Source organism: Triturus cristatus, chromosome 6 (assembly GCF_964204655.1).
Source record: "Triturus cristatus chromosome 6, aTriCri1.1, whole genome shotgun sequence".
Taxonomy (NCBI): domain Eukaryota; kingdom Metazoa; phylum Chordata; class Amphibia; order Caudata; family Salamandridae; genus Triturus; species Triturus cristatus.
Window position 1 is genome coordinate 1,921,151,963 of NC_140589.1, and position 72,089 is coordinate 1,921,224,051.

A 72,089-nucleotide genomic window follows, 5' to 3' on the forward strand; every position below is an offset into this window, starting at 1 on the left:
CCTCCTGTTTGCACCCGACATCGCCTGGTACCCACCTGGTGCCACGCTGGTCACTGGCTAGTGACTGTGAACACTGTCCCCTCTGCTTACAGGTTTTCTACAACTCCGATCCACCCTTGGATCCACCGCATCTCTTCCGGACCGACCGCCTGCAGCATCTTTGTCTTCAGGCTCCATTGAACATATAGAAGAAACCCGACGCACTTCGAGACCTATGCACCTGCTTCCTGTGGGTGAGGTAAAGCTGGCACTCCAGTGCCCAAGTGTAGAGTAACATCTCTAGTGTCTGTGTTTCCAATCTTGAGTTCATAGTCCATCCGGAAGATCCTTTTTGCAGTACCTTTGTAACTTTTACGCACCCATTGAAAACCTATGGGAGCCCGCGTGTGACTATTTGCTCTGCACACGCGACCCGTGGACCTCTTGGTCACTAACTAAAGTTAGCTCCTTGTAGGCCCAGCGATTCTAGAGGCCCTAGGCCCTTTCCCTTTTCTGTTCGTGGTACTTATACCACTATTTTAGTATATGGTTCGAGTGGCCACCAGGGCCTATCCATATAAAGTGTAACTTCTGTGTATTCTAACGTATTCTTGTTTAACGATTTGTGCTCCTGTGCTCATAAAGAGTCTAGGGGATACTTTGAGAAATAAATACATATACATTTTGAATATATATCTGTGTGGTGTCCTTTCATTGGTATAAAAGGGGGTTACATTTGGTAAAACAGCCTGCTTAACACGCTTTAACGAGTTTAGCCTCAAAGGCTGCTTAGCCTACGCTACCACTAGAGCAGCTAGTCCGAAAAGGTTGACTTACAACCACACCATAAGGGTTGCTTGGCATGGTACAAGGTGGTCACTTTAACTAGTGAACATCATATACCAGGCCAACTTCTCACATTTACCGACAACTGAGGCTACCATTATGCAATAACCTTTATTGCTGCCCCAACATGCACCCTTTAAAGAACATGTATTGCATCATAAGTAAACACATTTGTGGTGTCATCCTTCTCCTCTGTTATGGATGAGTTGTGGGTCTTCAGGATTTCAATTTTGGAGTAGAACATCTCCCTGGTGTAGATAACGTTTCAGCTCATTGTCTGTCTCGTTTGGTTTGTGATGCAGGAGAAGAACAGTTTGTGGAGGACTTCTTGGAAGAGGAAGTTAGTGTTTGTGAAATAACCTCAGGTGTTATAAAAGAGAATGAGTGGAAAGAAGTTCAAAAAGATAGTGAGTTTTTGAAAGTTATGAACATGATACAAACAAAGGTTTTACATGATGATTCCTTGCCAAAAATTTGGCGAACAGTTGTTGATGAGTTATCTGTAGACAAAGACATTTTGCTGAGAGGGACTAGACTGGTTCCTCCTTCCTCTCTAAGGAAAACATTAATGGAGGAGGCACATAAGGGTCACTTAGGAATTTGGAAGACAACGGAAAGATTGAGAGCTTGTTTCTGGTGGCCTGCCATGGATTTGGAAATTGAGCGTGAAGTTAGAGAGCGTTTGCAATGTAAAATCAGTGATAAGGTCCTTACTCCTCACACTGCACCCATGGTTTGTCATAGACTTCCCGATGGCTCTTGGGAAGATATTGCCATTGATATTGTTGGTCCCTTAAATGGTGAACATCGTACACCTTATTTAATTGTTTTGATTGATCTTTATTCAAGATGGGTTGAGATCTCGTGTGTATCAGATGTTACCTCTAGTTGTGTCATTTCTTTTTTACAAGATGTCTTTAAGAGAGAAGGATTTCCAAAAACTCTTTTATCAGACAATGGCCCACAGTTCTGCTCTGGACAAATGATTGACATTCTTTTATCATGTGGTATTATTCATAAAAAATGTTCTGTTTATCATCCAGAAGGTAATGGGGCAGTTGAACGATTTAATAGGGTTATAAAAGAAAATATCCAACTATCCAGGATCAATTCCTTGAATTGGAAGGATGAGTTACAAAAATGCATACTGGCTCATCGTTTCACTCCTCACACCTCTACTAGGAAACCATCTTTTGAGCTATTTAAAGGAAGAACTCCTAACACAAGACTGTGTCCTGGTTGGATGACTTGGGGTAAAGGTGTGAAAGATAATAGCATTGGTGTTTGGAGAAAAAGAGAGGAGAATCTACAGCTTAAAAACAAATTTTATTTTGATGAAAGGAAAAAAGTTAAGCAAGTATTTGTAAAGGTGGGTGTTCTAGTACGTGTAAAGGCTCCTGTAAGAGCATTGTCATGGTCAAAGTTTACTGCTCCCATGCGAGTAATAAAATGTTTAAGAAATGCTGTTAAATTGGAAAATGGTAAGATCTGGAATATAAGTAGAATTGTAATTGTCAAATCCGATTCTGAAATGAATAAGTTGTGCATTAATTTGCCTAGTGGTTCAGATGAGTTGTCTAAGTCTTGTCTGAGACGTAGTGGTCGGAAGACTTCGGTACCTGTTTATATGAAAGTCTATGTTAATTAGAAGTTATGTTGATTCATGATTTTCTTTTGGTAAAACATCATCTGTATCTCATATTGCATTTTATGTTCACTCCATTACTGGGGGGGAGATGAGTGGTGTCATCCTTCTCCTCTGTCTTGGGATCTAAGTTCTATGGAACAAAGAACTTGGAATCCATATCATGCCTCAGGAGTCAGTTACTCCTGGGTGGCTGATGGATGAGGTGTTAAGAATAAACCTCTAAGTTATCTACAACTTGTGTTCCTGTTTTATTCAAGAACATTACAACATTCCATTAAGAACTCTGGAAAACAACATAACTATGCGTCCTGTGTATACAAAAATGCCAGAGCCACGGACCGACGTATTCCATGCTGGAAGTTCCATAGGTAGGCAGGTGGGCGTACCTGCTTGATGAAGTAAGTACATTCTGCCCGCTGCCACTTGGTTTTTTCCTACCAACGATGACTGGCAGGTTTTGGGACACAATGGCATGCTTTTTCTTTCTTCCATTTGATCTACAGGGTTTTACAATAGACTACACCCCCGCCGTTTCCATGGGGTTTGACCACTTTGGGTCATATGTAAGCAGGGGACGGCTGTTCCCTTTTTTCTCTCCTCCATGTTTGTCTTGTTTGTACATATGCACAAGTACAGCTGTACTTTGAAAGTGTGTGGTTTACAATAATGTCACATGCTCTCCGGACCCATGTATGCTCACTATTTGATGCGTACACTGACACCCACACGTTAAATAAGAGTATGTGGGTAGGATATTTAGTGCGGATCTAGCAGTACCCCCATATAGTGTGATTCACCACGATTCCATCATGTGAGCTGGGTGCACAGTATGTATGTACTTTAAGAACACCCTCCACCATAGTGGTGAGAACTTTCTGCATGTCGGTGAGAATACGGATGAGAATCTGAGTTTTTTTGTGCATGTCTAGTAACCACATAGCACACTGTATAAAAACTACCACGTCGGATGACTTTACGCATTTGTTTTCCAGATGAGTGTACCTTTCACAGAATGCTGAAAGGATAACCATAAGTAGGCGATTGTGTGTGTGTGACTCTGAGACGGGTTCACCTTAGCTTGCGCACACCCCTCCTGTCAATATTGTGGTCCTGATGAAAGCCTCGCACTGATGCACTGAGGCTGAAACATGTAGGCCTTATTTTCTTTCACTATTGACACTTTTGTGGATGTCACGGGTCAATCTAACCTGTGTAGGCATCCCCTTCTATTTTAAATCTTGTCCTATTGCTTCATTATAAAAATTTTAAGGAACAATAAAGACAATTTTATTCACTTCTCTTTCACGCACTTACACTTTATCACCAAACATTAACCCGCTCCGCTGTAATCAGGCGTTAAAGCACACCCGAGTGGCATTCGGCTGCTTGGGTGGAAACCCGATGATGAAGCAAGTCACCAACTAGGTTGGTGAGTGAGGGTTCTTTTAAAAGAAAAATCATTTTTCTTTCTCTTTTTCTCTTCTTTCGTACTCCTTGCCTAAATGTTGGGATAACTCCTTTTGATTAGTACAATGCCTACGAGTCCCTGCACAACTAAGGACCAGCATACATCAACAAACGCCTGACAGTACCCCAACCGACCCGGCACCTTCGATCAGCATCTATTTCCCTCGCCGACACCCCACGGATCTGTAAAGCCAACTGCAGAGGACGCTTCTCACACCTGGCAGCCAAGGCTTGGCACAACCTCCCCCTGCACCTCAGGACCTCACTGTCGGTCTAGCAATTCAGAACAGAATTAAAGACCTGGATGTTTGAATGAGCAAACCTCCAGGCAGCAGCAAACAGCTCCAGTGCTTCAAGACCCTCACTGGTGATTTGCCACGCTGTATAAATGTTTAACTGATTGAAGGGTGAATTAAGCACACAGCAGAGGAACTTTTAACTGAGTGGGGCAGTAGGCCCCATTCTCATGACCCAGGTAACAAGGACTGGTCACACTATTGGTCATTGTCACTGTATGCTGCCACCACCGTGTTCATGCAAGTTAACTCCTGCTGAAGGCAACAGCCTTTCACCAAACAATGTTAACACTTTGGGCGCCATCTCCGGTCTAAGAAGACCACAATCTGTGAGACAGGCCTAAGTCGTGGTGCACACGCATGACCAAAAACCATGATAAATTTGCAGCTAATCACTCAGGGCAGGGGTACAAGTCCATCACCATGCGAGGGACTTTTCCATCCAAACACCGGAACTCAAAGACTCAGGCAAAAATTTTCAAGCTCAGTTTTGTAGATTTATTCAAATATCAAACGTATTATTACTGAAAGTAAAAAGTTAGTTAGAATTAGAAATCAATTCAATATAGATATAACAGAATACAAGCAAGCTGAACAAGCAAAAAGTTTGCAGAATAGAAAATCCTCAAAGAAAGTCTAGGAAAGTCTGTAACAAGTATCACAGGGACTAATCCTCTATAATGTTTTGGATGATAAAGCACACTGATTCACTGGCACGCCACTTCACACGGAAGTGGAACTAAAATGTGACTTGCATAGAAAACCATTCAAACTATGAGTTTCCAAATCACCACAAACAGAAACTTAAAACATTTTCAGTGGTCATTAGTCGCATGAATTGTAACATGAAGGAAATCATACTGGCAATACAGTGGACTGTACTATGCAGCCACAACAATGGACATAGCAACGGAGGCTTAGCTGAATAATCTTGAAATGTTTCAGATGCATCCTGTCGACCAAGGAAGCTAGAGAAAGGATACTTTGCACATACAGAGACAAACCATGGCTGAGAATGAATTTCTAACATTTTCTGAAAGAATTAATGAAGATATTGCTCATGCAGAACATATAGGCATTTCTCTGTAATGTGGACTAGTTATGGTAACTGAACCATCCCTACATTAAGCATATTTATTCTAATAAAATAATCACCTTTCAGTCATGTTGAAATGTACTTTGGTCATTGCTCGCAGCAACTTAGCGGACCATGTCTAGCCCTATATTGTCAAAAAAGGACGTAGGAGAAGATGGCATCCACTGTAGGTACATGTTGTTAAATATTGTGATCACCGTTTCTGCCCCTTCCTTGACCGTCCCAGCTGAGAGATCTTCAATAGACCACATTGCAGGTGTTAGCATCCATCTAAGAGCCTGAACACGTTCTCACTGCTGTTCAGTGTTAAAGTGCAAGTGCTCCTTCTGTAAATTATGTTATAGATTAATGTTTTCATGATTGGCTTATTTGATTTACTGGTAAGCCCCTAGTATAGTGCACTGTGTGCCCAGGGCCTGTAAATCAAATGCTACAAGTGGGCCTGCAGCACTAATTGTGCCACCAACGAGTAGATCGGTAAATGTATCTCAGACCTGCCACTGCAGTGTCTGCGCAGTTTCGTACTGACATGTCGACCTGGCAAGTGCCCCCTCTTGCCAGGCCCAAAACGTCCCTCTTGCTACATGTAAGGAACCCTTCAGGTAGGCCCAAGCACGCCAAGAAGGCATCGCCACCCACCAGTGGGCAGTTCAAAGTGTTGGCAAGTGTAGAGCTCAGGGAGGAGGGGTACGGAGAGGAGGGTGGGGATCCCGCAGAAATGACCCTTATCTCACTAGGAGACAGTGAGATGGTGCCATGAAACCAGGTGCCTACAAAGACTAAGAAATAGAGCGCCTGGGTGACCAACAACGGGAGAAGTGTGACCTTGGTCCGGTGTCACCTGGTCTCTGAAGAGCAAGTAGTCCCCAGGGCATTCCACCAAGTACTTGCTGTAGACAACTCAGAGCGCCGGTATAAGGCGGTACAGGTTCCCTTTGATTGGGGGAGACTCAGGTCCCTTGAGAGTGGTTGTGAGCCCTACCAGGCCTGCAGATTGTCTGCTAGGTAACCACCTGGAGCAGTCCGTGTGGAAGGATATGGAGCTCCGGTCTCATTGGAGATGCTTGGGTTGCCAGAGTAGGCATGCGTGACCACTCGGTCCATGGCAGCCAGGAAAGGTGATCAGAAGGACCTGGAGCCTGAAACAGTGGCCCAGGTCCCTTCAAAGAGAAAGAGCAGGAGGCGCGGGAAACCCACCCCTGAAGTTTCCCCAGTCTGGGAAGAGGCTAACCTTGAGGAGGACGCCCAAGCACCTACAGGGGAGCAAGTGTCTGAACTGGGGGACTTATTTGAGCTGACCCATTGACAGCAAGAAGGTGGTTCCCACCGGGAAGAATTCTGCAGGGAGCAGAAAGAATGCCCTTCTCTAGAGGGTTTGCAGCAGCAGGCTGCAAACCAGGCAGCTGGTGATCAGTCTGGATCACACTGGATCTACTGAGAGAATGGTCTACTATACATGGGAGTCAGCACGTGTGCTGGTGGTACCCCAGTGCTTCAGGACCTTCCTACTGGGTCTGGCTCAAGATGCACCTTTGGCAGGACATTTGCGGCAGAACAAGACCTGTGACAGGATTGACTTCTACTTCTTTTGGCCCCAAATTCAAAGGCAGTCAGATGCACACTGCAGGTCTTGCCAAACTTGCCAGGCAAGTGGTAAGAGTGGGAGGAAGTGTAAGGCTCCTCTTCAACCTTGGTAACTGGGATGCTGGGTTTTTAGGAATGTGCAGGAAGAATGGCGCTCAGACAACTATGCGTTTCAGGGTTAGTGTGCAGTTAATGTAAAACGGTGCCGCCAGGTCGGGGGAACTACCCATTAACCCCCGTTGTTTTGTGAGTCAGGAACCCACAATAGTTAGATTTGCACAGTCCTGGGCACACGTGGTGAGGATAAGAAAAAAAAGAAGGAGCCAGCCATGGAGAACAGGTAAATCCTTGTCTTGGTGGACCATGCCACTTGGCTCCAGGAGGCAATCCCTCTCAGGACAACAACAGCGCCAGTGGTGGCCGAGTGTTAATGGGGATCTTCTCCCGCGTGGGGTTCCCCAGAGAGGTGGTATCTGACTGGGGCATCAATTTTATATCTAAGTATATGACAACCCTATGAGAGGAGAGCAATGTAACTTACAAGTTCACCACTCCTTACCATCCCCAAGGTAATGGGTTGGTAGAAAGGTCCAACCAAACCTTAAGAGGCATGATCAAGGTTCTAACGGAACCCATGAGGCTTAAGTGGGACAACCTCTAACAATGCCTTCTCTTTGCATACAGGGAGGTACCACCAAAGTCATTAGGGTTCAGTCCCTTTGACCCTCTGTATGGGCACCCTGTGAGAGGTCCTCTCAGTTTTGTCAAGGAAGGATGGGAGACAGCTCCCAGGAATACTCCCCAGGATGTATTTAGCTACATGCTGGCCTTCAGGAACCAAACTTTGCGCTTCAGGAAACTCACTCAGGCGAACCTAGAAGCCAACCAGGAGGAGATGAAATGCTGGTGTCCAGAATGCCACTCTAGTAGAGTTCCAGCCTGGCCAGAAAGTGTGGGTTATGGCCAAAGAAGAACTTTCTGCCTTTTGAGGTGGTGGAGCGGAAAGGTAATGTCACCTACCTTATGGATTTTCGGACTCCCCAGAACCCCTTGAGGGTCCTCCATGTGAACCGCCTAAAACCTCTTTTTGAGAGGTCTGTAGTGAGCATGTTCTTGGCGACAGATGATGGGGTCAAGGAGGAGAGTGAACCTCTTCCTGACCTTCTGTCTACCAAGGAGCACGATGGGTCAGAGGACGGCGTAATCCTCTTCCCTACACTGACCCCAGAGCAGCAGAGTGACTGCTGCCAATTGTTGGAGAAGCTTGCCACCCTGTTCTCCCTGAACCCAGGTGTCACTCACTGGTGGTACCCATGAAGTGGAAACTGGTAACATTCCTCCTGTGAAGCACAACATTTACAGGCTGATTGACAGGGCAGAGCAGGCATCAAAGAGGTTTCTAAGATGTTGGCATTCGGGGTGATAGAGCCCTCCAACAGTCCTTGTGCCAGCCCAGTGGTCTTGGTCCCAAAGGCTGCTGTACCCAGTGCCACTATGGTTCTGCGTGGACTACCATGGGCTCGATGCCATCACCGGGACTGACGAGCACCCCCATCCCCAGAGCTGATGAGCTCATTGATCGGTTGGGGGCTGCCAAGTTCCTCAGCATGTTTGATTTAATGTCTGGGTACTGGCAGATTGCCTTAACTGATGGGGCTAAGGAGAGGTTAGCATTCTCAACTCCAGTGGGGCACTACCAGTTCCGGGTGATGCCCTTTGGGTTGAAGAATGACCCTGCCACCTTTCAGAGGTTAGTCAACCAGGTGTTAGCTGGGGTGGAGAATTTCAGTGCCGCCTACCTAGATGACATTACAGTGTTCCAGCCGGGAAGAACATCTGGACCACCTCTGAGAAGTGTTGAAGGCTCTGCGGATGGCAGGCCTCACAATCAAAGCTAGTAAGTGCCAGATCAGGCAAGGAAAGGTGGTGTACTTAGGGCACCAGGTAGGAAGCGGCCAGTTGGCGCCCCTACAGCCCAAGATTGACACTATTCTGGCTTGGGTGCCACCTAAGACCCAGACAGAGGTGAGAGCTTTCTTGGGTCTCACAGGCTACTATAGGAGATTTTTAAAGGGCTATGGCACCATTGTTGCCCCCATGACAGAGCTAACTTCCAAGAAGCAGCCCAGGGAGGTGATCGGGACTGATGCCTGCTAGACAGCCCTGCAGGAAGCCATGAGCACGGCACCCGTGCTCAAGGCACCCAACTTCAAGGAATTTGTAGTGCAGACTGATGCTTCAGAGCATGGCGTGGGAGCGTTACTCTCACAGCTAAATGAAGAGGGCCTACCATGGACTCTAGTCTTCCTTAGCAGGAGACTACTCCCCAGGGAACAGAGGTGGAGCGCCATAGAGTGAGAAGCTTTCGCTGTGGTCTAGGCACTGAAGAAACTAATACCCTATCTGTTTGGGACTCATTTCCGAGTTCAGACAGACCAGAGGCCCCTCAGATGGTTAATGCAGATGAAGGATGAGAACCCAAAGCTGTTGAGGTGGTCCATATCACTACAGGAAATAGACTTTACGGTGGAACTCCGCCATGGCACAGAACACATTTTTTTTTAATCTTCTGTCTAAAAGCTCCTACTGTATATTATGTTATGGATTGGTGTTTCCATGATTCACTTATTTGATTTACTGGTACACCCCTAGTACACTGCATTGTGTGTACCAAGGGACTGTAAATCAAATGCTACTAGTGGACCTGCAGCACTAATTGTGCCACCCACGAGTAGCCCGGTAAATGTATCTCAGACCTGCCACTGCAGTGTCTGTGCGCAGTTTGGTACTGACATGTCGACCTGGTAAGTGCCCCCTCTTGCCAGGCTCCAAACGTCCCCCTTGCTACATGTAAGGAACCCTTCAGGTAGGCCCAAGGTACCCCCATGGGCAGGGTGCAGTGTATGTGAAAGGTAGGACATGTACTGGTGTTTGTGACATGTCCTAATAGTGAATTGCCGTGTATGTCGTTTTTCACTATTGAAAGGCCACTGTCCCATAGGATAGAATGGGAAGATACTTTGTAACATCTTACAAGTATAACTTCCCACTGGGACAAGATGGAAAGAGAAAGTTTAGTATCTCTGAACTCAGAATTTAATAACACATATTTTAGTAAAGATGGTTTTTAAACTGTGTGTTTGAAAATGCCACTTTTAGAAAGCATGCATTTTCTTACTTAACCATCCTGTGTGCCTCTGCTGGTTGGTGGATTGACTGCCTGGCATTGGAGTGACAGGGCCTGAAAATGTGCATTCACTGTAGACAGCCACTGGGAGGAGTGAGGGGTGTCCTGCCTTTCCAGGATGAGTCAGGGCTGGTCTGGGCTGAAAAGACCTGGACTGCATTTAGAGTGGTGGGGGGAGATTTCCCTGCACCTGAATAGGCCTGGTCTGCCTTGGACAATGCTTCTCCACCTCCTGCCAGGAAGATGGGCCAGAGAGGACAGAAGTGGTTCGGACCAAGCACAGAGACTTTCTACCACAAGGAAACAAAGGAAAATGTGGTATAAATATTGAGACCCAGACCCGAGAACTTTAGAACTCTTTTGGATTCAGAAGCCAGCCAAGAAGAAGAGCTGGAGAAGCTGTGAGGAGGAACTATCACTTTGCTGTGTTGGCCTGCAGTGGCTGCTTCTGTCCTAGGCAATGAAAGGACTGGACTGAACTTCCATCAACTTCTTTGTGCAAGTTTCTCCAAGGGCTTGAGGTAGAGCTTGCCACCTGTTCAGGAAGTCTCAGGAACAGCAAAGACTTCAACTTCATCTGCTATCAGCACTGGAACCTGTGTGTTTTATGCTGCAACAGAAGAAAAAGTAACCCGACGCCGTCCACGACGCCGCTGCCGGCTCCATGTCCTGAAGGCACTGCCGCACTTCGCAACACAACCTTGGTCTTACCGACGATGCCACCGAGCCGCTGCATGGATCGTGATCTGTGAGTACCACACTTCGCACTGCTTTGCTTCACACCGCTGTCCTGGTATCCCTGACGAAGACGCCGACCTCGACGCAGCTATTTGCACCATGGTCGAGGGCACCGCTCGTAAGTTACATGACGCACTGCCTTCATCCCACACCGCAACCTTGGCCTGCCGGTGCCATCGAATCCAGTTCGTCAGCCGACGACAGCACCTCTGCAACGACAACACTGCTGCCTGCACCGTGACCTTCTATTACTGCATCACGTTGTACTGCAGCAAGGGTTTCACTGATGCCACTGGACGACCATCACCGAGCCGCTGTCTGCACCGACACCTGAGGGCACAGTACGCCGCACTACTGCAGTTTGCACACCAGCCCAGATGCCCATCTATGCCGGGTTCGAGACTTCAGCAGCCGCACTGAGTTCAACCTGCAATGCGTGACTTCAAGGGCCCGACGACTACTGCACCGCTCTCCGGTAAATGTATCTCAGACCTGCCACTGCAGTGTCTGTGCGCAGTTTGGTACTGACATGTCGACCTGGTAAGTGCCCCCTCTTGCCAGGCTCCAAACGTCCCCCTTGCTACATGTAAGGAACCCTTCAGGTAGGCCCAAGGTACCCCCATGGGCAGGGTGCAGTGTATGTGAAAGGTAGGACATGTACTGGTGTTTGTGACATGTCCTAATAGTGAATTGTCGTGTATGTCGTTTTTCACTATTGAAAGGCCACTGTCCCATAGGATAGAATGGGAAGATACTTTGTAACATCTTACAAGTATAACTTCCCACTGGGACAAGATGGAAAGAGAAAGTTTAGTATCTCTGAACTCAGAATTTAATAACACATATTTTAGTAAAGATGGTTTTTAAACTGTGTGTTTGAAAATGCCACTTTTAGAAAGCATGCATTTTCTTACTTAACCATCCTGTGTGCCTCTGCTGGTTGGTGGATTGACTGCCTGGCATTGGAGTGACAGGGCCTGACAATGTGCATTCACTGTAGACAGCCACTGGGAGGAGTGAGGGGTGTCCTGCCTTTCCAGGATGAGTCAGGGCTGGTCTGGGCTGAAAAGACCTGGACTGCATTTAGAGTGGTGGGAGGAGATTTCCCTGCACCTGAATAGGCCTGGTCTGCCTTGGACAATGCTTCTCCACCTCCTGCCAGGAAGATGGGCCAGAGAGGACAGAAGTGGTTCGGACCAAGCACAGAGACTTTCTACCACAAGGAAACAAAGGAAAATGTGGTATAAATATTGAGACCCAGACCCGAGAACTTTAGAACTCTTTTGGACTCAGAAGCCTGCCAAGAAGAAGAGCTGGAGAAGCTGTGAGGAGGAACTATCCCTTTGCTGTGTTGGCCTGCAGTGGCTGCTTCTGTCCTAGGCAATGAAAGGACTGGACTGAACTTCCATCAACTTCTTTGTGCAAGTTTCTCCAAGGGCTTGAGGTAGAGCTTGCCACCTGTTCAGGAAGTCTCAGGAACAGCAAAGACTTCAACTTCATCTGCTATCAGCACTGGAACCTGTGTGTTTTATGCTGCAACAGAAGAAAAAGTAACCCGACGCCGTCCACGACGCCGCTGCCGGCTCCATGTCCTGAAGGCACTGCCGCACTTCGCAACACAACCTTGGTCTTACCGACGATGCCACCGAGCCGCTGCATGGATCGTGATCTGTGAGTACCACACTTCGCACTGCTTTGCTTCACACCGCTGTCCTGGTATCCCTGACGATGACGCCGACCTCGACGCAGCTATTTGCACCATGGTCGAGGGCACCGCTCGTAAGTTACATGACGCACTGCCTTCATCCCACACCGCAACCTTGGCCTGCCGGTGCCATCGAATCCAGTTCGTCAGCCGACGACAGCACCTCTGCAACGACAACACTGCTGCCTGCACCGTGACCTTCTATTACTGCATCACGTTGTACTGCAGCAAGGGTTTCACTGATGCCACTGGACGACCATCACCGAGCCGCTGTCTGCACCGCCACCTGAGGGCACAGTACGCCGCACTACTGCAGTTTGCACACCAGCCCAGATGCCCATCTATGCCGGGTTCGAGACTTCAGCAGCCGCACTGAGTTCAACCTGCAATGCGTGACTTCAAGGGCCCGACGACTACTGCACCGCTCTCCGGTAAATGTATCTCAGACATGCCACTGCAGTGTCTGTGCGCAGTTTGGTACTGACATGTCGACCTGGTAAGTGCCCCCTCTTGCCAGGCTCCAAACGTCCCCCTTGCTACATGTAAGGAACCCTTCAGGTAGGCCCAAGGTACCCCCATGGGCAGGGTGCAGTGTATGTGAAAGGTAGGACATGTACTGGTGTTTGTGACATGTCCTAATAGTGAATTGCCGTGTATGTCGTTTTTCACTATTGAAAGGCCACTGTCCCATAGGATAGAATGGGAAGATACTTTGTAACATCTTACAAGTATAACTTCCCACTGGGACAAGATGGAAAGAGAAAGTTTAGTATCTCTGAACTCAGAATTTAATAACACATATTTTAGTAAAGATGGTTTTTAAACTGTGTGTTTGAAAATGCCACTTTTAGAAAGCATGCATTTTCTTACTTAACCATCCTGTGTGCCTCTGCTGGTTGGTGGATTGACTGCCTGGCATTGGAGTGACAGGGCCTGAAAATGTGCATTCACTGTAGACAGCCACCGGGAGGAGTGAGGGGTGTACTGCCTTTCCAGGATGAGTCAGGGCTGGTCTGGGCTGAATAGACCTGGACTGCATTTAGAGTGGTGGGAGGAGATTTCCCTGCACCTGAATAGGCCTGGTCTGCCTTGGACAATGCTTCTCCACCTCCTGCCAGGAAGATGGGCCAGAGAGGACAGAAGTGGTTTGGACCAAGCACAGAGACTTTCTACCACAAGGAAACAAAGGAAAATGTGGTATAAATATTGAGACCCAGACCCGAGAACTTTAGAACTCTTTTGGACTCAGAAGCCTGCCAAGAAGAAGAGCTGGAGAAGCTGTGAGGAGGAACTATCACTTTGCTGTGTTGGCCTGCAGTGGCTGCTTCTGTCCTAGGCAATGAAAGGACTGGACTGAACTTCCATCAACTTCTTTGTGCAAGTTTCTCCAAGGGCTTGAGGTAGAGCTTGCCACCTGTTCATGAAGTCTCAGGAACAGCAAAGGTTTCAACTTCATCTGCTATCAGCACTGGAACCTGTGTGTTTTATGCTGCAACAGAAGAAAAAGTAACCCGACGCCGTCCACGACGCCGCTGCCGGCTCCATGTCCTGAAGGCACTGCCGCACTTCGCAACACAACCTTGGTCTTACCGACGATGCCACCGAGCCGCTGCATGGATCGTGATCTGTGAGTACCACACTTCGCACTGCTTTGCTTCACACCGCTGTCCTGGTATCCCTGACGATGACGCCGACCTCGACGCAGCTATTTGCACCATGGTCGAGGGCACCGCTCGTAAGTTACATGACGCACTGCCTTCATCCCACACCGCAACCTTGGCCTGCCGGTGCCATCGAATCCAGTTCGTCAGCCGTCGACAGCACCTCTGCAACGACAACACTGCTGCCTGCACCGTGACCTTCTATTACTGCATCACGTTGTACTGCAGCAAGGGTTTCACTGATGCCACTGGACGACCATCACCGAGCCGCTGTCTGCACCGCCACCTGAGGGCACAGTACGCCGCACTACTGCAGTTTGCACACCAGCCCAGATGCCCATCTATGCCGGGTTCGAGACTTCAGCAGCCGCACTGAGTTCAACCTGCAATGCGTGACTTCAAGGGCCCGACGACTACTGCACCGCTCTCCGGTAAATGTATCTCAGACATGCCACTGCAGTGTCTGTGCGCAGTTTGGTACTGACATGTCGACCTGGTAAGTGCCCCCTCTTGCCAGGCTCCAAACGTCCCCCTTGCTACATGTAAGGAACCCTTCAGGTAGGCCCAAGGTACCCCCATGGGCAGGGTGCAGTGTATGTGAAAGGTAGGACATGTACTGGTGTTTGTGACATGTCCTAATAGTGAATTGCCGTGTATGTCGTTTTTCACTATTGAAAGGCCACTGTCCCATAGGATAGAATGGGAAGATACTTTGTAACATCTTACAAGTATAACTTCCCACTGGGACAAGATGGAAAGAGAAAGTTTAGTATCTCTGAACTCAGAATTTAATAACACATATTTTAGTAAAGATGGTTTTTAAACTGTGTGTTTGAAAATGCCACTTTTAGAAAGCATGCATTTTCTTACTTAACCATCCTGTGTGCCTCTGCTGGTTGGTGGATTGACTGCCTGGCATTGGAGTGACAGGGCCTGACAATGTGCATTCACTGTAGACAGCCACTGGGAGGAGTGAGGGGTGTCCTGCCTTTCCAGGATGAGTCAGGGCTGGTCTGGGCTGAAAAGACCTGGACTGCATTTAGAGTGGTGGGAGGAGATTTCCCTGCACCTGAATAGGCCTGGTCTGCCTTGGACAATGCTTCTCCACCTCCTGCCAGGAAGATGGGCCAGAGAGGACAGAAGTGGTTCGGACCAAGCACAGAGACTTTCTACCACAAGGAAACAAAGGAAAATGTGGTATAAATATTGAGACCCAGACCCGAGAACTTTAGAACTCTTTTGGACTCAGAAGCCTGCCAAGAAGAAGAGCTGGAGAAGCTGTGAGGAGGAACTATCCCTTTGCTGTGTTGGCCTGCAGTGGCTGCTTCTGTCCTAGGCAATGAAAGGACTGGACTGAACTTCCATCAACTTCTTTGTGCAAGTTTCTCCAAGGGCTTGAGGTAGAGCTTGCCCCCTGTTCAGGAAGTCTCAGGAACAGCAAAGACTTCAACTTCATCTGCTATCAGCACTGGAACCTGTGTGTTTTATGCTGCAACAGAAGAAAAAGTAACCCGACGCCGTCCACGACGCCGCTGCCGGCTCCATGTCCTGAAGGCACTGCCGCACTTCGCAACACAACCTTGGTCTTACCGACGATGCCACCGAGCCGCTGCATGGATCGTGATCTGTGAGTACCACACTTCGCACTGCTTTGCTTCACACCGCTGTCCTGGTATCCCTGACGATGACGCCGACCTCGACGCAGCTATTTGCACCATGGTCGAGGGCACCGCTCGTAAGTTACATGACGCACTGCCTTCATCCCACACCGCAACCTTGGCCTGCCGGTGCCATCGAATCCAGTTCGTCAGCCGACGACAGCACCTCTGCAACGACAACACTGCTGCCTGCACCGTGACCTTCTATTACTGCATCACGTTGTACTGCAGCAAGGGTTTCACTGATGCCACTGGACGACCATCACCGAGCCGCTGTCTGCACCGCCACCTGAGGGCACAGTACGCCGCACTACTGCAGTTTGCACACCAGCCCAGATGCCCATCTATGCCGGGTTCGAGACTTCAGCAGCCGCACTGAGTTCAACCTGCAATGCGTGACTTCAAGGGCCCGACGACTACTGCACCGCTCTCCGGTAAATGTATCTCAGACATGCCACTGCAGTGTCTGTGCGCAGTTTGGTACTGACATGTCGACCTGGTAAGTGCCCCCTCTTGCCAGGCTCCAAACGTCCCCCTTGCTACATGTAAGGAACCCTTCAGGTAGGCCCAAGGTACCCCCATGGGCAGGGTGCAGTGTATGTGAAAGGTAGGACATGTACTGGTGTTTGTGACATGTCCTAATAGTGAATTGCCGTGTATGTCGTTTTTCACTATTGAAAGGCCACTGTCCCATAGGATAGAATGGGAAGATACTTTGTAACATCTTACAAGTATAACTTCCCACTGGGACAAGATGGAAAGAGAAAGTTTAGTATCTCTGAACTCAGAATTTAATAACACATATTTTAGTAAAGATGGTTTTTAAACTGTGTGTTTGAAAATGCCACTTTTAGAAAGCATGCATTTTCTTACTTAACCATCCTGTGTGCCTCTGCTGGTTGGTGGATTGACTGCCTGGCATTGGAGTGACAGGGCCTGAAAATGTGCATTCACTGTAGACAGCCACCGGGAGGAGTGAGGGGTGTACTGCCTTTCCAGGATGAGTCAGGGCTGGTCTGGGCTGAATAGACCTGGACTGCATTTAGAGTGGTGGGAGGAGATTTCCCTGCACCTGAATAGGCCTGGTCTGCCTTGGACAATGCTTCTCCACCTCCTGCCAGGAAGATGGGCCAGAGAGGACAGAAGTGGTTTGGACCAAGCACAGAGACTTTCTACCACAAGGAAACAAAGGAAAATGTGGTATAAATATTGAGACCCAGACCCGAGAACTTTAGAACTCTTTTGGACTCAGAAGCCTGCCAAGAAGAAGAGCTGGAGAAGCTGTGAGGAGGAACTATCACTTTGCTGTGTTGGCCTGCAGTGGCTGCTTCTGTCCTAGGCAATGAAAGGACTGGACTGAACTTCCATCAACTTCTTTGTGCAAGTTTCTCCAAGGGCTTGAGGTAGAGCTTGCCACCTGTTCATGAAGTCTCAGGAACAGCAAAGGTTTCAACTTCATCTGCTATCAGCACTGGAACCTGTGTGTTTTATGCTGCAACAGAAGAAAAAGTAACCCGACGCCGTCCACGACGCCGCTGCCGGCTCCATGTCCTGAAGGCACTGCCGCACTTCGCAACACAACCTTGGTCTTACCGACGATGCCACCGAGCCGCTGCATGGATCGTGATCTGTGAGTACCACACTTCGCACTGCTTTGCTTCACACCGCTGTCCTGGTATCCCTGACGATGACGCCGACCTCGACGCAGCTATTTGCACCATGGTCGAGGGCACCGCTCGTAAGTTACATGACGCACTGCCTTCATCCCACACCGCAACCTTGGCCTGCCGGTGCCATCGAATCCAGTTCGTCAGCCGTCGACAGCACCTCTGCAACGACAACACTGCTGCCTGCACCGTGACCTTCTATTACTGCATCACGTTGTACTGCAGCAAGGGTTTCACTGATGCCACTGGACGACCATCACCGAGCCGCTGTCTGCACCGCCACCTGAGGGCACAGTACGCCGCACTACTGCAGTTTGCACACCAGCCCAGATGCCCATCTATGCCGGGTTCGAGACTTCAGCAGCCGCACTGAGTTCAACCTGCAATGCGTGACTTCAAGGGCCCGACGACTACTGCACCGCTCTCCGGTAAATGTATCTCAGACATGCCACTGCAGTGTCTGTGCGCAGTTTGGTACTGACATGTCGACCTGGTAAGTGCCCCCTCTTGCCAGGCTCCAAACGTCCCCCTTGCTACATGTAAGGAACCCTTCAGGTAGGCCCAAGGTACCCCCATGGGCAGGGTGCAGTGTATGTGAAAGGTAGGACATGTACTGGTGTTTGTGACATGTCCTAATAGTGAATTGCCGTGTATGTCGTTTTTCACTATTGAAAGGCCACTGTCCCATAGGATAGAATGGGAAGATACTTTGTAACATCTTACAAGTATAACTTCCCACTGGGACCAGATGGAAAGAGAAAGTTTAGTATCTCTGAACTCAGAATTTAATAACACATATTTTAGTAAAGATGGTTTTTAAACTGTGTGTTTGAAAATGCCACTTTTAGAAAGCATGCATTTTCTTACTTAACCATCCTGTGTGCCTCTGCTGGTTGGTGGATTGACTGCCTGGCATTGGAGTGACAGGGCCTGAAAATGTGCATTCACTGTAGACAGCCACTGGGAGGAGTGAGGGGTGTCCTGCCTTTCCAGGATGAGTCAGGGCTGGTCTGGGCTGAATAGACCTGGACTGCATTTAGAGTGGTGGGAGGAGATTTCCCTGCACCTGAATAGGCCTGGTCTGCCTTGGACAATGCTTCTCCACCTCCTGCCAGGAAGATGGGCCAGAGAGGACAGAAGTGGTTTGGACCAAGCACAGAGACTTTCTACCACAAGGAAACAAAGGAAAATGTGGTATAAATATTGAGACCCAGACCCGAGAACTTTAGAACTCTTTTGGACTCAGAAGCCTGCCAAGAAGAAGAGCTGGAGAAGCTGTGAGGAGGAACTATCACTTTGCTGTGTTGGCCTGCAGTGGCTGCTTCTGTCCTAGCCAATGAAAGGACTGGACTGAACTTCCATCAACTTCTTTGTGCAAGTTTCTCCAAGGGCTTGAGGTAGAGCTTGCCACCTGTTCATGAAGTCTCAGGAACAGCAAAGGTTTCAACTTCATCTGCTATCAGCACTGGAACCTGTGTGTTTTAAGCTGCAACAGAAGAAAAAGTAACCCGACGCCGTCCACGACGCCGCTGCCGGCTCCATGTCCTGAAGGCACTGCCGCACTTCGCAACACAACCTTGGTCTTACCGACGATACCACCGAGCCGCTGCATGGATCGTGATCTGTGAGTACCACACTTCGCACTGCTTTGCTTCACACCGCTGTCCTGGTATCCCTGACGATGACGCTGACCTCGACGCAGCTATTTGCACCATGGTCGAGGGCACCGCTCGTAAGTTACATGACGCACTGCCTTCATCCCACACCGCAACCTTGGCCTGCCGGTGCCATCGAATCCAGTTCGTCAGCCGACGACAGCACCTCTGCAACGACAACACTGCTGCCTGCACCGTGACCTTCTATTACTGCATCACGTTGTACTGCAGCAAGGGTTTCACTGATGCCACTGGACGACCATCACCGAGCCGCTGTCTGCACCGCCACCTGAGGGCACAGTACGCCGCACTACTGCAGTTTGCACACCAGCCCAGATGCCCATCTATGCCGGGTTCGAGACTTCAGCAGCCGCACTGAGTTCAACCTGCAATGCGTGACTTCAAGGGCCCGACGACTACTGCACCGCTCTCCGGTAAATGTATCTCAGACCTGCCACTGCAGTGTCTGTGCGCAGTTTGGTACTGACATGTCGACCTGGTAAGTGCCCCCTCTTGCCAGGCTCCAAACGTCCCCCTTGCTACATGTAAGGAACCCTTCAGGTAGGCCCAAGGTACCCCCATGGGCAGGGTGCAGTGTATGTGAAAGGTAGGACATGTACTGGTGTTTGTGACATGTCCTAATAGTGAATTGCCGTGTATGTCGTTTTTCACTATTGAAAGGCCACTGTCCCATAGGATAGAATGGGAAGTTACTTTGTAACATCTTACAAGTATAACTTCCCACTGGGACAAGATGGAAAGAGAAAGTTTAGTATCTCTGAACTCAGAATTTAATAACACATATTTTAGTAAAGATGGTTTTTAAACTGTGTGTTTGAAAATGCCACTTTTAGAAAGCATGCATTTTCTTACTTAACCATCCTGTGTGCCTCTGCTGGTTGGTGGATTGACTGCCTGGCATTGGAGTGACAGGGCCTGAAAATGTGCATTCACTGTAGACAGCCACTGGGAGGAGTGAGGGGTGTCCTGCCTTTCCAGGATGAGTCAGGGCTGGTCTGGGCTGAAAAGACCTGGACTGCATTTAGAGTGGTTGGAGGAGATTTCCCTGCACCTGAATAGGCCTGGTCTGCCTTGGACAATGCTTCTCCACCTCCTGCCAGGAAGATGGGCCAGAGAGGACAGAAGTGGTTCGGACCAAGCACAGAGACTTTCTACCACAAGGAAACAAAGGAAAATGTGGTATAAATATTGAGACCCAGACCCGAGAACTTTAGAACTCTTTTGGACTCAGAAGCCTGCCAAGAAGAAGAGCTGGAGAAGCTGTGAGGAGGAACTATCACTTTGCTGTGTTGGCCTGCAGTGGCTGCTTCTGTCCTAGGCAATGAAAGGACTCGACTGAACTTCCATCAACTTCTTTGTGCAAGTTTCTCCAAGGGCTTGAGGTAGAGCTTGCCACCTGTTCAGGAAGTCTCAGGAACAGCAAAGACTTCAACTTCATCTGCTATCAGCACTGGAACCTGTGTGTTTTATGCTGCAACAGAAGAAAAAGTAACCCGACGCCGTCCACGACGCCGCTGCCGGCTCCATGTCCTGAAGGCACTGCCGCACTTCGCAACACAACCTTGGTCTTACCGACGATGCCACCGAGCCGCTGCATGGATCGTGATCTGTGAGTACCACACTTCGCACTGCTTTGCTTCACACCGCTGTCCTGGTATCCCTGACGATGACGCCGACCTCGACGCAGCTATTTGCACCATGGTCGAGGGCACCGCTCGTAAGTTACATGACGCACTGCCTTCATCCCACACCGCAACCTTGGCCTGCCGGTGCCATCGAATCCAGTTCGTCAGCCGACGACAGCACCTCTGCAACGACAACACTGCTGCCTGCACCGTGACCTTCTAGTACTGCATCACGTTGTACTGCAGCAAGGGTTTCACTGATGCCACTGGACGACCATCACCGAGCCGCTGTCTGCACCGCCACCTGAGGGCACAGTACGCCGCACTACTGCAGTTTGCACACCAGCCCAGATGCCCATCTATGCCGGGTTCGAGACTTCAGCAGCCGCACTGAGTTCAACCTGCAATGCGTGACTTCAAGGGCCCGACGACTACTGCACGGCTCTCCGGTAAATGTATCTCAGACATGCCACTGCAGTGTCTGTGCGCAGTTTGGTACTGACATGTCGACCTGGTAAGTGCCCCCTCTTGCCAGGCTCCAAACGTCCCCCTTGCTACATGTAAGGAACCCTTCAGGTAGGCCCAAGGTACCCCCATGGGCAGGGTGCAGTGTATGTGAAAGGTAGGACATGTACTGGTGTTTGTGACATGTCCTAATAGTGAATTGCCGTGTATGTCGTTTTTCACTATTGAAAGGCCACTGTCCCATAGGATAGAATGGGAAGATACTTTGTAACATCTTACAAGTATAACTTCCCACTGGGACAAGATGGAAAGAGAAAGTTTAGTATCTCTGAACTCAGAATTTAATAACACATATTTTAGTAAAGATGGTTTTTAAACTGTGTGTTTGAAAATGCCACTTTTAGAAAGCATGCATTTTCTTACTTAACCATCCTGTGTGCCTTTGCTGGTTGGTGGATTGACTGCCTGGCATTGGAGTGACAGGGCCTGAAAATGTGCATTCACTGTAGACAGCCACTGGGAGGAGTGAGGGGTGTACTGCCTTTCCAGGATGAGTCAGGGCTGGTCTGGGCTGAATAGACCTGGACTGCATTTAGAGTGGTGGGAGGAGATTTCCCTGCACCTGAATAGGCCTGGTCTGCCTTGGACAATGCTTCTCCACCTCCTGCCAGGAAGATGGGCCAGAGAGGACAGAAGTGGTTTGGACCAAGCACAGAGACTTTCTACCACAAGGAAACAAAGGAAAATGTGGTATAAATATTGAGACCCAGACCCGAGAACTTTAGAACTCTTTTGGACTCAGAAGCCTGCCAAGAAGAAGAGCTGGAGAAGCTGTGAGGAGGAACTATCACTTTGCTGTGTTGGCCTGCAGTGGCTGCTTCTGTCCTAGGCAATGAAAGGACTGGACTGAACTTCCATCAACTTCTTTGTGCAAGTTTCTCCAAGGGCTTGAGGTAGAGCTTGCCACCTGTTCATGAAGTCTCAGGAACAGCAAAGGTTTCAACTTCATCTGCTATCAGCACTGGGACCTGTGTGTTTTGTGCTGCAACAGAAGAAAAAGTAACCCGACGCCGTCCACGACGCCGCTGCCGGCTCCATGTCCTGAAGGCACCGCCGCACTTCGCAACACAACCTTGGTCTTACCGATGATGCCACCGAGCCGCTGCATGGATCGTGATCTGTGAGTACCACACTTCGCACTGCTTTGCTTCACACCGCTGTCCTGGTATCCCTGACGATGACGCCGACCTCGACGCAGCTATTTGCACCATGGTCGAGGGCACCGCTCGTAAGTTACATGATGCACTGCCTTCATCCCACACCGCAACCTTGGCCTGCCGGTGCCATTGAATCCAGTTCGTCAGCCGACGACAGCACCTCTGCAACGACAACACTGCTGCCTGCACCGTGACCTTCTAGTACTGCATCACGTTGTACTGCAGCAAGGGTTTCACTGATGCCACTGGACGACCATCACCGAGCCGCTGTCTGCACCGCCACCTGAGGGCACAGTACGCCGCACTACTGCAGTTTGCACACCAGCCCAGATGCCCATCTATGCCAGGTTCGAGACTTCAGCAGCCGCACTGAGTTCAACCTGCAATGCGTGACTTCAAGGGCACGACGACTACTGCACCGCTCTCAGGAACTCACGTATGTCGCCGCCGGCTCTTTGAAGCTCAACAAGAGGTCACCAACACCCTGCATATCTAAAGTCACTGTTTTGCGGGTCTACCAGACACCGTAACGGGACTGTGACACCGCAGTCAGCCAGAACTGTTTGGATTTGGTGTTCATGATGCCGTGATAGCCCCAGACGGAGCTATTGACTTCAAGGAACTGTAATTTAAGTCTATTTTTGAGTATTTAGATTTCTGAGAACTGTATGGTGGATTCCTATTGTTTTTGGTCTTGTTTGCACAAATAAAATATTGGTTATTTTTCTAAAACTGGTGCGGTGACCTTTTGTATTGGTTTCACTGTATTAGTGTGTGTAATGTGCAAATGCTTTACACATTGCCTCGGAGATAAGCCTGACTGCTGGTGCCAAGCTACCAAGGGAGTGACTAGGGGTTATTTTAGAAGTTATCCTAACTAGAAGATAGGGTCCCTATTTGGACAAAGGTGCAAACCATTGCCAACTAGAGACCCAATTTCTAACATACATGTTGTAATGTAGTCACCATTACTTTCAGCACCTCAGACTATAGTAAGCCATAGATCCCCCATAGAGGATATGACAGGACATCCATCTTAGGTCAGAACATGTTGTAATGTACAATGACCATTGCCCTCTGTGCCACCACTGGTCATTAAAAGCCATGTCCCTCACAGAGACGTGGTTTGGCATCCATCTTAGTTGGGTCCATGTTGTAATGCACTGCGATTATTACTCTCAGCATCTTCCCTGATCGTGGACATATCCCCACGGAGGACCTGAGAGTGGATGGTATCCATCCTAGTTACATACAGTGGGAAACATGGTTTCAGTCCTTGAATAAGAACTCAAACTTGCTTCCAGCTAGCACCGGATCAATATTGCACTGTTTTTTGTGATTGCAGCCAGCAGAATACCCTGGCTTACCTGGCAAAAGGTATCACCACACTCAACATTTCTGGACGGGCTGGAATACCTGGCTTTGGTAGAATTCCTTTAACCTTCTTGAGCGCCTTCGTGCTACTGCAGATCACAACCAGTACACTTGCCTTATTGATTAGCATCTGAACGGGACTGCCCATGCTTTAATCTCTTATCCTGAGGTGACTGAACTTGTTTTCTACCTAAGACCATGACACAATGCTATGAAACAAGAACTGGCCTCTCCTCTTCATTCCTTCAACAAGTAAATCTGTTCCATCCATTATTTCAACTAGACTTTCTATCAGAGGACTGGCCCATCTCCCATGATCTCTTATTTGTCCAATTTACAAAATGCATCTTTGACCGCCATCACACCACTAGTTACCAGTGTAAGCAGCGTTGTGTTGAAAACCAGTGTATTTGTACATAGAGAACTGCGTACCAAAGGCACAACTTTTGTACTAACTGCCTGACCTTTTGTGACAAGATAGACCTTCCTCCTCTGTCGCCACTTCTTTCACCTGCACTCCCAGGTTATCCCATCTGTGCGCTCCTTTAATCTCTGCACTCGTAAGATATCCTCTTTTTGCTCTCGATTGTTAATGTATTATCCATCTCCTCTTTCCTGCCCTCCTGGTTTACTGCAGAGAAGCATGCTCAAATCCAGCAGGTGGACTGTAAACACGCCTGGAACAATGATGCTAGTGAAATGAGTAAGTGTTTACAGTCAGGGCACAGAACGTATAAAGAGCATCTGGAGTCCATGAGATCTCCTTTGCCTTCCTCGTCCCATCCATTACTAATGAGTGAGTGTGATCACTAGAAGACATGTACTCAAAGCAATCTTCTGTAAAGATTTTTCTCTCTGTGCTATAAATGATAACCCTTTCCTCCTGGATTTGACATCCTCTTTGACCTTAGAAACTACCTGCAATATTAAGCGAATCAGGACACTGGCTCTGCAGTGCTGTGCTGCATTTGGTGTACTTTATTCTGGTTATTCCAGCAGTATTGCACTGAGAACTGCTCAGACAAATCACAACAGAAATTACTCTATGAACTGGGACATTAAGGCACTTCTATTGAAGACCAGTTCAGGCAGAAGCAGTGGACTAGTTACTGAACCACGTTCTTTAGCTTATTTTTGTTTCTAAGGATATGGTCACCCCCGAAAGAAACAGGGCATTGGCTGATAAACTTCAATACAACAATCATAATCTTCTAAGAAAATACAAAATAAGAAAACCACAATCAAATTGCTGGTGGGTTTCCAAGAATCAATATACATATATTAATAAACAAATGCAATTTCAGAGCAATGTTTTTAGAACCCAATACATTGAAAGTCATGCAGGCTGGTAGAGAATGTGAGCTGTTAGAGAGTGGAGCGCCAGAGCATAAGCAGAAATAGAAAGAGTGAATCTTCGGTTGTCCAGGCATCTCAGTTCTTTACTCCTCTAGGCACTCGGGAGTTCTGCAACCTGGAGGTCACCTGCAAAGTAATTCCCCTTCATCAGGAGTTCAATTTGTTACGGATCATACTGCACTGCGAGATCAGATCCTCTGGCTGGTCAAAATGTAATATGGGATTTGAGAAGGTATGCGGCATCTGGGGAAAGTAAAGGGGCTAGATAATCACTTTCCTCTTGCCCGATCGGTCAGAGTGCCTGATGAATGTTCCTGCGGGGTCAGTAATCACGACTGCTTCACCTGTAGGAGAGCATCATTGCATGAACTGATACTGATCTATTAATCGTTGATTGCACAGGCTCCTGCCCGCACACTCAACTTCACAGTTGTCTCAACTTCTTTGGGGGTATGGTTTGTCTCAAATTGGGGATTCAAGACCTATTCTGTGTGGCTTCAACTCCTTTCATACTCTCCATAACACCTTGTGTGCATGAACAGCAACATGTGCATACCAGGACTGGAACACTGGTTTAATGGAAAATAAATTTAGAGCGGGTCTGAATTTAGGGGAATCAGTGTTACAGGATACTTGTTTTTATAACATGGGCTTAACACAATTTATTTTTAGTTTGTGTTGTGCCTGCCACTGAACAAAAACATAAATCAAACAATTTAAAGGGGCAGTTAAAATTCAAGTCAGTGAAATATAGAAGAACAAATAAATGCTGCATAAGAAAGCTCAGCCTTTCTGCAGCACCTCACAGGGTGACCAGATGTTCCATCTTTGCTGAGAAAGTCTGTTTTCTTCACCATCTGTCCTGACAGACTTTGATAATTTAGTATGTGCGGGTTTCTGAGGTGGGGGGGGAGCGCAAAGGAATACATTTTTCTGTGCCCCAGTGCAGAATCAGTTAGAAAGCTCAAACAGATAACAATTAGCATAACATATAATATTGAGTGTAAAGCCTGCATTTGATTCCTCATATACCCTCAATTCTGCGATTTCTATGCGGACGAGTGCTGTCAATTAAGCTATTCTGGGGCTCGTTGGCACCTGCAAAACTGTTAGCTCTACTTATATGTTTGTGGCATATCCCCATTTTCGGTTTCAATAATTGGGTCACCCTACCCTTCAGCTATTGTGTGGTCGGAGATGACCCACTAGAGTGCAATTTGTAGTAAATACATTCTCACATTCAGTTCATTCTTCTGGTTTCTGTCAGATGTGAACTTTCATGTTTCATTTTCTATTCCTTCCTACTGAATGTCTTGTTACAGTCAGAAAATTCATGTTTTCTAACCAGTTTGGACTCTGAGCCTTCTCACATTCAATAACATTCATACGGTTTCTCTCTAGTGTGGGCATCCTGATATACCAGTAAGTTTACTTTTGCAATGAAATCTGTATCACATTCGGCTTCTCCCCAGTGTTGGTGTTCCTTCTACTAATTACATTGTCACATTCAGCATGTTCAGATGGTTCCTTCCACGAATGGAGATTCAAATTTGTATTTCGTGAGGAGTTTGTGATGAACATTTTTTCACATTGAGTAAATCAGGGTTCTCATCATTGTCGGATTTTGAATGATATAGTAGTCCAATCTATGAAACTGTATGCCTTGTCACATTCTGTACACTGATGTGGCTTCTCCCGGTGGAAAATTTCAGATGAGCAAACAGTCTTTCTTTTTGTGAATGAATGCTTTGTCACATTCTACTTTTGACAGCACATTGGATCTCTCTTTGTAATGAATGCCTAGACTCATTCCGATCAGTGGTGTAGTTTCCACACCGTATGAACCTACCAATGTAAATATTGTCCTCACTTTTCAACAAATGCCTTGTCATATTGGGCACATTGATATAATTTTGCCCCGGTGTGAATTCATATGGTTTCTCTCCTGTGTGGATCCTCCGATGTTGTAGTATGTGTTTTTTCTAAAAAAATGTCCTGCCACACCGTTTACAAGCATACGGTTACTTCCCGGTGTGGATTTTCTGATGTAGAACTAATAGGTGCTTTAAAGCGAATGCCTTGTCCTATTCAGTATATTCATAGGGATTTCCCCCAGTGTTGACTTTCTGATGCTGTGTTAGTTAGGATGTTCTTTGCAACAAATGCCTCGTCACATCAAGTGTATTCATATTGTTTCTCCCCAGCGTGGAGTTTCAGATGTAGCATGAGGCAGTCCTTAGAAAGAAACCCCTTCTCACATTCACACCAACCATATGGTTTCTCTTCAGTGTGGATTTTCAGATGCTATACTAGGTTGTGCTTTAGAGAGAATGCCCTGTTATACTCAGTGCATTCATATGGTTTCTGTCCTGGTAGACCTTTAGATGTTGCATTCGGCAGTGCTTTGAAAGAAACGTCTGCTCACATTCACTACAATCGTGTGGTTTCTCGCCAGGATGGATTTTCTGATGGCGTACTAGCATGTGCTATAGAGTGAATCACCGGTCACATTCGGCGCATTCATATGGTTTCTCTCCAGTGTGGGTTTTCTGATGTTGTACTAACTTGTGCTTTAGAGCGAATGCCTTTTCGCGTTCAGTACATTCATATGGTTTGATTCCTATGTGGACGTTCAGATGATGCATTAGGTGGGTCTTTCTCCTAAATGCCTCGTTACATTCAGTGCATTCATATGGTCTCTCCCCTGTGTGGGTTTTCTGATGTACCATTAAGTGCTGTTTTCTAAAGAATGCTTTGTCACACTCACTACGGGCCCGATTCACAGAACAAACTTAAGACTAAATCCTAAACTTACTACCATTTTGGTATTCACAGAATGCACCTACTACTACTGGTATTCACAGAGTGAACTTACTACTTTTGCTATTCACAAAATGAACTTAGGACTTTTGCTATTCACAGAATCCATTTACGACCACTAAACTTACGTCCGCACTCGGGCCAGAATTTCCTCCTCCGGAGCGCACTTTCCGGGTCCGGCGCGGACTATCCGGGTCCGGAGCGGACTTTCCGGGTCCGGAGCAGGAAGACCGCTTCGGAGGCGGAAATTCCGGTCACGGGCCGGAAAGTCCGCATGCAGGCCGGAAAGTCCGCTCACGGACCGGAACTTCCGATTTGGCAAGACTACATTAACTGTGGCCATTGATCATTTGAGCCAAGGGTAAACACCTGTCCAAGTCCCTACCATCCCCCAGCTGACAAACTCCAGCCAATCCCAGGTCGGCAGCACGTATAACTGCAGAGCAGACACACACACAAACCCTTACAACATGTCACTGAATGTGTTTGTTGCACTGCCCCTTGCCATGCGGCAAAACCACTTGAGGAGGAGGAGGAGGAGGAGGAGGAGAGCAGAGTGGATCTTCAGGCAGAGGATCAACCTATTTGGACTTTCCAGCCAAGATGTAAGGGCCAGTGTAGGAGAGTAGGGTCTGCTATCCTATGGTCACCCCAAATTTTTGCTTTTTGCTTCACTGGTTTTTGACATACTGAGGCTGTGGGCCTGCTAATCAGACCCCCAGCCTGCTGTTCTCTCTACTAAATTGACACTATGCACTTTAGGTGCATAACCCATTGGGACTGGATCACCCTGTGAGCCCCGGTAGTAGTGTACCCTAGGTACCCAGGGCATTGGTGTATCTGAGGCCTACCAGGGGCTGAAGCATGTATTGTGCCACCCCTGGCCTGGCCTAGCAATTTGACACAACTGGCTGATCACTCAGATGGGGTAAGTTGGTGTAACCACCTCTTACTTAGGTGTAGTATACCTATACCTAACTTTAAATGGGACACATGTTAACCTATAAGTCACTCCTATGGCAGGCCTTGACAATCCTGAAGGCAGAGTGCTTGGTTCCATGTGAGATGGTGCTCTGGCATGAGCTGAGCCGGTCTGCAGTGGTCGGAACAACTTCCTTCTACCGTTTCCAGATATCGTCATACCATATACTCTTAAGTGCATTATGAACCTCGCGGTTAAATGCTATCTTTGGTTTGGCTTTATCAAAACATGTCGAGTAAGGTGTCATAGGAATTGGAATACTAACCCCTCGCCAATTCTGGCGACGGGGTTAGCATTCCACCCTCCTAGAGGGCACGACATGTACAGAACCTGAAACCCGGGTAAAATCAGACATAGCCTCAGCTCCACAAAATGGACGCTGCCACCACAGACACAAGTCTGCCCTCCTGCTGCTGGGAGTCCTTCCAGCTTGGGAGACGTGGACAAAGGGTTTCCTGCCAGGGGAGGTGCGAGCACCACCCCAGACAGGATTTTGTGTATTGGTCAGGTAGGGCTTGAATAGAAACAGACATGCCTGAGGCTCACAAGGAGCCTCGGTGCATATGCCAGCTCAAACCGGTCCTGGGGCACACCAGCCCCAGACCTATGGCGAACTGGACAAAGGATTGGGGTGTTACCACCCCCCTTCCTGGTCCCACCTTTAGGGAGGGACCTAGCAGGTAGTCCGGCCCCTAGAATCCACTTAAAGGTAGGAGCTGTGTCCTAAGACTTCAGACATCCTGGAATCAACTTGAAACTAAGAAGAAGACGGGAACTTTGACGTTCTGCTGCACAGAAGACTGAAGGAAATCTCCCCTATGGTCAGGGAGCGACCATCTTGCTAACGCAAGCACCATCCAGCGAATCGACCTCTGCTTTGCCGCCGCCTCCCGCCGGAGAACGAGCCCAGAGACCGACAAGAACTGGACCTCCAGACCTCTCACTGCCCGATCCACAGTCCCTGCAAAGAAGGAACCCGTGGAGGCACCGAGACCCGTGGAGCCAGCCATCTTGAAAGACACTCGACTAGCTGAAAGCGCGACAACAGAGGCTCCCTCCAAGTTGTGCTTTGGGTCCTGAGAAGCCCAACATCCGAGCAGCATCTGTACCAAAGGTGAGCCCTCCAGCATCTCCACGATCTGCGTGGGCCCCTCTGCACTTCGCAACTCGACGCGCCTAGCCGGTTACTGGTCCGTTGACTAGTGGCCATCTTGGCGACCATCTTGAAAAACTACGATGCTGGTCTGGTTGCTCCAGACTGGCCCCTGCTTCCCTCCAAAGGAGCAGCCCCTCTGACCTTGCTGGTCAGAGCTAACAGCTTTCTTCGATTCTTGCGACTTCTGCTTTTGCCAAGGCTTGTTTGCTTCTTCTGAGTCGTCAACACCGCCGACTGCGAGAGCCTGCGTGGGACAGCTCGTGAACCGACTCCTGGACGTCGTCGACGTTCAGGGACCACGTGGCTGTAGAGACAAGCTACACCTCTTCACCTGTTTGCACCCGACATCGCCTGGTACCTACCTGGTGCCACGCCGATCACTGGCTAGTGACTGTGAACACTGTCCCCTCTGCTTACAGGTCTTCTACACTTCCGATCCATCCTTGGATCCACCGCATCTCTTCTGGACCGACCGCCTGCAGCATCTTTGTCATCAGGCTCCATTGAACAGATAGACGAAACCCGACGCACTTCGAGACCTATGCACCCGCTTCCTGTGGGTGAGGTAAAGCTGGCACCCCGGTGCACAAGTGTAGAGTAACATCTCTAGTGTCTAGGTTTGAAGTCTTGATTTCGTAGTCCAACCAGAAGACCCTTCTAGCAGTAACTTTTGAACTTTTACGCACCCATTGAAAACCTATGGGAGCCCGCGTGTAACTTTCCTCACTGCACACGCGACCCGTGGACCTCCTGGTCACTAACTAAAGTTAGCTCCTTGTAGGCCCAGCGATTCTAGAGGCCCTAGGCCTTCTCCCTTTCCCGTTCGTGGTACTTATACCACTATTTTAGTATATGGTTTGAGCGGCCACCAGGGCCTATCCATATAAAGTGCAACTTCTGTATATTGTGATACTTTCTTGTTTAACGATTTGTGCTCCTGTGCTCATAAAGAGTCTAGGGGATACTTTGAGTAACAAATACATATATATTTTGAATATATATCTGTGTGGTGTCCTTTCATTGGTATAAAGGGGGGTTACATATGGTAAAACAGCTTGCTTTACATGCCTAAACGAGTTTAGCCTCAAAGACTGCTTAGCCTACGCTACCACTAGGGCAGCTGGTCCGAAAAGGTTGACTTACAACCACACCATAAGGGTTGCTTGGCATGGTACAAGGTGGTCACTTTAATTAGTGAACATCATATACCAGGCTAACTTCTCACAGCCAGGTACCGTTTCCCTCCAGAAGTCATCTTGGATATGGTATGTGAGTGGGAGCAGGAACTTGACTCTGTGACCTGCTGCTCCCATGCAATCCCAGCATATCTCAGGATCCTCTCTGCGCTCCATTTCTTTGCTACTGGCTCTTTCCAAAGGGTCTCCAGTGACCATGTGGGCATATCCCAGGCGAGCCAGTTGCGGTGCCTGCATCAGGTACTGAGATGCATCACTGCAAGATCCCACAACCACATACAAATGCCACGTACAGTGGCCCTGAGACAAAGGGCAGCACGAGATTTCTATCTCATTGCACAATTCTCACGTGTGCTGGGTGCAATTGATTGTACCCATGTGGCCCTTCAGCCACCCCGCCACATTGCACACATCTTCTGCAACAGACACCGATGGCATTCCATCAACGTGCAAGCTGTCTGTGATGCCAGGGGGAGATTCATCAATGTGCATGCGGTGTTCCCAGGCAGTACCCATGACAGCTTCATATTCCGCATGTCACCTCTTGCCCGGCGGATAGCTGCGGGAGAATTTGACAACATGTGGCTACTGGGTAAGTACCAAGCGTTAGAAATGAGGGAAATGTGTTTTGTTAATGTATGAATGCCCCCCAACATAAACCATTGTACAATAAGAATCATAAAGCTACATACATGGCCCAACAGATACTGCATGTAATACAGTACAGATCATGTCCTGTGCAAGTCAAAGAGGGAAATGTAACCAACTGCCCTTTCCCCTCTCCCCAGGTGACGCTGGGTATGCACTCACCCCACATCTCCTCACCCCTTACAGGCGTGCAAACACTGTACCACAGCGTAGGTACAATCGGGCACACATACGGACTCGAGCCATCATAGAGTGCACCTTTGGTCTGTTGAAGTCGCGATTCAGATGTCTCGACCGTACAGGGGGGGTTCTGCAGTACTCCCCAGAAGTCGTGTGCAAGATCATATTAGCCTGTTGTGTCTTGCACAACATTGCCTTAGCGCATGGCTTACACATACCGCTGGAACCTCGGCTAGCTCTGAATCTGAGAAACCGTCCCATGGCACATAACCGAGGTCAGGGCATGCAAGTCCGTGAGCAGCTCGTTGCCACATTTTTCACATGAGCAACCTGTAGTGGAATGGACTAAATGTGGATTGCTGTCTGTTGCCAATGATGAAACTTGGATATACACGACTGTGTCAATAAATTCCTTCCTGAGACAACTTTGCAAGCCACACTAACTGCATGTTCATCACAGCTGGTGACAGTAGTCTAAAGGTTGAGCGTGCTGCAGCTCATGTGCCCATGTCAGCGATCAGTGTAGTGGATGTCCCGAAAGAATCTATTGACGCTGATGGAAAATGATACATGTACTGAGAGACACAGCCGGACCTCATGAGGATGGGTCACTGAATCAGAAAATCCCATAACCATAGCATTGGCGGGCCTGTGCCATCAACAGATGTGACTCACCCCCAAAAGATGCGCCTACGACGTGAGTGATGTCATGGGTGAATCACACACCATGGGGCAGATGAATACGCCCCGTGCACCCCTTTTGCGCCCCCGTTGCGTCACTTAAGTGACGCAACAGCGGCGCCGACACAGCACCATGCTGCTTGCTATTTACAACGTGACGCATCTAGGGAGATGCGTCACGTTGTCAAGCTTGCGCCACATGTGGGCGTACCTGCACAGGGGGGGGGGCCTCTGGCACAGGAATGCCTCCGAAAAGTGGCTGATTGAAATCCACAAGATTTCAAGCTGACACATTTCAGGCCATGCTGCGTCAAAGCCCTGCGCCTGCTTGAAGCAGGCTTAAGGATTGACGCAGCATGTCAGGGATAGGGGCACCCCGAGCCGTGCTGGAGCTGTGTGGCGGTTGAGACGCAACTCCAGCAATGCGCCAACCTTACGCCGGCCAGATGCGTCACGCATCTGCTTGTCCTTGCGCCACAATGCACGGCATTGTGAATGTGGCGCTTCTGCGGTGGTGCAAGGGAACACTTGCGTGACGCATCTCCCATGGTGCATCCCTGCTGATCTGCAGGGATGTGCCAGGGAACATAAATCTGCCCCCATATGTCTGTGATATATCCACACTTCTCCACCCCAATGTTACGTAACACATCACACAACTCTGCTACTGAGCACCCAATATGGACTACATGTACCATGATGCAAAGCATGAGAAAGTGAAACAGGGGTTTCATGTTGTGTCAGCCCCCCCGCCCATTAGTGCAGAAATGTCTTTAAATGGTCTCTTCCCCCTCTTGTTACATTTTAATAATTCACACATGCACTGTCTTTTCTTTTTTATCCACAACAGAACAGCAGGATGGCAGTAGATTACATTCATGATTGGGGATGGATATGGATGAATACAAAATGGCTGCCAACTATTTCCTGTGATGTATTTCCTGCCTCCCACTCCCTGTCAAACATATCCTGTATTGAAAAATCAGTTCTGGGACATTTTCGGAGTTTACGGCACAAAAGCGGAAGTCCCGATCACGGAGCGTACGGCGCGTGCGCGGACCCTCCGCTCCGGAATCGGAAACTGCGCTCGCGGGCCGTAAACTCCGAAAATGACCCGGAACACATTATTTCAGTCAGGAAATGTTTTACAGGAAGTTGGAGGCAGGAAATACATCACAGGAAATAGTTGGCAGCCATTTTGTGTTCATTCTGAGTCATCCTCACTAACAGATCAGATCCTCTGACAGCCTGCTGCTCCCATCATACTTATTATCCCCATAATGACTGAGGGTTACGAAGAGAAGGCACCCCCTTTCACTGAAAGGGAGTTAGACATCTTGGCTGAGGGGTTGCTGGCCAAATATCCTCAGCTATATGGGGACCCTGAACACCAGCTGAGCAATGCAGCCCGGGCCAGGCTGTGGGCCAACATCGGGGAGCGCTGCAGTGCAGTGGGAGTCCACACCAGGAGTGCGAGGGCATGCCGCAAGCGCTGGGAGGACCTGAAACGGTGGTCCCGGCACAAGGCTGAGGAGATGGTGGGCCGGTCCTCCCAGCACCATGTGCATCGTCCTCGCCTATCCCCACTGTACAGGAGGGTCCTGCGAGCAGCTTGGCCGACCCTCCATGCTCAGCTGGAGGAGCATGAGCAGCAGGGACATGGTAAGTGCATCATAAGCCAAATGTGTCTGGGAGTATGATGTGAGTGAAACAGTGCTGTACCATTGTGTGTCCGATGCTTCCATTCACTGATTCTGTGTCCATGCAGCAGTCACCAAGCATAAAAAGGCACACTGTGGCATATGGACTGTACAGGGCAGAGTGCATTTTGGAAGTTGAAGTTTCGTCATGACAACTGGCCAAATGGATCTGACAGCTAGGGGTATACCCAACTATTACACCATCCATTATCTGGCTAAAGTGAACACAATATATGAAGAAACGTGGTATGGAGGAAAAGATATAACAATATTTGTGAACAAGGACACATTTCATGATCCTTTCACATGTGATTGAATTCACTTCTCATTTTCTTTGTATTTGTGCTGAGCATATACAAAAACATATATTTACAAAACATAACCTCTGCACATATAACACAAGTACGCTACTGTCCTAAACATTATTTTTCTATTGTGGCTCCCACCTTCAATAGTGTGGACAACCCCAGAGGGCATATACATTGCATGAGAAGTATCAATGTCCCCATAAATTCAAAGGCAATGCAATGCAATGCTAAGGCTACGCAAGTTTGTTCAGGAGAGCACTGTCTGCAGCATACGCTGCAGATAGTGCTCTCCTGAACAAACTCGCGTAGCGAGAGTTAGCACCGATAGATGCGGAAGAGCTATCAAGGAGAGGCTAGAGAAGCAAGCGTGTAATCACGACGGAAGAAATCTTGACTTTAGAACACGAACAGGGGGCCCAGCTGACTTTTCAATAAACAGATGGAATAGGGCGTGGATCCCCTGCGTCCCCCTCCGGGCTATTGTACAGTACTTACGCTTGGTATGCTGAGTAGAGGGACCAGCCTAAGATTGCTGCGGTTATCCTTGTCCTGAAGAGGCCGAAAGGAATTGATTGGCTGAAACGCGCCCGCGTCGACATTTTGGTTTTACAGAGGGACCCATAAGAATTTGATTGTGTTGGGATTCAACAACCTTGCATTGCCTTAGAATTTATGGGGACATTGATACTTCTCATGCAATGTATATGCCCTCTGGGGTTGTCCACACTATTGAAGGGGGGAGCCACTATTGAAAATTAATGTTTAGGACAGTAGCGTAGTTTTGTTATATGTACAGAGGTTTGGTTTTGTAAATATATGTGTTTGTATATGCTCAGCACAAATACAAAGAAAATTAGAAGTGAATTTAATCACATGTGAATGGATAATTAAAAGTGTCCTTGTTCGAATATATTTGTATATCCTTTCCTCCATACCACGTATCTTTAGAAACTGGCTAAATGAGCCATAATAGTGCATTAATACTGAAATCTGCTCCTCCCGCACCAATACAATTGGCACTAAGAAATCATGTGTGCATTGGATGAGCAATGGCATAGACACTGTCCAGTGTGAGCATGGCAGGCCAAAGGGCATTGGATGCTATGACTTGCATTGCATTTGTAGAGTTTGGGTTTAAATTGTGACAAATCTTCATGTGCCATGGAGTCAAGACAGACTTTGACATCCTTGCATCACTCCTAAGCGCTTCTAAATTTGCAAGGGGTGTCCACTGACAGACGTCTCACCCTCAGTGGGCTTTTTGACATTTCACATGTACAGGTAGCTGTCACAACAATCCCCCACTGTTCAGCGGTGTACTGCATTACCATATCCGTCACCAAAGACAATATGTGCCACTGGCTAGTCAGATCATGTGTGGGGACAGCCCAAGGCTAGACTCACAATGTAGCTACACAAATAGCCCAGAGCCTCAGTGGATGTGTGACCCCCATTCCCCACTTGTCTTGTCCCATACAATGACACAAAGCAGATGACACTTGTCCAGACCTTAAATAGCTGCGACTCCCTAGGAATGGCCAAAATCCGAGAAATCAGGACTCTTCATGTTCTCCATTGGTGGACTGCTTTTGGAACCTGCACATGTAGCAGTGGCAGGACACACAGATCACCAGAATGCCAGGTTGAGGGTTGGGCAATACAGTTGTGTAAGCCACAAACATCCACGTGAGATGGCCATGTCAGACTAAATCCAGTAAATGACAGTGAACATACACGTAATGTCAGCTCATAGACAGTGACAACTATAGAGTGTGATCAGAGGAAAATAAGTCTGAGCTTGGCTCCTCTATGTATGTGTCTCGTCCTGCATGACACAACCATGACATTAGGACTTTGCTTACATTTCTGCAGGCACAGCTGGCGACACGGAAGGGCAGCAGGACCAGGTCCGTAGCAAGAGGCCACCAGTGCGGCGGCGGCTACACCCTCTTTCCACCAGCGAGGAAGAGGAGGATGAGGAGGGACCCTCTACATCAAGAGGCAAGGGGATTGCGCCCACCCGGACTGACAAGGGACACCCTGATGCTGGTGCTACATCCCGGGTGGAGGCTGAAGACATTGAAGGGGGGGGGGGGTGAACCCGACACCTCGGACCATGATGTGTTGGGAGGCTACTCTCCCCATGACAATTCACCTGTGGGCCCTGAAGAGGTGTCCTTGGGGCAGGCCAACACACAACCTGGGCCTGCCATCAGCCCCTCCCTACCTCTAGAGTCCCCCATGCCATCAGGGGCTCCAGCTGAATCCCCTGCAACAAGTCCCCCTCATCGTCGCCGCCAGTCCCACAACATCATTGGCTCCGGACCTCAGGCACCACATCCCTCCTGTCCCCCCCAGGCCCCTCCCAGTGTTGTTCCTCCTGTGGCTGTGCCAGCGGACTTGATGTGGATGTGTGAGGGTCAGCCAGACATGTCCGCTCGCATCCAGCTACAAGTGTGCATGGAGGTACGCATGATGCGAGAGAACATGCTCCGATGTATGGCTACCCTCGCCACCAGCATCAATTCACTGACCACAGCCATGTCGTCTGTTGTCTCCCCAATCCCTTCCCATACCACCGTCAATGTCTCCCCCTGTCCGTTGCCCCACACTGTTACCCCCCGTACTCCTCGTGTGTCACGAACACATGTGGTGCCTGTTACTGCACCTGCCAGACTTGTGCCTGCCTCGGACTCAGAGGATCTGGACATTGTGGTCCTAGAGGATGACCAGAAGGACACTTGACTTTTGACGGAGACATTGACGTGAACAATTATTTCAGTTTCCCCTTGTAAATAGACTGTTTTCCCTGACGCTCCCTGACGTGTTATATTTTTGTTGCCCCACCCCAATTCAGGTTCCCTTCTACCTCTGCATCAAGACCATCATTTGTTTTCCTTCCTCCCTTCCAAACGGACGGTTGTTCTGTTGATGCCTAAATATATTTGAGGAATCCTAATTACTTCTACTTGTTTGACTTCATTTCGAATGTCGGGTTCTGAATCAGGACACATATTTGGTGAGTCATCTGCTATGCACATAATGGCTTTTTGCAATGAAGGGTTACACTTGTAACTGTGTCACACACACACATACCTTCTCACATCTCGAGGCCACCTACATCGTTACACAGGACATGAGACACAACAGAGTTCTTTATTTTGAGGTCTTTATTTGGTGAACACACAATCACGTGGTTACATAGTCCTGGGTTCCTGTCACCGGGGATCGAGCTTGCGACGTCGCAATTTGGGGGGGGGGAGGACCGCTCGGAGTGCTCAGCTCTGGCTCGCCGCCTACGTGGAGGTGGGTACTGTCCAAGGGACTGTCCAGGGTCATCTACATGTGCTGGTGCAGGTGGTGTGTGCACACTTGATGGTTGTGCCTGGACAAGGGCCGGTTGTGCAAGTGGTGGGAGTGCCTGTACAGGGGGTGGTGGTGGTTGTGCAGGTGGTGGGAGTGCCTGTACAGGGGGTGGTGGTGGTTGTGCAGGTGGTGGGAGTGCCTGTACAGGGGGTGGTTTTGGTTGTGCAGGTGGTGGGAGTGCCTGTACAGGGGTTGTTGGTGGTTGTGCAGGTGGTGGGAGTGCCTGTACAGGGGGTGGGTTTGGTTGTGCAGGTGGTGGGAGTGCCTGTACAGGGGTTGTTGGTGGTTGTGCAGGTGGGGGCAGTGCCTGTACAGGTGTTGATGGTGGTTGTGCAGGTGGCGGGAGTGCCTGTACAGGGGTTGGTGGTGGTTGTGCAGGTGGTGGGAGTGCCTGTACAGGGGGTGGTGTTGGGAGTGCCAGTTCAGGCCGCTGGTGTGGATGTCTCCCTTTGCTCTGTTGGTGTGCAGTTGGTACAGGTGTGGGGATGTGCTGTCCTGTGGGCAGATATGATGGCTCCCCTCCCTGCGTTGACCGTGAAGGGAAAGGTTGGCTCACTCTCAATATGCCCTCCATCATCTTCATGGCCAAGGCATGGTGTCTTGCACTCTCTTCCCTTTGGATGGATAGCATGTCTCGCATATTTCTGGACATGTCCTGCCAAGTCCTATCCATCCTATCCAACACTTGGCTCAGCCTCTCCACCGCCTGAGGGAAGTGGACCATGTCCTGCAGGGAGTCCGACATGTCGGACAGGGTAGCCCCTATGGCACTAATGTCCTGCCTCACATCGCTCTGCTGTTGGTAGCAGTCCTGCTCCCACTGGCCATCACAGCCAGGTGCAGGCCCTCTCTGCAGCTGTCTGCCATGGATGGGATGAGCAGGTCCTACAGCAGGGGGGGGGTGGCAGGTGGGAGCCTGTGGGCAGGTGAATGGTGCCCAGGGGATTCCGGTAGCACAACAGGGCTGGTACTACCCCCAGATGGTGGAGAGGATGGCAGGGATACACTGTCCAGGGAAGAGTGGGTAGGGGAACCACCATGTTGGTCCTGGACGTGAGGACTGTGAGGGAGTGATGTCTGTGTTGTGATGCGTGGGTGCTGTGGCTGGTTTGCTCGAGTCTGGGGACAGGCCATGGTATGCTTGGGAGGAGGCTGACGGACGTTGCTTGGCAGAGGAGTTGATGCCCTGACCGATTTAGCCAATCTGGCACGATAGCGCGCATTGGCATCTTCATCGTCATCAGACATGTAGTCCTCATCATCCACCAATTAGACGTCCTCAGGAAATTCATCCTCCTCCTCCTGAACAGTGCTTGCAGCCGACATCACAGCTTGGAGGATCAGGGGATTCTCCCCTCTGATTCCCCGTCGGCCCGCACTGGTCATAGGCCTGTCATCCTCGTCCTCAGCATCCCCTGGAACAGAGGTTGCAACCGTATTAGGGATTGACCTGGTATAACATGTGGTGCAACACAAGGGTTTGTATTAACTGTACTTTGCATAAACAGATGAGGATCATGTGACCTGTGTAGGCTACCACCACAAATGACAGCTCACACCATAGCACTGAGGTGTTACACAGATACAGGCAAACTCACCAGCTCCAGCCACAACTCTCTGTCCCTTGGTGTTCCCCCCCTAGTGTCACCTGCTGGACCTGTCTCCTCACGGCTTTTGTAGGCCTAGCTGTCCCTGAACCAGCAGCTGTAGAGGGAAGTGACAACATTCTCAATTATCTGCATCACCAATTGTCAGACAGGCACATGACACTCCTGATTTGTATTTCACTTTGTACACAACAACTGCTGATTACATGCAGAGGGGAATCAGGATCTCTGTCATGGCTTTGGAGTCGAAGCCAGTGACACACCTCATACCAGAATTACCTGAAGGACAGGTGCGCGAGGGTTTCAACGCTGCAGCCAGGCTGTCATTCAGTCCCCGGGATGGTGCACGCTGCTGTGGTGTAATCCGGTCAGCAGCTGTGATAAGACATACAGGTCTATATTTTGCAACCACAGATGGTAGCTCTGAGCCAACATGTCATTCTCAATGACCATTTGGGGGTAATCCAGAACTATGTGCAGCATGTTTAGCTCCTGAACTTTACATTTGGGCACCTGCTCACATGCAGCAGTTGCCAGCCGTTTCCTCCACACAGCAGTGACATCAATAAGATGACACATCAACAGACACCTCATGCTAGAATTACCTGAAGGACGGGTCCGCGAGGGTTGAACTGCTGCAGCCAGGATATCATTCATTCCCCGGGATGGTGCACGCTGCTGTGGTGTCATCCGGTCAGCAGCTGTGATAAGACATACAGGTCTATAAGTTTGTTCTGTGAATCGGGCCCTACAACTATAGGGTTTCTTCCCATTGTGAATTTCCTGATGTTGTACTAGCTGGTGCTTTAGAAAGTATGCCTTGTCAAATTCAATACATTTATATGGTGTCACTCCTGAGTGGACTTTCTGATGCCGTGTTAGGCTTCCCTTTGCAAAAAATGCCTGGTCACATTTATTGCATTTATATGGTCCCTTCCCAATGTGGGTTTCTTGATGTTGCATTAACCGCTGTTTTGTAATAAATGTCTTCTCACATTCACTGCAACCATATGGTTTCTTTCCGGTGTGTCTTTTCTGATGTAGTATAAGGGTGTGCTTTGCAGTGAATGCCTTGCCACAGTCAGTGCAATGATATGGTTTCTCTCCAGTGTGAGTTTTTTGGTGTCGCTTTAATTCCCCTTTTGTAACAAACGCCTTCTCGCATTCTCTACAACCATATGGTTTCTCTCCAGAGTGAAATGTCTGATGTATCTTTAATTGCACTTTTGTAACAAACGCCTTCTCGCATTCTCTACAACCATATGGTTTCCCCCCGGTGTGGAATTTCTGATGCCGCAAGAGACTGTTTTTTTCAACGAATGCCTTGTCACATTCACTACAACCATATGGTTTCTCGCCAGTGTGGATTTTATGATGTTGCAAGAGATGTTTTTTTTGTAATGAACGCCTTGTCACATTCAGTGCATGCATATGGTTTTTCGCCAGTATGGAATCTCTGATGGGGTATCAGTTGTCCCTTTGTCATGAATGCCTTGTCACATTCACTACAAATATATGGCTTCTCCCCGGTGTGGATTTTCTGATGTTGTAAGAGATATCTTTCTGTAAAGAATGCCCCGTCACATTCAGTGCATTTATAAGGTTTCTCCCCAGTATGGAATTTCTGATGTACTATAAGGGCTCCCTTTGTAATGAATGCCTTGTCACATTCCGTGCATTTATATGGTTTCTCCCCAGTGTGCACTCTCTGATGTCGTATTAGGGATGCACTAGTATTAAAAGCCTTGTCACATTCCGTGCATTCATATGGTTTCTCTCCAGTGTGGACTCTCTGATGTCGAATTAGTTCTCTGTTAGTAATGAATGCCTTCTCACATTCACTACAACCGTAGGGTTTCTCTCCAGTGTGGATTTTCTGATGTTGCTTTAACAGTGCTTTTGTAAAGAATGCCTTATCACATTCAGCACATTCATAAGGTTTCTCCCCACTGTGGACTGTATGATGTCGTATTACAGTTTCCTTTTCAACAAATGCCTTGTCACATTCAGTACACTTGTATGGCTTCTCTTCAGTATGCATTTTCTGATGTCGCATTAGGGGTGTTTTTCCAACAAATGCCTTGTCACATTCTGTAAATTTGAATGGTTTCTCCCCTGTGTGGATTTTCAGATGTTGCATTAGGTTTGTCTTTGCAGTGAATGACCGGTCACTTCCACTACAATGAAAGGGTTTCACTCTTGTATGGAATTCCTAATGTTGCTTCAACAGCTCTTTTCTATGGAATGCCTTGTTACATTCAGTACATTTATATGGTTTCTCCCCTGTGTGGACTGTATGATGTCGGATTAGCTCTTTCTTTGTAATGAATGCCTTGTCACATTCTGTACATTTATATGGTTTCTCCCCACTGTGGATTTTCTGATGTCGCATTACAGTTTCCTTTTCAACAAATGCCTTGTCACATTCAGTACACTTGTATGGCTTCTCTTCAGTATGCATTTTCTGATGTCGCATTAGGGATGTTTTTCCAACAAATGCCTTGTCACATTCCGTACATTTGAATGGTTTCTCCCCTGTGTGGATTTTCAGATGTTGCATTAGGTTTGTCTTTGCAACGAATGACCGGTCACATTCACTTCAATGAAAGGGCTTCCCTCCTGTATGGAATTCCTAATGTTGCTTCAACAGCTCTTTTCTAAGGAATGCCTTGTCACATTCCGTACATTTATATGGCGTCTCTCCAGTGCGTATTTTCAGAAGTCGCAATAGGTTTGCCTTTGCAACAAACACCTTTACACATCCTCTACATTCATGTGGCTTTTGCCCCAGAGTGGATGTGTTGCTGTTGAATTAGCTCTGCCTTTGGAATGACTGCTGGATTACATTCAGTTAGTTTAAAAGGTTTTCCCTCCCGATGGACAGTCTGATATGCCTGCAAGTTTCCCCTTGTAATGAATGTGTTTTCCTCAGCAGGGCATGCCTGATCTATCAGCAGGTGTCCTTTTGCATGCAATGCCTTCTGGCATTCAGTACATTCATATAACTTCTTCCCGGTATCAAGACTCTTTTGATTGAATGTCTGCCCATATTACTTACATTTATATGTTCTGAGTCTTGCGTGGGGGACCTTGCGTAACTTTAGAAGGCCTGTGTCCCTGAATGTTTTATCACATTCAGGACATTTATAAAGTCTTTCCATTGTGTGTGCTTTATGTTCATACCCTAGTCACATTAAATACATATTAATTGTCTTCTATGCTGACTTCATATGCTCCTTATATAATTCGATAAGAAATTGCTTTGAGGGCTTTAGTGCATTTAGAAGTTTCTTTATTCCCTAGTGTCTCTCTGGTTAGTCATTGAGTCGAGTATTTTTTTTTCACGCTGCTTGAGTGTGTATATTAAGATATCTTAATGATTATGAACGGGTGTTCATGGGATTAAGTTTCAATGCCCAACTTTGCAGGCTTCGGCTTCAACAAAATAGCCTCATGCCCTTTCCATCTTCCATTCTTAAAGCATTTCTTTCACCTGTAATAAAAAAAAGAAACACTAATGAAGAAACGTTAATTATGATCTAATGTTATCCCGAAAGACAAACTTCACATTTATAACAGAGTGAAAGAAACTCTGCAATACACTTAGTCGTTCCCATTTTCAGTTATTATCTGATGTGAACTGTAGAGGGGATTTGTCAGTATAACAAAAAAGTCAGTGGTTATCAGTGTTTAGATGTTTTTAAGCTGCACAAATTCATTGTCATAGTTTCTATCTAGCGCTTTCAGAGACTTTTGCTTTTATTACGGTTTGCTTTGTGCATGGACATTGCAGGATAAACGGTGCATTTGAGGTTCCCCATATTGTGGGTACTCAACGGAACAATACTAGTCATTTGGATTACTTGTGCCCAGGAGCACCCTTGATCAAAAGGGAAACCAGGAGATTCTCTGACTACTACAGAATATGCTTGCAGCAGCACATGACCAGCTCCTCACCAAGACCTTCCCTTCTGAAGAAAACAAAGGTGAAACATATATCAAGGGCGACCAAGCACTGGGCTGAATTTTATCATGAATGCAACCACTTAACAGTGAGTGAAAAATGTGTTTGTGGATGTGTACCACCATGCATTGGGAAGGACTAGGAATTTCCTGCCAGTGCGCAACTGCACCCCCTGCCAATCTTTTGAGCACATGGTGCTTATGGTTTGTTCTACGTCAGTCATTACAATCTGGCACTGGGTTAGTGTTCTAAATCCAGAGGGATATCCTTTGTTTTTAGTTTTAAGCCTTGTATTCTATATGATCCCACATTTCTGCTGAAACATTTTTTTAAAAATACAGACAACCCATAAAGGTAAACCATTCTAAAAGTAGTAGGCATATTGAATTTTGTATGGAGTCATTTCTGTATATCAGTGATTCTTAACCCCTTCAGTGTTAGGTGTTTTGACCTCCCTCACCCCCATTTCACCCCCACCCGGTGCAAAGGTTTTTTTTTGGCTATTTGATTTGGGGTTGTTTGCGCTCAGGTCCCTATAACGTTTTGTTCCTTTAAGGTATCCACACAAAATTAGAATCCCTTTTTCCAACATCGTGGGATTCTAAAGGTACCAGGGATTTGTGGATTCCCCTTGAGGGGACTGAGAAATTAGCCAAAATACAGCTACATTTTGGATGTTTTGGGAAAAATGGGGGAAAAAGTGCTGCAGAAGAAAGCATCTGTTTTTACCCTGCAAATGGCATCAATGAATGGTTTGTGGTGCTCAAATCACTCTCTTCTCAGCTTCCAGCTTCAGACTAAATTGAATTAAAAAATCTGATTTTTCAACACTGTTTTGGCATTTTATTGAGATATAGCTCATTTTTCCTATTTTTTTGTGCTTTCAACCGCCTTCCAGTTAGTGGTAGAAATGGGCGTGAAATCCAGGGTGGATCTCGGAAAGCTATACATTAGTGTAAAGTAGTCACAATTCTGAATTCAGTAAGGGGTCACTTGTGAGGATCCTTCAAGGTTTTGTTATAGAAAGTAACAGTTGAAATAAACAAATTTTGAAATGGAGTTAAAGAAATCCTGCCATTTGTGCCTATGTTTTCATCTGTAACTTCTTCCAAGTATGCCAAAGTTTTTAAAGCAATATACCATTACGTTCACTGGACCATTCTGGTTGCGGGGCTATACAGGGTTTGTAGGTTCACCAAGAATCCACGGTACCCAGAGCCAATAACTGAGCTGCACATTGCAATGGTTTTCCATCGTGTACCAGGTATAAAATTCATTTGGTAAAATATAAAGAGTGCAAAAATGGAATCAAGGAAACCTATGTATTTCTGAAATGGGCACAGGATGTGGAGTTGAGAAGCAGTGTTATTTGCACATCTGTAAATTTGTGGGTACTCATATTAGCAAGTGAATTGGAGGGAATTTCTCAAATTGACTTCTTTCTTACACACTGTCCTACATTTGGAAGGCGTAAATGCAGAGAAAGACAATTGGTAATAGCACGTGTTCTACTACTTTTTGTTTTTTTCCATAAGTCTAAAAATGGTACCTCACTTGTTTTGCTAGGCCTAGTGCCCGCAACAGGAAACTGGCCAAACCAAAACATGAACACATCACATGTTTCCATTGAAAACTGACCTTTTTGGCAAAGTGCCTAGCTGTAGATTTTGGGCCCTAACTCAGCCGGCACCTAGAGAAACCTAGCAAACCTGTAATTTTTTTAAACTAGACACGTAGGGGGTTCCAGGATGAGGTGACTTGTCTGGCTTTCACCAGGTTCTGTTACCCAAAAACCCCTGCAAACCTCAAAATTGATCTAAAATAAAATTTTAGTCACATTTCTGTGATGGAAAGTTCTGGACTCTGAGGCGAGCTACTAACCTCCTTCCACCCAGCATTCCCCCAAGTCTATGGGTAAAATTGTACCTCACATGTGTGGGTAGGCTTAGTGCCCACGTCAGGAAATGGCGCAAAACACAACGTGGAAACATCACATTTTTCTAAAGAAAACTGACCCCTTTTTTTACAATGTGCCTAGCTGTGGATTTTGGCCCCTAGCTCAGCCGGAACCTAGGGAAATCTAGGAAAAATGTACATTTTTGTAAACTAGATACCAAGGGGAATCCAGGATGGGTCACTTGTGTGGCTCTCACCAGGTTGTGTTACCCACACTGATTTGCAAACCTCAAAATATGTCTCAAAAACATATTTTCCTCACATTACAGTGATGGAAAGTTCTGGAATCTGCAGAAAGCCACAAACTTTCTTCCAACCGACATTTGCCCCAAGTCTCCCGATAAAAATGGTACCTCACTTGTCGAGGTGGGACTAGTGCCTGCGACAAGGAAGGGCCCAAAACGTATTGTAGAGACATTAAAATTATCTATCACAAAACAACCTAATTTTTCAAGGGGTGCACCTGTGTTTTTGGTCCTTGGCTCGGTGCTCATTTAGAGAAACCTACCAAACCCAGACATTTCTGAAAACTAGACTAGAGGCCAAGGAGGTGTGGCTTGCGTGGATCCACCGCCAACATTTTCTTACCCAGAATCCCCTGCAAACCTCAAATTTAGCTAACAAATATTACATTTTGCTCATGTTTCTGTATGGGATCATCGCGCTGGCATAAATATCCTACCACCCAGCAGCTTTTCCCTCGGTCTCCCAATCAAAATGATACCTCACTTGTGTGGGTGGGGCAAGTGCCTGCACCAGAGAAGGGCCAAAACGTGTAGAGATTGAGGGGGAATCAAAGAGGGTACAAAATGGCAGTTTTAAAAAGACGTTTTTAGGCTGACTCTGCTTTAGGCACTCACACAAGTAAGGTATAATTTTTTATTGGGAGACTGAGGGGGAATGCTGGTTGATAGAAAATTTGTGCCAGCGCAATGATCCCACACAGAAATGTGAGGAAAATGTGTTTTTTTTAAGCTAAATTTGAGGTTTGCAGGGGATTCTGTGAAAGGAAGAATTGGGGGATTCATACAAAGCACACCTCACTTGACCCCCCAGGTGTCTAGTTTTCAGAAATGTCTGGGATTGGTAGGTTTCCCTAGAAGGCTGCCGAGCCCAGGACAAAAAAAGCAGGTGCCCCCCCCTTCCAAACACAGATTGTTCTGTGATAGATCATGTTGATGCCTCCACAATACATTTTGGGCTTTTCCCCGTCACGGTCACTTGACCCACCCACACAAGCGAGGTAGCATTTATTTATTTTTTTGGTTCTCCCATGCTATTTTTATTATGCATTGTAGTTGAACAGTTTGGTCGTTTTAGGCCACCTCGGTACTATGAAGTAAAACTTCTTGTAGGGCTTGACAAACAGTCTTGAATCACTGTTTTAACACACATTAAGGATTCACACAAGAGAGAGACAGCTACGAAAGCAGAAAATGTTATGTGCCAAATATTCTTAACCACACACAGAACTAGTGTTGGACTGGGAATTTAAGGTTCACCACACTTATTGCATACACAATAGTCAATAGATCTCGCCTACAACAAACTTTAGCTGTTATTTGTCGCAAATACTTAATGCGTAGTGTACCAGAATGTACAGCGGGCGTCCATCCAGGACATTGCTTACCATTGGTTTTTAATCTCATTTGCTTGCTTCTTGTTTGATGGCTTTTTCCTCCTCTTGTGCTCATCCTTCCAGTGGAGCATAGCCGCTTTAGCACCCTTTTGTTTGTTTGAGTTGTATTTTTCCACGGTTTTAATTCTTGGAAACTACTTGTTTCCTCTTGCTTTTAGCACTCCATGGGGGTGCAGGGGTTTTCTTTCTCCTGCCCCCTCGCCACTGTATGTTGCTTCCTCATACTTACCCACACCGCCTGTGTTCTCCCGTTTCTTTTCCTCCCCCAGCTCATCAATTTCTTCCTGTTGCTACAGGGACCCTCTTTTCTGAAAAAGTGCTGTTGTGCACATTTTTACTTGACAAGGCAGGTGTCTGCAAGACCTATTGTTTTTTTTTTTTTGCTGCAGATTTTATACAGCGCGAACTCGACCCGAAGGTACTGGAGCACTTTACATGAGCACCAGTTACGTTACACAAGGACACATTCATATTTTGGTAGGCTCGGGGAGAGTAAGTGATTTGCCCAGAATCACAGGATGTTGAGCCGACGCCGAGGCTCAAACCTGGTTCCCCAGCTCCAAAGTCGGCAGCTCTGGCCGTAAGGCTACATCCTCTCTCTATTTGCAATGCAATAGGTCTCGCATTTATGCAAGTTTGAGCTATTGGCATTGTAAATGCAAATGCCTTTTATTTATGTTTTGCTTTTTAAAACATAAATGAAACGCATTGTCATTTACAACGCCAATAGCTTAAACTCTCCACAATGCGAGACCTATTGCATTGCAAATGCTTATTATTTTATTTTACTCATTCTTTACATAACTGCTTTGGATTTTCGATAATTTGCAGTTGACGCACCCAGGAGCCGCGTAACGTTTTACAAAATTATTTAGACTATCTTGCCACTTTTAGCCTACACTAAACGTTCTGCTCATTGGGCATGGAATGGCTATGCTAACCAATTTTTTCCTGGAGCACCGAGACCCCCTTACAGAGCAATTGAAATTCTCATTGGTTGTTGGCAGTATCAGTCTGCATAATTGTAAGTAAACTAAAATGTTCTAGACCGGGCGACACTGTTCAACAAGCATTTGCAAGGCAATAGGTCTCGCATTTACGCGAGTTTAAGCTATTGGCATTGCAAATGACAATGTCTTTTATTTATGTTTTAAAAACCAAAACATAAATAAAAGGCATTGTCATTGACAATGCCAATAGCTCAAACCTGTGTAAATGCAAGACCTATTGCATTGCAAATGCTTGTTCGTGTTATAATTAATGTTCCCCCTTGACTCAATCCCTTCATTTCGTACGTCCACCAGCATCTGTCTCCACACCACCAAGTCATTTTCCAATCTGTCACTTGCATCCCATCTCGCATGTTTCATCCTTACTTCTTCGACCACTGCCCACTCAGACATATCTCACCGCCACTCTACATAGCTGGGTGTGTGTGCGTTCATCCATTTAATGGCAATCAGCCCTTTTGCCAACACCAGCCCTCGCATCAGGAATTTGCGACTAAGCTTTTTTGCAAGGGTTGGGATCAAGCCCAGCAATATCTCGCCAGGGGTGCCTACAATCTCCCATCCGACTGCTACTTTCAAATTTCATAAAACATCCCTCCAAAAAGAACTCCATAACCGTACAAATCCATACTACATGTAGAAAATCTGTCCCTGGTGTACCACAGCGCGGGCGCCTGTCTGACCAGGAAGGACAAAAAGCATGTAGGGTTTTAGGAGAGAGGTATGTCTGGTGTACAAAATTGTGCTGTACGAGTTTAAAGCGTGCACTTGAGCTCATGCGCATCTCCATGTGTATCTTGTGCCATTCCTGTGACGATAGCTCATCTTCCAACACCTTCTCCCCTCTACGGGGTGCCTTTGGGGTTATTTCCATAAAGTCCTCTCGCAACGCCCTATAAATATGCGCTATAAGTCATTCTTCTAGCCAGATCTAGCAGCCTGTTCAGTGTATGTGAGGGTAATGGTTCTTCTGGAAAACTGGAAGAGATCTTGCATGTTGTGGTTGATATCTTGCTGTATTGTAAGTACTGTCCATGTCCTAACACGAACGAGTCGACCGTGTCATCCCCTGGATAAATTGCCCCCCCAGACACAGGCCACCCAGGAAATCACAACCCCCCTCTTGCCATTTCTGTATCGACCTTACTTTCGCGATGTCCACAAATGGTTTGAGAACCCATATCGGCATGTCTGGTGCATAAGGCGCAAAACAAAGTATCCTGGTAGCCACCTGCGCCCAGATGTGTCACATCTGTCGAATCAAGAATGGGTACATTCTGGAAATCCGCGCACCGTGCATGAGCAGCTCCGGAGGGTGTACCTCAAGCACGAGCCTCTCCGCACCCTCTTGTCCCCACTGTCCTCCTTATCAAACCAATGGAGAGCATATTGGAGGTGGGCGGCCATATAATGAAGTTCGAGATTGGGGAAGTTCGATGTCTCCTCGCTCCCACGTTTATTTTAACATAGTCAGCACTATTCCCTTCCATTTTGTGGCCCATAGGAGTGATGTCAGGGGATCTCCTTAGCGTGCCCTGAAGCACATAGAGACACTGAGGCAGCATCACAATTTATACTAGGGCCGCCCTTCCCATCAGTGTAAGGGGGGATCCCTCCAGAACCGGATCGAGGTTCGTAGCCCAGGTTGGCACCAAACAGGAGCTCTTATTTTAACAAAATCACCAACGTTTACCGCCTGGAACTGAGCACACTTCTTTTCATCAACATAAGATTTTCTCAAGGACTGTTTCTCTATCTCTCTGTCCATCCAATCTCCTATTTGATTATTAACAAAACCCTTGTTCAATTGCATCCAACCGGGACATGACAAAGTATTGGGGATCCTCCCTTTAAAGAGTTCAAAGGGAGATCTTCCAGTGGTTGAATGGGGAGACACACGGTAAGCCGAGATTCTGTCTTGAAGTGATTCTTTCCAATTCAGACCACTGGCTCTCGCCAGTTGAATACTTTCTTTAATAGTTTTATTGGCCCTTTCAATTGCACCATTCATTTCAGGATGATAAATCGCACACTTTTTATGACGTATACCACATTTGTCAAGGAAATTTTTAAATTCATTCAAAGTAAATTTTGGTCCATTATCAGAAAGAATGCTGTTGGGAAAGCTCTCTCTCTTAAAGAGGTCTTGTAAGAATCTAATAACACATGCAGTGGAAACATCTCTAGCAGCGAAAACTTCTATCCACCTGGAGTAGAGATCCAAAACCACCACCAAGTATGGAGTATCACACACACCATGTAATGGACCAATATTGTCAATTGAAATCTCATCCAAAGGATGATCAGGTAACTTTCTGCACACCATGGGAGTTTGTTTTGTCTTCAAGATCTTGTCACTAGCACAGCATTCAGCACATTCACAAACCAACCTCTCAATCTCCATATCCATGCCAGGCCACCAAAACTGCAATCTTAACAATTCTTTGGTCCTAACAATTCCAAGATGGCCAACATGGGCAAAGCTGAGTAACCTCTTTCTTATACCCAACGGCGGAACCAACTTTGTGCCCCTAGTAAGCATGCCATCAACCACTGATAGTTCATCAGAAACCAAGCTCCATGGCTTCTCCAAACGTTTATTCTCTCCCAACATCTCAATTACTCTTCTAATCTCTTCATCCTTGTTGATTTCCACTTTCCAATCATCCTGAGTGACAGTACCGTCAGTGATCTCACATACATTAACAACCTCACCGTCAGAAACAACATCATCCTCATTATTCCCACTGAGATCAACCAACCTAGAAAGACAGTCGGCCGATTTATTGATGACACCTGGAATATAATCCACATCAAAATTAAATTCTTGAAGAGAAATAATCCATTTCTTTATTCTACATGAAATGGAGTCAAGGTCTTTCTTAGAAAACACCTCCTTTAAAGGCTTATGGTCAGACAAAACATTAACCTTCGTTCCCCAAACCAAATTTTTAAACTTCCTTAAGGCCCAAAATATGGCTAGAGACTCCTTCTCTATAACTGAGTAATTTCTTTCAGACCCTCTGAGACATCTTGAGGCGCAAGCAATCAGACAATTCAGACCATTTTTCTTCTGAACCAGCACAGCACCCAACCCTTTTTCACTAGCATCAGTCATAATGAAAGTAGGGTCACCAGGCACAAATGCATGAAGGGCAGGAGCTTTACTCAGTTCCTCCTTGATTGAACTGAACTCCTTCTCACACTCACTCGACCAAAGAAACATTGCATTCTTTACGGTAAGTTTCCTCAAATTGTGGGTTTTACCAGCATAGTCTGGGGGTGAACGACCTAAATATCGATTCCAAAATATCGAATGGACAGAATATCGACTCCAAAATATAGATAGGTCAGAATATCGAAAAGCAAAATATAGATAGGTCAGAATATCGAAAATGGGGTACGAAATATCGATTTCCATAATATAGAATGTAAAAATATAGAATTCCATAATATCGACTTTAAAAATATAGAATTCCATAATATCGATTTTTTTTTAGTGTTATGTATGGTAGTATATGTGTTAAAATTATGTATTATTTTTGTAATGTATGTTTAATTTTTTTAAACTAATGAATGTTATGTAATTTAATTTTTGCGTAATTTAATTCCGTAGCGGGTTGTGGGTTTATAGGGGAATAGGGTGGGAAGTAATTTAATTATGGTAAATTAAATATTAATTATATTTATATGTTTTGATAATTAATTGATTGACAATTCATTATTAATTGGTCATTAATTTTTATTAATTGATAATTCATTTATATTAATTGATTAATTGATAATTATGTTAGTTTTAATTTTGATTATTAGCAGCGGGTTGTGGGTTTATAGGGGAATTGGGTGGGAAGTAATTTAATTGTAATAAAGTAAATATTAATTCTTTAATTTATGTGTATTTATAATTAATTGATAATTAATTATTAATTGGTAATTTATTTGTGTTAATGGGTAATTAATTTGTATGAATTGCTAATTAATTGTTATTTATTGCTAAATAATGTTTATTAATTGATTAATTGATAATAATGTAAATTGTATTTTTTAGTATTGTGAATGGGTTGTGGGTTTATAGGGGAATTGGGTGGGAAGTAAATTAATTGTAATAAAGTAAATTTTACATTTTTTAATTTATGTGTATTGATAATTAATTGATAATTAATTATTAATTGTAATTAATTTTTATTAATTGGTAATTATTTTTATACCAATGGTAATTAATTTTTAATAAATTTAATTAATTGTAATTAACTTTTTATTGGTATTGATAATTAATGTAATCTTATTTTAAAATTAAAGCATTACTTTCCCTACTGTTGCACTCTCAGGAGTGGGAATAGTTTTTTTACCCTCCCTCTATCCAACTCTTTCCCTACTGTTGCAGTCACTGGAGTGGGAATAGTAATTTTTACCCTCCTGCTATCCAACACTTTCCCTACTGTTGCACTCACTGGAGTGAGAATAGTAATTTTTAACTTCCAGCTATCCAATGCTTTCCCTACTGTTACAGTCTTTGGAGTGGGAATAGTAATTTTTACCCCCCCCCCGCTATCCAACGCATTCCCTACTGTTACAGTCTTTCGAGTGGGAATAGTAATTTTTCCACCTACACTATCCAACACTTTCCCTACTGTTGCACTCTCAGGAGTGGGAATAGTTTTTTTACTCTCCTGCTATCCAACTCTTTCCCTACTGTTGCAGTCACTGGAGTGGGAATAGTAATTTTTACCCTCCCGCTATCCAACACTTTCCCTACTGTTGCACTCACTGGAGTGAGAATAGTAATTTTTACCTTACCGCTATCCAATGCTTTCCCTACTGTTGCACTCTCTGGAGTGGGAATAGTAACTTTTACCCTCCCGCTATCCAACGCTTTTCCTACTGTTGCACTCACTGGAGTGGGAATAATAATTTTTACCCTCCCGCTATCCAACGCTTTTCCTACTGTTGCACTCACTGGAGTGGGAATAGTAAGTTTTTACCCTCCCGCTATCCAATGCTTTCCCTACTGTTACACTCTTTGGAGTGGGAATAGTAATTTTTCCACCTACACTATCCAACGCTTTCCCTACTGTTGCACTCTCTGGAGTGGGAATAGTAATTTTTACCCTCCCGCTATCCAACGTTTTCCCTACTGTTGCACTCTTTGGAGTGGGAATAGTAATTTTTACCCCTACGCTATCCAATGTTTTCCCTGCTGTTGCACTCTGAGGAGTGGGAATAGTATTTTGTATCCTCCCCCTATCCAACTCTTTCCCTACTGTTGCAGTTACTGGAGTGGGAATAGTAATTTTTACCCTCCCGCTATCCATCACTTTCCCTACTGTTGCACTCACTGGAGTGAGAATAGTAATTCTTACCTTCCCGCTATCCAATGCTTTCCCTACTGTTGCACTCTCTGGAGTGGGAATAGTAACTTTTACCCTACCGCTATCCAACGCTTTCCCTACTGTTGCACTCAGTGGAGTGGGATTAATAATTTTTACTCTCCCGCTATCCAACACTTTCCCTACTGTTGCACTCATTCGAGTGGGAATATTAACTTTTACCCTCCCGCTATACAAAGCTTTCTCTACTGTTACACTCTTTGGAGTGGGAATAGTAATATTTCCACCTACACTATCCAACGTTTTCACTACTGTTGCACTGTCTGGAGTGGGAATAGTAATGTTTACCCTCCCGCTATCCAACGCTTTGCCTACTGTTGCACACTTTGGAGTGGAAATAGTAATGTTTACCTGTACGCTATCCAACGTTTTCCCTACTGTTGCACTCACTGGAGTGTGAATAGTAATTTTTATCCCTACGCTATCCAACGCTTTCTCTACTGTTGCACTCATTGGAGTGGGAATCATAATCTTTCTCTTTCCGTTATACAATGCTTTCCGTACTGTTGCACTCTCTGGAGTGGGAATAGTAATTTTTACCCCTACGCTATCCAATGCTTTCGCTACTGTTGGAGTCAGTGGAGTGGGAATAGTAATTTGCCCTTACTGCTATCCAACGATTTCCTTACTGTTGCACTCTCTGGAGTGGGAATAGTAATTTTTACTCTCCCGCTATTCAATGCTTTCCCTACTGTTGCACTCTTTGGACTGGGAATAGTAATGATTACCCCTACGCTATCCAACGCTTTCCCTACTGTTGCACTCACTCAAGTGGGAATAGTAATTTTTACCTTCCCGCTATCCAACGCTTTCCCTACTGTTGAACTCTTTGGAGTGGGAATAGTAATTTTTACCCCTACGCTACCCAACGTTTTCCCTACTGTTGCAATTACTGAAGTGGGAATAGTAATTTTTACGCTCTCACTATCCAACAAAATCTCAACTTTTTTTTACATTTTTTTTTATTATGTTTACATTTTAAGCTTTTTTATATTATATTATGTATGTTTTATTTAATTGTTTTTAATATTTAATTAATTTTATATTATTTTTAATACATTTAAAAAATTTGATATTTTGGCTAACTATATTTTAACATTCTATATTTTGGAATCGATATTTTAGTACTTACCTGTTTGTAGATAGGGAGTCGATATTCTGGTCTTCGATTTTTTGGTGTCGATATTTTCTAGAGAAGAGTCATCTAATTCAACCTGGTGATAGGCTGATGCCAAGTCCAGAGTAGAAAAGTACTTTGCTCCACCCAATGTACTAACTATCTCATCTATGTTGGGTAACGGAAACCTATCAACAATGACTTCTTTATTCAATGCTCGTAAGTCAATGCATAGGCGAAGCTCACCACTGGCCTTCTTGGCTACGACTATGGGAGTCAACCATTCAGTGGCTTCAACTGGTACTATTATACCTGCATTTACCAATTTATCAATTTCCCTCTGTACGCCAGCCTGTTCATTTTACGGAATTCTTCTTACTTTGGCCACCACAGGTACTGCCCCATTTTTTATCTTGATGTGGTGTTTATACCCCTTAAGACACCCCAGAGTGTCCTTAAATATGTCAGAAAACTGATCCAAGAATGTGAGAGAAGAATCTTCAACCGCTTGTACCTGAACCTGTGGAGAGGCATTAGGGTTCAAACGCACCCCAAGTACACGTTGGTGAGGCCAACCCATAAGAGAATCACCTTGCTTAGCAACATATACTTTCCCAGCGATCATCCTCCCACAGAGTTCAATGGTAGCTACAAAGTATCCAGACATTTTTATAGGTAAACCACCATAACCCACGGGGAAGAGATCATTCCTAAAAAGTTTGACATTGTTAGCAAAGTGTTGCAGGAAGACATCATCCCCAATCATTGTCAAATGTGAACATGAGTCAAATTTGAAATCAAGAGATACACCTTCTATATTCACAATATGAGAGGGATGATCACTCTTACTTACATCAACCTGGAAGGTGACAACTTTTACTTCAGGTTGATATTTAGTAGACGGACAGTTATCTCTATTACTTTTGCAACATTCTGCGAAATGCCCTTTCCGACCACAAGTGTTGCAAATAGCACGCAGACCAGGACAATAAGGTGAATTTGCAAAATGTCCAGATCGACCACACCTAAAACAAACAGGCTTGCCACCAGTTGAGGAGTTAGCTACATTAATAGTTGTAGGGAAACTCGTATCTTTTCCCTTCACCTCTTTCTTTTGTACTTGACACACCACCTCTTCTACTTTAGTTTCAGTTAAGGCAATTTTACTCTTCTCACCACTCAGTTCGTCAACACACTTCATCATGTGCTCAACTTGCTTAGCAATCGTTATAACTTCTTCTAGTGGAGGTTCATCCTTTATCCAGAGTTCTTTTCTGATATTATAATGTGCACATTTCAAAACAAACTGATCCCTGATCCTCTCCTCTACAGCAGGACCAAATTTGCATGAAGATGCAAGTTTCCTCAGAGCTGCAACAAAGTCTTCCACCGATTCATCCTTCTTCCGTTCCCTTAGGCCAAAATGATACCTTTCCATTATAGTACTCAACCTTGGTAAGTAATGTCGATCTAATTGTAAGATACATATTTCATATTCATTCAGGTTTCTTTGTTCAGAAGCACTTAGATCCGGTAAGTGTTCTAAAACCTCTTGCCTCTCACCCCCAAGGCAATGCAACAATAGTGAATGTTTACGTTCCGCACTTAGGTTCGTACCACATACCCTCGCATAATTTAGAAATATTTTCTTCCATTTTTGCCACTTCACACTAGGTTCTCCTGGGCTCGTCAGAAAGAAAGGAGGCTGTGTTACATTCTGCATGTCGGAATTACCTGTTGAGTAAAAATGTTATTTATAAGTACAATGAACAAACTAGCTAAAAACACCTAAGTACCTAAGCTTGTTAAAGAACTATCTCAAAGATTAAACGCTGATTCAATTAGATGTAACTGGCTCTTTCATTTTCTTCTCTTCCATTTTACAAAAAAAAAAATGGGCCAGTCACCGAAATCCAGGAATAGAATAGTGTACTTAACCAGTCTGTTATTTGGCAAAACCAACAAAAATTACCTCTTCGCCTCACTTTGGAATGAAATCCTAATATCACGTCTCAAGTCATAGCTGTGTACCTGTACATTTCCATGGAAATACAATTGTCACCTGTTACTTCTAAAACAATATTTCCTTCACCTTTCCCCTTTTTTTTTTTTTGTTTTTATCTGTACCATAGACAGTGGCACCTGCACGCGTTCAAGCTCACTTCTTTTAAAACAAAAAAAAAAGAAGAAGATCTCCTGATGTGCACGCGTTCAAGTTTATTATGCTTTGCCCAAAAGAGATGAAGATCTACCGATGGTCTCTCATGAAACGCTCCAGCTTACTTTACGTACAGTAACTTAGTCGTGTGTGTGTCTTCCCAATCACACAAAATGGCTGCCAGTTATGACGTTGTCATTCCCAATTGGACAGATTCAAGCTTCGTCTTGAATTCTTAGCGCGCACGCTCAGATCCCTTGCGCTCTTAAGTGAGTGGTTCTCGCGTCAGTCTCGCGCATGCAAGGCCGAAATATCCTTCACCACGACTCTTCTCTTTTTAAAAAATAATTTCCATCCAAAAGCGCACCGGTCCACACAAAACGTGACTTGACTCACGATACCTCCAGATGAGATTTGTAGCTCGACTTCTCTCCTGCTAGATGAGTCGTCAACCACTTCGAGACTGTCATCAGAAGACTTGCGCTTGGATAAAGAACAGAATCCGATTGGTGTTGAGGTGCCCTTTCGCCCGATCATCGCCAAATAAATGTGGTGTTCTCCAGGGGTTGAATAATCAGGAACACCAAAGTACATTGAGAAGGTAGGTTTATTTACACCTCAACCACCAACAGTCGTCTCCCAACTGCTCTCCCTTAGAATCCCCTTCTCCACGCTCTTCTAATTCTCAAATAGAATTAGCACATCATTCTAACTTCCAATTCTAGGTTATACATACATGGGAGGAAGGAAGATACACACCATCACAGGGGGATCCCTGCAGAACCGGATCGAGGCTCGAAGCCCGGCAACCACTCTGTCTATATTGAAATCTCATAAGCTATCCTGATCCCCAGATAACGCACGCCCTCCGGACTCCATGGTAGCCCAACCGCAGGGAGTATCGTGGTGTCCATAACTTCTAGACATCTGCGCGACAGCAAGCAAGATTTCTGGGCGTTAACAAAGTCCAGAGAGCCCTTTAAACTCCACCAGGGCAGTCAGCACTGGGACAGACTCCGCTGAATACCATAAATATACTAGTGCATCGTCAGCGTATAGTGAGATCTTATGTGTGGTGTCTCCCACCCGGAACCCCCAGAGTTCTAATCACTGTCACAATAGCACTTCCAGTGGCCCCATCATCAGCTCGAACAACAATGGCGGCAGAGGGCACCTGTCTTATGCTACTGTGCAGTGGGAAGTCTGCCGAAACTAAGCCGCCGGTCCGAACCTTAGCCCTTGGATCAGCATAGAGCGCCCTGAGCCACAATATGTAGTTGGGCTCAAAACCTATTCTGTGCAAGACCTGCCACAGATACCCCCATGCAACCAAATCAGATGCCTGCCCTATGTCAAGGAATGCTAGAGCATAGGAACCCTCCCGCCGACCAGGGGCAAAGATAACGTGGAACAGTCTGTGCAACCTCTCGTCCTTCCAGGACTCTGGACAGAACTGGGTTCAGCACATGTGCCCTATGTTGAAATGGTAATCCGGAGCCACCCAAATCATCACACCTCATACAAACCCGGAGTATGATGTAGCAAATGATTGTCCCCTCCAACGTCTAAGCAAACTGGGAAGCAATCCCCCAAACATGCGTCCCCTGTAAAAAGGCAACAGAGACATAATATTATTTAAGGTTCGCATAAAATCTCGCCTTTTCTCAAGTTGGACTAGTCCCCTGTCATTCCATATCAGGAATTCAAATATTGTCTCAGCCATCATGCATGTCATACAGGGTCTGCACAGGACTCGGACATAGCAACAGACACTGCCATGTCACATTTCGCAACATCCAACCACATGAGCTCCCATATAGCCTGTGAAACGGTAACAAACAGAACTACCCCATTCCTCAACTCTCCCCACCCTATGGGCAGTACGGCAAACTCATCCCGCCTTACAACTAGCAACTCTTAAACCTGCAGGCCCGCCCCATACCCGATGCCTTATTTGTGATCGAACCAGGAATACAAACATGGAACAACTAATATGCTATGCTATGCTATGCTATGCTATGCTAGGGATTTGTACTTTTCGACAGTCACAGGGGGAAAATACCCCCAACACCACCGTAGCCTCTAGACGTCTGGTCCCTACATCTTTAGGCTATCAGCCTTGTCCCATCCAGATAAGTAAGAAACAATCATACACTGCATTCACAATTACATTACCCGAAATATTAGCCATGACATGTATACTTCGAGTTTGTATCTTGTGAGAAACACAGTCAACACCAGCTACAATATGAGTTCGGAAATTACAACAATTTTGCAGCCATTGAAAGGATTTAAAAATACACAGGTCTGAGCAGGGGCCCCAGAGGAGGCCCCAATGGGTCCCCCATCGAGCTTCTCATCTCCTTAGTACTCACTGTGTACCATATAAGGTCAATTCATGGCAGGCCCCCGTCTGTACTATCCGTACCATACTCAGGGCCATTTTGTCCATCCAATCAGTAGTCATTCATTGCTGGCACAATCTCCATATCACGTAGTGCACCATCTGAGGACACCACAATACGGCCCGTCCGGGAGTGAGCACTCACACTTCCTCCAGCTTGTCTCTGCAGTCGCGACGACTTTTCTTTCACCACTCGAGTCAATGTTCCAATTCACTCCGACCCCTGAGAAGGAGATTCTGCCAAGGTGTCCACCCAATCAATGGCCTCAGATGCTTTGAAAAAGAAGTGCACCTTTCCCTGGTAGACTACTCGGAGTGTCGCAGGGAACATCCGGCTGTACCACAAATTAAGGTTGCATAGTCCTAGTGTGACTGCCAAATAGGATTTTTGTTGATTTTGGACCCCTGTCCCTCTAATTAAAAATATGGGCAGTAAGGGCTCTTAATTATTGAAACTGTTCCAATTGTCACTCTATATGTATTCCGAGAAAAGTAAGCACGAGTGACTGAGCGAAAGATACTGTATTGTTTACACGATACCCAAGGAATAAGGGTTGTCATGTTCAGTGGTTGCCAGAAACTACCTGCACCGCTGTAGAATACAGGGGGGTGGTAGTGGCACTGTGGAGCTAGCTGGTCTAACGGCTGACTCATCCTGTGGGGGTGTCCAGAGTCTGTCTGCACACAAAGCCCTCAGTTTAGGTCATCCAAAACGATCAGGCCGGGGGGAGGGGGGGGGGGGGTCCTAGGAACTACACGACAAGAGGTCTCAGCAAAGAGGCCAGTCCCTTCTTCACACACTACTATGCATGTTTGTCATCTTGTGGTGGCATGTTACCAGACAGTGAGTCCATCTATACTCTCTTCTATGTAAACCTGTGAATGAAGAGAGGTCTCAGTGCAGAGGTCCGTTCCTTTCACACTGTTTTACACATACTTGTCACCCAAGAGAGAGGACTCAGCAGAGAAGCCAGTACCTCCCTACACCGTACTATGTACACCTGTTATCCAGCGAAGAGGCCACTCTCTCCCATAGCCTACTAAGTGCACCTGTTCGAGAGAGAGAGAGGTGTCTGCGGAGAGACCAGTCCTCCATCAGACTCTACTATGCACACCTGTCATCCAAGAGACAGGTCTTACATAAGAGGCCAGTTTCTTCCCCTAGTGTACTACGCACTCCCCTCATCCAAAGCAGAGGTCTCAGGGAACAGGGCACACCCTTGCCACGTCATACTAAACACAGCCGTTATCCAAGAGAGGTATGTGCCGAGAGGATAGTCCCTCCCCATAACCTATTATGCATATGTGTCATGCAAGTAACAGGTCTTAGAGCAGAGGTCAGTTCCTCTCACTCTCTTTAATGCACATTTCTCCAAGAGAGAGGTCTCAGTGGAGATGCTAGTCCCCCCCCACCCACACCATTACACACGGGTACTCTCACCAAAAACTGGAAAGGCAGAGATGTAAACTGCTTTGCAACACACTGTTCCTTCCTCCTCCGATCCCCACTGAGAACGTAGTGGGCTATGAGGGATCAATATCCGACTTGATTATGGGAGCTAGCGAGATTCATGCTCCCCTTCGAAAAATAAAGCCTACCCGACGCCAGAAGCTTCCAAATGGTTTTCGTCAGAGCTGAAAGCCGTAAAGCTAGAACTCTGGCAGGTGGAACAGAAATAGCGTAATATATTATATATATCACAAAAAGAGGGGGGGATCTAGGAGCTAAAAAAGGTCCAGTGTCCATGCTCCCTAAATTCGATATCTAACACCAGGAGGACAAAGTTCCTATGGGCGGGTGCACAAAGTCACCAAGCCCTAAAAAAGAGAAAAAGGAAGAAAAGCAGAGTATGAACATTTCCTAGATTGGAAACCCACTCAAGAAACTGGAAGACCACTCTTTGTCCTCTATTGCCCTCACACACCCCGAAGGGTGTCATGCTTCATCATCGGGCGGTTGCTCCTCGTAGGGCCGGTGCTGCAATTCCCTACGGGCCCCGCGAAGGGTCTCTTTATCGGAGATCTTTTGAGGACCGCCGGATGGTGCATGTGGGTATGTGGGGAGTGGGTTGTTGATGGAGGGTAAATGAAGTGCGTGCTAGATGGTGTGAAAAATATGTAAAAAAAGGGTCATCATGCAGCCAATTTTATTAGATGTACCCTTAGCAGGCTTTGGACTGCTGGAAAATTATGACCCTAGATGAACGCTATGCCCAGGGGTCATAGGTCATAGGTCAGTCATAGGTCAACATGTTTCGCGCTTTTACCGCCTATAAGAGGTCGATGTCGCTTAGTCAGGACCAAAATGTTAAAATTAAGTGCACGTGAAAGTTGGTGAATCATAATAAAATACCCTCAATACCGCTCTGGGCCACAAACTGTGTTCCTCAGTGTGGTCACAGGTTAATGATGAAGAATAGGCACATAGGACTGGGTAGCGAAGGTTTCTCTGTGCCGAGTAGTTATTTTTACGGGTGAGGTTCGCTGCCGATGTTAGTGTTCTACACTCTAAGTTAGATTCCCTCACACTAGCCCAGCTGATAGGAATTCAATTACCACTTACATTATGGGTGCTGTGAGGTGAAGAATTGTGCAAGATGCCATGTACGGTTGTGATGCCCACATATATATTACGGATTTGAGTGCTTGCTTTAACGTGGGTAAGATGTGCACACGACTGTGGCACACATATGTTGTATCAAGTTTTACTGATAGACATCCCTACTGCTGTTTCTTTTTCGTTTTCCTAGATACTGACCTGGAGCCTATTCTTCATCATTAACCTGTGACCACACTGAGGAACGCAGTTTGTGGCCCAGAGCGGTATTGAGGGTTTTTTATTATGATTCACCAACTTTCACGTGCACTTAATTTTAACATTTTGGTCCTGACGAAGCGACATCGACCTCTTATAGGCGGTAGAAGCGCGAAACATGTTGACCTATGACTGACCTATGACCTATGACCCCTGGGCATAGCGTTCATCTAGGGTCATAATTTTCCAGCAGTCCAAAGCCTGCTAAGGGTACATCTAATAAAATTTGCTGCATGATGACCCTTTTTTGACATATTTTTCACACCATTTAGCATGCACTTCATTTACCCTCCATCAACAACCCACTCCCCACACACCCACATGCACCATCCGGCGGTCCTCAAAAGATCTCCGACAAAGAGATCCTTCGCGGGGCCCGTATGGAATTGCAGCGCCGGCCCTACGAGGAGCAACCGCCCGATGATGAAGCATGACACCCTTCGGGGTGTGTGAGGGCAATAGAGGACAAAGAGTGGTCTTCCAGTTTCTTGAGTGGGTTTCCAATCTAGGAAATTTTCATACTCTGCTTTTCTTCCTTTTTCTCTTTTTTAGGGCTTGGTGACTTTGTGCACCCGCCCATAGGAACTTTGTCCTCCTGGTAATATATTATATGCCTAAAAGTAGGGAAGCTTTCACCCAATGTCTAAAAATTAAAAATAAACGAATTTTAAAAACAAAATCTATTTTCTTTTCATATAAAATTGTGAACTTTGAAAATAAACCCAAGGTAATCTTAGAGAGCTTTCTAATCCTGACAGATTATCTCTACCTGTGGTTCCCACTCAAAATCTATACAATTGAGTTATTTTTCGTAGAGAAAATAAAAGTAATAAATAATAGTATTCCATCTAGTACACACAATTTTGACACCATGCCAGAAGACAAAAATCCTATGTCACTTTCTGCCTTTCTGTTCATCAGTAAGAGCGTCTCTCAGAGTTGATGGCCACAGTGAAAACAGGCTCACTGAACAATATTTGCAACCTCTACATCCAAGAAACAATTTTCTCAAGCTTCCTGGACATAGCCATCTCTCTTCTTAACTTTTCCCTTACCTGGAGCAAGGTCCCTCATTCCTTCAAGGAGGCAGTAGTGCTCCATCTTTTAAAAGAAAACCTAGGACAGGGCAGAGCTTGCGGAACTTCACTCTGTGGAATCCCGAGGAGCTGCCCAAAAACTCCACCAAATTCTGCAGAGTACCGTGAGCCGGCGGGGTAATGCTAGGCCACCCCTAATGAAGTCCCCCTTGAAGCGGAGAGTTGTTGGGGGCCAAGAACCCCTATTGTTGCCAAAAGTAAGTCCCCAACAGCAGGAATGATGAGATAAGGGGTGTGCACGCTGGTTGGTTGGCGGTAGTTTTTGCCAAACTCCGCGTTCCAAGCGGAGCGCTGAGTGGCAAAACTCTGGGTAGCAGAGTTGAATGCCTACCCCTAAAATTTTTTTTTTTTTTAAAACAGGGATGCCCCCGCTATACTAAAGAAGTACAGACCAATCTCTTTGCTTCCTTTCTTAGCTAAACCATCAGAGACCCATGTAGTTCAACATCTCTGTTCTTTCGTGGAGGAGTCAGGATTTCTTGATTGTCATCAGGATGGATTCCGTCCTGGTCATTTGACTGTGTCAGTTTTGCAGGACTGTGTGACACTGCCCTTCAGCTGGCCTCCTTTCTCAAAGATTAGACTCCATCCGACTTTCTTCCCCCCATATCGCACTGCTAGGGTTCAATTAGATTGTGGTGTACTACAGAGATCCTCCTTATCCCCTCACTTGTTTCATTTTTACTTTCACCCTCTAAAACACACTCTCCTCAGGAGCAAAAAAAGAAAATATATAACTATGCTGACAATAGGCTGCTGATTTTCACAATCGACAGCATCATGGAATCTAAGGCATTCTTTCAAAATACCATGCGTTCTATTCGAGACTGGATGAACTTTCACCAGTTGGAACTAAACCGAAGTTGTGGTTACTAAAACAAATTGATTGAAAGGAATCCTTCCTTCTAGCCTCTGAATTGGGTCCACCACCCACGCCCAAGAAAGCAGCGATAAGCCTCGGGATTCTCACTGATGAGAATCTATCCCTCAATCATCAGATAGGGCTGTGTCATCCTCTTGCTTCTTCCAACTTCAGAGAATAAGGAAAATAAGGAGATATTTCATCATGGAAGCGGTCATCCAAATTCTTATCGTGTTCAAGATATCTCGGATTGATTGAGTCAACATGTTCTATTTGGGACTCCCCATCGGCCTAAACAACATGCTGCAATTAGCTCAAAATCAGGCAGCCCGGCTGGTCTTTTGTCAGCCACGACACGGTCATGAGTATAACTCCTCAGCACGTGTCTCGTGCCACTGTCCAAGTACACTCCTCTGCGCTCTAGGGCAATACCAAGAAAGCGACGTTTGGTTCCACAAGCACAGAAACAATGGTAGTATCACTACCTATTGAATGCACAAATGCTTGTTGGCTGATAGACTGTATGTTATACCAATTGAATGCACCAATGCTTGTTGGTAGATAGACTGTGTATATACCAATGCTTGTAGACAGGTAGATTGTGCATGTGAGCAACATGCAGTACTTCATTTGCCCGATTCCAGACTCGTGTAAACTGGCAAATGGAACCACAGGTCTCATTTCCCTAATGATGCATTTGCATAACTGTTCCCTGGGCACACCTTTAGCCCATCTGCTCCCGTATTATTCTGAACATGTGCCATTATGTTAATAACGTTAGCATGTGGCCAATCATGTTAATAACCTCAATGTGTTAAACCACAGGACACGTGCACATGCTTTTCAGCGAGCTTCAGTGGTATTTCAAAGACGCGCTGTCAGGAGGTCAGTGCTTGGCTTCGTTACAGTGCAGCACCGTCAGTGGTTATTTAAAGACGCGCTGTCAGGAGGTCAGTGCTTGGCTTCGTTACAGGGCAGCACCTTCAGTGGTTATTTAAAGACGCGCTGTCAAGAGGTCAGTGCTTGGCTTCGTTACAGGGCAGCACCTTCAGTGGTTATTTAAAGACGCGCTGTCAGGAGGTCAGTGCTTGGCTTCGTTACAGTGCAGCACCTTCAGTGGTTATTTAAAGACGCGCTGTCAGGAGGTCAGTGCTTGGCTTCATTACAGGGCAGCACCTTCAGTGGTTATTTAAAGACGCGCTGTCAGGAGGTCAGTGCTTGGCTTCGTTACAGGGCAGCACCTTCAGTGGTTATTTAAAGACGCTCTGTCAGGAGGTCAGTGCTTGGCCTCGTTACAGGGCGGCAGCACCATCAGTGGTTATTTAAAGACGCGCTGTCACGAGGTCAGTGCTTGGCTTCGTTACAGGGCAGCACCTTCTTACCTGATTCCAGTGTTGACATCTCTCCACCTACAGCTCTTCGCCCTTCAGCTCCCGTCTTCTTTCCCGGCATTTGCCCTCCCTCAGCAGCCTCAAGAGTTGGTTGTGTTCTGGCTCTCTTCTGCAAGGTTGTGAGATCCCGAAGTTCCTGTAATAGAAGAGCACCAGGAACGAGAGAGAAACATTTACGAGTGACTCTCGATTCAGTCACGTAGACGGACAGTATACTGCAGATCAGAAACAGGTCAAACAAATCCTTTTTTTGCATGAGCACACAGAGACTGGAAGTGTTGTGTTTTAAGGCACTTGATTGCTTGTGTACGCTGAGCCTCCCTCGACCCCCCCCGTTGCATGCCGTTACCTGCGTTATGGTGCCGGAGGATAGCGTGGCAGACGTGGACGTGGAAAGCGGCGGAGGCGAGTGAGGGTGCAGTGAGAGGATCAAAGCGGATTTAAACCGCAGCTGCTTTGCCCCCATTGCCCCATTTGCTGAATGCTGGAGCAGTGCGAGGAAGGTCACCGTAATTGTAAGTGCCGGTGTAGGGGCTACGGCTCTGAACGCCACGATACGGTGTTTTGAAAAAAGTGCTGAGTGATTCCTTCTTTTCGTGGAGTTTCCCGGATTTTAAGCAGTGCAGCTGTGATTATTGGTGTAGCAGGGAGAAGTATACTGGAAACGTGGACTTGGAGTCAACGTTAGATTCTGGAGACCCGTAGAGTACTGGTTAGCAATGTGGGGGCTTGGGGAGTGTACCGGATCTCTGTAGAAGCCCGGGACTTCTCTGGACTCACGCTGCAGCCTGTCTGTGCTGAACTCGGAGAGCAGTCAATCTGATTCGCCTCATTTTTCAACCGCTGCGAGGCAATACTGGAAGCTTGTACCTACCTGGGCATTGACAGCTTTAACCGGGACGGCAATGCTGTGGTTCCTCCCTGCCGCCGATCAACATCACTGGCCGCAGTTGAGGGGGACTGCAGCTCCCAGGACACCTTGCGGAATCGCATTACTGCCGCCCATCATTGCGCACGGAGGCGCTGAAAAAGCAGAGACTCCCTCCAGGACGCACGCGGGCGGTGCCGGGGGCAAGGGCGGGGCCATCAGAGGCCGAGGTAGGCCGGGCTGGGCCCCCCCCTTTTGTAAGTGACTGCCTCATACACGGAAAGGATTCTTAATACACTAGTGGAGCTAGTGGAGCTAGTAAGACGCTATAATTGCCCCATCCTGCACTGTGTTATAAACTCTTAATTGGTCGATTTGGAGAGTCTATTGTTATTGACCTAGGGCCCATGAACTAGGCCCCCTTAGCCCCGACTATGACTAGTTTTCATTATTGTTATTGTGATGTCGTCTCTTGTTAGAGATAAGCCTATAATGGCTGGAGGAGTCAATCAAGGTACACTCGATAATTTTGTCATCAGGGCTATCTCGGATATCGACAGGGAAATCATACTTGAAGAGCGACGGGCCGAGAGACGACGCTCTATAGAATTTATTAAGAACAAGCGTTCGTCTCTGGGCCCGATCCAGTTAGCTATCTTGCCTGCCTCGAGCACATATTGTGTAAGGGAGGATTGTGGGTTATCCCCAAGCGACAGTATCCCTTTACTTTTACGAGATAGATCCCCTAGTCTAGTAGAACCCAACGCCCTGATCATGAATGTTTCTGCCTCCTCGAGTAATTTGATTCCACAAGATGCGATTACGATGGATACTCCGTTGCCACCATTAAAGTCTGTCCAAAAAACAAAAAAAAATCTTAAAACCCCTCGCGCCCAACGTCCACCACCGGGGAAAAAGAGAAAGAGGGGGAATGGTCCTCAGAAAAAGTTGCTTAGTCATTCTAACTCTGGGATCCTGCAAAGCCCCTCTCTCAATGTTCCAGCAATACCCGTAGCAGTAACTCCTCCATACGTATCATTGAAAGATGCATCCACTAGCGACCTAATGGGCAGTATGGAACAGCTAATTAGATCACTTATATCTCCGTTAGTAGAGAGGATAAAAAGAATTGCTGTACAATTGGATAGTTTGGAACAGTCTATTTGGGCAAACAAAGGGGCAACCAAGGATCTAAATATGCCATCTCCAGTCCTTTCCGATTCCGCTTCGGGCCACAACTATGTGCCTCAAAAGGAACCAACAACAACTAATGTAGTCAAGACAAAATTGTCGAAAGCAACCCCCTCTAAAACTATAGGGCTAAATGCAAATAGGGAAAACATGGGGGCTCAAGTAGGTGGAATTATAAATCCTCCGAGAACTGTTTTAACATCAAATCTCCGAAAACTGAACGGCTTGAATAAGCCGGCGAGGTCTACTGCACAAAAAAAGCACTCAGTAGAACTGCCCCCGGAATCAGTTCCATATGTGGTGGTTCTTACTGGTGTGCCACCCCTAGAGGAGGGTAGAAGAGAAGCTGTCTGCCAATTGAAAAATAAGACCATATTTTGGCTTAGACAGAATCGCCCTCTACCGCCAAATATAAGCGGCGAAATCCTATATGTCAGGCGTCTCCCATGGTTAGGTCAAAGAAAAAAGGACATAAAAGGGGATATTGTAATAATAAATTTTCGTGACAATAGAGCTGTTAGACACATCACAAACTGGTTCCCCCAAAACGGCAGTAGTGTAATTTCCACCCAGGATTTGACTTATTTTTAACCAAGAGGTTTAGTGGCCCCTGCAATCAATGTTATGCCCCTGTTACAATCCCAGCTCAGCCACACCGGGCCTCCATCTCTAAATCAGGTAGACCATTTTGGGGCACCATTCCAATACCAAGTAGGCCATCCAAGGCACTCTTCCCGTCAGCAGATCGTTCGCTACCCTCATGTTCACAATCGATACGGGGTCCTATCAGGCTTGGAGGGAGTAGATTGACTGCATTCCGGGGGTACAATAAATACTGCCGAGGATAGCTCACAAAAGGTGCCTCTCATAACCACAGAACCCTTACCCAATGGTAGACCACTCATTACGCTTTTAACCCAAACTAGTTTCCAGCATGTAGTGAGCGATTCCTGTCATAGTGGGCCAGGAGAGTTGTCAATTGTCCAACAGGGGCCAAAGGCCAGGATCCTCCCCAAGATATTTAGCAGGGTGGAGGGGGCTGAACATCCAGGCTTGGCAGGCTTTCCTCTGGCAGAAGATGTTGTGGCCAGCCCAGGTGGGAGGAATGAATTAGGAATTGCCATTAATGAGCTAGCAGGAGGTTGTGAACTGCGAAATATTAGTGGCCCAGGGGTCCAGCTGCCAGCCATCGCTGTACTGGGGGGGGGATCCCAGTAGGGCTAGGGGCAGAATAGTATCGTGGAATGTCGCGGGTTTGGGCCCTAGAATGTACTCTCCAGAGTGGGTGTCGTTTATAAACGACTTTGATGTCTGTATCTTCCAGGAGACATGGGCCTGCGAGCCTCTTTTCCTTTTGGGCTTCCTTAAATTTTCTGTTCGGCCGATAAAGGGCAAAAGGGAAGACCAAACGGGTGTTGTTAAATGGTGACCCCAGAGGAGTCAGGGAGGTTACCTGAACACCCTGAGACCTACCCTCGGGGTATCGTAGCCGGGCACTGGCGGGAGACTCCTCAGGGGGAAGAGTCTTGAATCTAGGATCGCACACACGGCACCACACGACAAAGAGACACCACACGGTAGGTTCTTGGGAACAGATCTTTATCTATTCAGCTACGTCAGATCTTTATGATCCCCAAGGTAGATATGTACAAAATAGAGCACGGGCTCAGAGAGTCTCGGTAGGGAAGGGGGTAGCGGGACAGTCTTTGGGGGATCCGGATAGATGCAGGGGCGTACCCAACGCACAGCTCACAATGCTTGAGCCGGGGGATACGCTGTGGTCCAGCCGGACCAGAGGAGTCTTTAGAAGCCGCGAGTCACTCAGCGGGGTTCAAGCACAAGTTTGGAGGTCTTACGATCTTCAGGGGAGCCGCGAGTCACTCAGCAGGGCTCAAGCACAAGTTCGGAGGTCTTACGATCTTCTGGGGAGCAGCGAGTCACTCAGCAGGGCTCAAGCACAAGTTCGGAGGTCTTATGATCTTCAGGGGAGCCACGAGTCACTCAGCAGGGCTCAAGCACAAGTTCGGAGGACTTACGATCTTCAGGGGAGCCGCGAGTCACTCAGCAGGGCTCAAGCACAAGTTCGGAGGTCTTACGATCTTCAGGGGAGCCGCGAGTCACTCAGCAGGGCTCAGAGGTTCCAAGGTTGCAAGGGAGCCGCGACCACGTCAGCAGGGCTCTCGTCGTTCCAGAATCGAATCTGCCAGATAGCCCCAGAGCACCCCTTGTTATAGGTCAGCTCCTCTTTGATGTCCGGGGTCCGTGTGGGCAGGGGTCTTAGCGCCTGGGGGCCGCTCATTGGAGTTTCCTGCCCTGTTGTCCTTTGATCCTTTCAGGGCCGGGTCGGGAGGAGTCACAGACACCCAGCAGGTGTGCAGCCAGCCCTCAGGGAGGCCAAAGGGCCGATCGAAACCCATCTCCCGAGGGGAGGCCAGAGGTGTGATGGAAACTGCTCCTCCCTCTCTCACTTTATGGGGGCGCGATGTTTCCCAGCCGGGGTGGCGCCTCTAGGCCTGGGTTGTGCTGGGGCCGGGCGGCCATCGTAGGTGCATGAAGTGGGCACGCGGGCCCGGTGGTGCTGGGAAGATGGAGGGCACAGACAGGGAAGTCCGGGTCGGTGTGTGTGGGTCCTGGTGGACAGGACCGGCTAGGCCGTGTACTGAGGGACTGAATGAGGTGTACGGGTCAGGGGGTTTGGCCAGGGGTCAGGGATGGCCATGCCACAAGGCTGGGTCTAACACGCGTCCCCCCCAGCTGAAAGCCGGAGAGAACTACCCATCTTCTTGGGGGTTCTCTTCGTTGAGGCGGAAGAACCGGGAGAGGCCGTCAGCGTTGGCGTGGTCAGTACCAGGGCGGTGCTCTACGGTGAAATCCATCCCCTGGAGAGAGATTGACCACCGCAATAGTTTGGGGTTTTCCCCTCGCATCTGCATGAGCCATCGCAGGGGGCGATGGTCGGTTTGAACTTTGAAATGGGTGCCGGACAGATAGGGTCGTAGTTTCTTGAGGGCCCAGACTACGGCGAACGCCTCGCGTTCAATGGTGCTCCACTTCTGTTCTCTGGGTAACAGCCTTCGGCTGAGGAAGGCTACGGGCTGGTCTAGGCCTTGGTCATTCACCTGTGACAGGACTGCCCCAATGCCATGCTCGGAGGCATCAGTTTGTACCACAAACTCCTTGGAGTAGTCGGGGGCCTGGAGCACGGGGGCAGTACACATGGCCGCTTTCAGGGCATCGAACGCCTCCTGGCAGGCAGAGGTCCACTGCACCTTCTTGGGCTGTTTCTTGGACGTGAGTTCCGTGAGGGGACCGACAAGGCTGCCGTACCCCCGGATGAATCTTCGGTAGTAGCCGGTGAGGCCCAAAAAGGCTCGGACCTCCGTTTGGGTAGTGGGTGGTTCCCAGGCTAGGATGGCGTCGATCTTAGGCTGCAGAGGGGCGACCTGCCCGCTTCCGACCTGGTGCCCTAGGTAGACCACCGAACCTTGCCCAATCTGACATTTGCTGGCTTTTACTGTGAGACCTGCCTGGCGCAGGGCCGTTAGTACCCTCCGGAGGTGCTGGAGGTGCTCACTCCATTCGGAACTGAAAACCGCGATATCGTCGAGATATGCGGCGCTGAACTTTTCCAGCCCGGCCAGGACTCTATTTACCAGTCGCTGGAAGGTGGCCGGGGCATTTTTCATCCCGAAGGGCATCACGCGGAAGCGATAGTGCCCATCTGGGGTGGAGAAGGCGGATCGCTCCTTGGCTCCTTCTGTGAGCGCAATTTGCCAGTACCCGCAGGTTAGATCGAATGTGCTGAGGAAATGAGCCGACCCGAGGCGGTCAATGAGCTCGTCTGCTCGGGGAATGGGGTGAGCGTCGGGTCGGGTGACTTCATTGAGTCCCCGGTAGTCCACACAGAATCGGAGTTCTGGGGTGACACCGGGGGCTGCTGCTTTCGGGACCAGTACCACGGGGCTGGCCCAGGGGCTGTCTGAGGGTTCGATCACCCCCAAGGTCAACATCTTCGAGATCTCGGCCTGGATGCAGGACCGGACTCGATCAGGTACTCGGTAGGCTCGTTGCTTCACCGGCGGGCTGTCTCCGGTGTCCACGTCATGGACACACCAGTCGGTGACTTTGGGGACGAGAGAGAATAAGTCAGGGAATTGCCCTAAGAGCTGGCGGCAGTCTTCGCGTTGCTGGGAAGTGAGGGATGGAGAGAGGTTCACTCCTTCCACGGAGCCATCCTTCTCCTCGGTACACAGGAGGTCAGGGAGGGGATCTGACTCCTCCTCGCCCCCGTCATCGGTGGCCAGCAGCAGACTCAGCTCCGTCCGCACGAAGTGGGGCTTG

General features: G+C 47.1%; 1 pseudogene; it reads right to left on the reverse strand.

Moving 5' to 3' along the window:
• Positions 1–25,506: 25,506 nt before the first annotated feature.
• LOC146822472 (uncharacterized) lies at positions 25,507–47,519 on the reverse strand (annotated as a pseudogene).
• Between the last annotated feature and the right edge of the window lie 24,570 nt (positions 47,520–72,089).